Source organism: Loxodonta africana, chromosome 7 (genome assembly GCF_030014295.1).
Source record: "Loxodonta africana isolate mLoxAfr1 chromosome 7, mLoxAfr1.hap2, whole genome shotgun sequence".
NCBI classification, from domain to species: Eukaryota; Metazoa; Chordata; class Mammalia; order Proboscidea; family Elephantidae; genus Loxodonta; species Loxodonta africana.
In genome coordinates this window covers 29,941,190-30,013,278 of record NC_087348.1, presented here as the reverse complement: position 1 = coordinate 30,013,278, position 72,089 = coordinate 29,941,190, and the positions used below count along the sequence as shown (strand labels likewise).

At 36.0% G+C, this 72,089-nt stretch overlaps 3 protein-coding genes and 3 pseudogenes across 3 annotated transcripts; all 6 read right to left on the bottom strand.

Moving 5' to 3' along the window:
- Nucleotides 1-21, bottom strand: part of LOC100668225 (olfactory receptor 5T9-like) — a 1,603-nt pseudogene extending 1,582 nt beyond the window's left edge.
- A 16,546-nt stretch (nucleotides 22-16,567) lies between these two features.
- On the bottom strand, nucleotides 16,568-18,582 carry LOC100676402 (olfactory receptor 8J2-like). The gene has a single exon (XM_064289121.1). The coding sequence runs from the start codon at nucleotides 18,082-18,084 to the stop codon at nucleotides 17,137-17,139; it is 948 nt and encodes a 315-aa protein (XP_064145191.1). The 5' UTR covers nucleotides 18,085-18,582; the 3' UTR covers nucleotides 16,568-17,136.
- Nucleotides 18,583-26,209: 7,627 nt separating this feature from the next.
- On the bottom strand, nucleotides 26,210-33,938 carry LOC100669068 (olfactory receptor 5T17-like). Its single transcript, XM_010602199.3, has 2 exons — nucleotides 33,821-33,938; nucleotides 26,210-27,018 (listed from the first exon to the last, which is right to left on the bottom strand). Exons 1-2 carry the CDS (start codon nucleotides 33,936-33,938, stop codon nucleotides 26,210-26,212), a joined length of 927 nt encoding a protein of 308 aa, XP_010600501.2.
- Nucleotides 33,939-51,167: 17,229 nt separating this feature from the next.
- Nucleotides 51,168-52,124, bottom strand: LOC100656747 (olfactory receptor 5T9-like). Its single transcript, XM_003422691.3, has one exon. The coding sequence runs from the start codon at nucleotides 52,107-52,109 to the stop codon at nucleotides 51,168-51,170; it is 942 nt and encodes a 313-aa protein (XP_003422739.2). The 5' UTR covers nucleotides 52,110-52,124.
- Nucleotides 52,125-61,927: 9,803 nt separating this feature from the next.
- Nucleotides 61,928-62,875, bottom strand: LOC100657026 (olfactory receptor 8J2-like; annotated as a pseudogene).
- A 6,983-nt stretch (nucleotides 62,876-69,858) lies between these two features.
- LOC100667648 (olfactory receptor 8J2-like) lies at nucleotides 69,859-71,451 on the bottom strand (annotated as a pseudogene).
- Between the last annotated feature and the right edge of the window lie 638 nt (nucleotides 71,452-72,089).

Here is a 72,089-nt window from a genome sequence, read left to right as displayed (position 1 = left end):
TGAGATAGTGTGTCAATAGACAGAGCATTAGAGTAGAACCTTTTATCTCTTTCAGTAATTGTGTAAAAGTATTTGGTACAATCTTCTCACCTGTAAAATGAAGATATTAATGTTATCTCCCAAGACGGGGATAAACATTGAAAGAGAAAAATAACTTAATGAAATTTAATCTTTAAGATAAAATATAAAATGTTTTGAATCGAGTTGGTACTATAGAGTAGCACTAACTGGTATTGAAATATTTAATGAGCTACTCTCTGAATATTCTCCAGTTCTATTAGTTGTTCTTGGGTTGTGCAGAACAGACTTTGTCAAGATGCTTTTTAGGGAAAGATTCCCTATAACCGAATTAAAAAAGTGTATGACAGTTTATGTTTCATTCAAACATCTTCCTTAATTTCAATATATTGTGTTGCCTTTTTTTGGCTACATATTTGACTATTTATATTTTAGACAATCTATATATTTTTCTTCTACTTCCTCAAGTATTTCTGGTGAAAATGTAAGAAATTACTGGAAAATTAAAAAAAAAAAGAGAAAAGAAATCATGACATTCATGGTTTCAAAGTATTTTCCTATGAGGGAATTTCTTTGAAGCTTTTATAATTGTTTATGTGATGATTGTGGACTCAATGAAATAACAGCTAAGCCAGCTAAGTAACTATTATGTAGGTATTAAAGTAGTTCATAAAAAATATTTTCAAAGATCATTCATGTAGATATAAGACAGTATTTAAGATTAAAAAGAAAAGTGATGAATTGTGGAAAGAATAAATTAACTAGTTTCTGAAAGGTCCCAAGGCTAAACAAATAAGAAGCCAAGGAGTTACCTGGTAGGAGGACATATATTATAAAGCTATTTTATTGCAATTTTTATTTTTACATATTCTCTCCACACTTCATCTTACGTTACTGTATTTACTGATCAGGAATTTTGACTCAGTCTCCTGGGTACATAATCTGCTACAAATAATAATAATCTGTAAAGTGTTTAAATTAATAATCTAAATCAAGCTCCAGTTTTAGCACATTGATAATGATCTCTAAGTAAAAGATAGAACCATTTAGATTAGAGTGATTAAAGGAGAAAAAATACCAGTATCTACAGTATTATTGGAAAAATAATGTCAGAATTTTCTTGAAAAAGTGTCAGTATTTAGAGATACTTCATTAAGAATTTTATAAAGAATAAAGTCAGGGGAAAAAATACTGAAATAATCTGACAGAGAAGATAATATATTTTAGATTGAATTATCTTTACTGAAAATAAAAATTTAAGGCAAAAAACGAACTAGAAGTCTTAAGCCATTTATTTTAAATATCTTAATATTTTTGAATGACTATAGCACCAAAAATGTTTATAAATACATCATTTTATTAAAAAACTGTTTCACTGACCTAGAAATTCCTAAAAAGATTTCTTTGAGAAATGTCATTGCCCACATAGAAAAGGATATTGAGACAAAAATATGTAAATAAGATAAAAATAGTCAATAAAAATCAAATACGAACACTGATGAATGATGAATGAAATCAATCCATTATATTTTTTAAAATGTTGTTAGGAGTCTAAGGAAAAAGGTGATTTCTAATACAACCCTTGACATCACTTCAACACTGTGCCTGAATTCACAATGGTACAAGGTGAATAACATAGGATTTAGAATCTGAAAATACACGCTCATCACTCAGTTCTCTGATTAGAAGCTGTGTGTGATGTTAGATTTTCTCTCTAAAGCTTACTCCTCTTTAAATTTGTGAAAAAGTTTAATGACCAAGCTTGAATGACAAAATTTTTATATGTGTACACAAACACACACACACACAAACACATGAAGAACAATTTCCTTTAAATATTTCAATTTTTGGTTATAAATGAAACATAAATATAATTGAAATTTTGTCTTCAGTTGTATTTATTTTAAAAATTAAATTTGGGTCACAAAATTCACATTTTAATAAAAACATTGACAAGTGTATGTACCTAGGGATTTAAGTACATGTAATATCAATTTTTGTTTTGTTTTTTAATATCAATATGCACTCAAATATTATTTTGTCAGGATCAAACCAAATGAATCATATTATGATTGAAAAGAGCTCTAAAGGGAGATTTAGTCATGTTCTTCTGCCTTTTCATATCAAAAAAGGTACAATTTTTATTAGCAAAGTTTCAGAAATATGAAATAAGCTTATTCTTTTTTTTTTTTTTAGAGAGTAGGAATTTTGTGAATTGTGTGGTCCACTGGTAAGAATAAAATTGACACAGATTACAACAACTAGATTCGTCACATAACAGTGGGGCAGTTCTACTCCGTCCTATAGGGTCGCTATGAGTCGGAATCGACTTGAGGCCACTGGGTTTCTGGGTTATAATGAAAAAGGTAAGAAAAAAGAAGAAATATTAAGCGCTTGAGTTAAACTTCTCTAGAAACTAGCTTTTCTGCTATATGTCAAAAGAAAAATTACACTGAGTATGACTAAGTCTATGTTAGTACATTTCAAAAGGAGTTAAAGTGGTAAAGAAAAAGTGATTATGATTTTTGAAGAGTTAAATAGGCTCGATTTTAAGAAATGAATGTAAAGTCACTTCCATAAATATCATTTTAAGAGAAAGAAGATAATTCTACATATCTTAGGGCCAACATTGAAGCACTTATAATGCAAAGGAGAGAAATCATAACAGCTATATTTGTTGGCACTTGATGTGAGAATGGAATTTTCTGCATATTACTTTATAATGTGTTTACAGCAATCCTCACAACTAATAAGTCCCAGAACCAAGATTCAATCCCAGCTCTCCCTGATCCCAAAGCGTATGTGCTTTCCAACTTTCGAGACTGCCTCTTGGAACTCTGGTGGGGAAGTGCTTAAAGATCTTAACCGAAAGGACAGCAATTTAAATCTACCAGCTGCTCTTTAGAAATCCTATGGGGCAATTCCACTCTGTCCTACAGGGTCGCTATGAGTCTGAATCTACTCAACGGCAATGGATTTGGTTTTGGTTTTATACTGCCTCCTATTACACTGTGTCTTAATTCTGCAACAGCCCCTTCCCCCATGATAAATAAAACCAAACACCATTCTTGCAGTGTTTGGGTATCTTTTAGGTCATCAATACCAGAGAAATGTTATGAAGGAAGTAATAATCGGAAGTGACTTCTAGATTTAAGAGCTAGCAAAATAAAGTCAATTATTTATTTCCCCCTCACTATTTATATCCAAATATAAGCCTGCAGACAGTCAAAAAATTCAAATATTCCTGCTTTCTATTGACATATTAAATTTGGACTTTTCTTCTCATTGTTCTTATTTGAACTGGGCTATTTTCTTCCAACAGGAAAATTAAAGCATACATTCAATTGGGAGTCTCTTATTTACCTCTATAAGCTTATAGTTCATATTTTCTCTGTTTTTTTCTAGGAAGTATGGATTTTAAATTATTGGGTAGAAATTTGAATAAATCAGATTTTGACAGATACATAGTAATCACCAATGCAATAGGGAAGAAATAAAGTTTTAAAAACTGGGGACTTCACACCATATTCTACCTTGATATTCTATCTCCTAAATATTCTGCAAATGATCTGATATTTCCTCTTACCTGTAGAATAGCAAATGCAGGTTTAGCTACACCAGGAAAATGCTTTATTTATGTTTTTTATATCCACTTGCTTGGCTGTTAATGAAGCCCATAGGAGGTGCTTAGAGGGGAATATTCCCCAATTGTCTTCTGGTTCAAAATAGCAACATAATGATTTCCTCAATGATAATGAAGTAAATTGTACTTGAATAACATACCAAATCTTGACATTTGTTGACTGAATACAGTTCTTGGAGTCTGATTTAAAATGACCCCTTAGGGAAAAAATATGCTTTAACTTGAGATAATAAATTGTAAGATAGCACTTAGCTTCTCTGAGACCCAGTGTCCTCATACTGGCAATATAACCCATTTTATATTGCAAAAAAGAACACGTATGGTAAAATACAGGAAGAGGAAGTGTGATATATCAATTCCAGAATATAGCACAAGGGTTAATAGGTATCCATATTCATGATATTTCTATGTTGCTAAAATTAAAATGTGTTTGAAGTAAATAAGGGATATGTTTTGAGTTTATTAAAAGTCATATATCATTCTAGTGATAAGAAACACAAAAATATTCTAGCTATATAGAGAAAAGGACAAAATATAATGTTGAATAATCATGAGAGAGGATCAAACAATGGGAAAAATAATTACAATAGAAAATACCACAGCAAGAAAGAACTGATTGTAGCCGTATTGTTTATTCTGTGACCAAGAAGTAATATTTTAAACATCTCAGTCTTAGCATCAAAATATCTTACTTAGCTAATTCATAAGGGTTTAATTTGCATACAAACTCTCATGAGCCCAGGTCTTAAATCAATAATATCTACGATTGGGTAAACATTAATAACCACTACTATTCAGTAAAAAATTCTATTAAATCTTTGAAATATATCTGTATTAGAAAGCGTGCTATTTTCATTCATTAAGAATTTGACCATTATTGCTCAAACTGCTTTTATGATTAGAATAACTTTTTAAGAAATTGTTAATACAGTTGTTTTGCTACCTAGGAATATGCAATTGTGTGAGATGAGGCTCCTCAAGCCTATCTAGACGTTAAGGGACAAGAACGTCTCTATCATGATAGATAGAAATTACAAGACCCTCCAATTCCTTGATTTTGCTTTTGAATGAAAATAATGCTGAATCGTGTTTACTGCTTTCTCCCTCTTTTTAAGTTATTGATGCAGTAGAAAAGTCCTTAAAACTGGAGAGAATTGGGATACATGTATAATAATGACATACATGATCATAGTCTTTCAGAACCAAATGAATATCTCAGAGAATCTTTAGTGAACATAACAGGGACTTTCAATCAGATGGGTTGTATAATGATAATTATGATTCTTCTGAGTCAGGAAAAGTTTATTGACTTTCCTTATTCTCAGGCTTTTGGAGAAATTCAATGTGTTCTCCACCCAAGATTTACTCATTCGCCATGCTGTCTGACCAGGATAGCCCTGCCTTGGTAGAGCTGGGTGAGAGACTTCTAGCCTCTCCTGCAGTGCAAACTGTGGGCTCCTGTGGCAGCTGTTTGAAGCCTTTCCCAGCGTTCACACCTTTGCCCAGATGGTGACTTGCTGCATGACTGCCATGTATCTCCTATCCTGCCTGAATGCATCCATGCTTTTGCTATGGCTGCTCAGGCACAAGATGCCGTGGCACCACGTCAGCACACAGAGAAGAATTACCTGGATGTTTGGAGGCCTTAATGCCCAATGGGGTGAACTTTGAGCAAAGAAGACTGGAGATTAGAGAGATATTATTTTTCATATCTTACTTCATTTAAAATGCTTGCTTGACAGATATGCCTAGATGGTGAAATGACTTGATTCACAATTTCTCAATAGAAGTGTAACAAATGATATGTGAGTGTATCTTTATCTAGGTACACACTTTCTGCAATCTTTGAGTCGAATACATTTTTGTTCATCCTTAATTCAAAGAGGTCTCTGTGGATAGTTTGTATAGAACAAATTTCATGGCTAAATCATGTAAACTAGGTATAAATTGTGTGCATTTTAATAAGACTATGGTACTGTTGTCTAATAAATGAGACAGGTACAAGGTTTTACGTTGTCTAATTTGGCAGTGGGTGGGTAATTCACAAAATATTCCAATGTGATGTGGGAGAAAATTTCATGAACACTCAAAGATTTCAAAACCCTAATTCCCAGAAACTGGGAATATATTATGTATATGGCAAAAGGGACTTTTCTGATATGCTGTGTTCAAGGCTCATCCAGGTAGTCCAATGTAATCAGAAGAGCTCTCAGAAGGCTAAAAGGCATGAAGGAGAATTCAAGAAGGAGATGGAATCAGAGGTGAAAGTGATACAGTAGATGACTGTAGGAGACTGCTAGCCAGGGAATATTTGTAGCCTCTAGAGGCTGAAAATGGCAAGAAACATTCTCCTCTAGGGTATCCAGAAGGAATACAATTAGCTGACGTTTTGCTTTTAGTGAAATGAGACTCATTTTGGACTTCTGATTGCCACAACTGTGAGATAATACATTTGCATTGTTTCCGTCATTAAATGTGTGATAATTTGTTACAACAATAGGAAGTGAACATAAGAGACAACATAATTATTTATAGAAAATACACATGTGTAAACCAAATTAAAAGGTTGAAAACACTACAGTTCTCATTTTGACCTTAATTAATTTAACAAAGTAGTTAGCATTGAACAAAACCGTATAGCATATAGCAATGTATTGCATTGGAAGGAGTCCCTGGGTGGTGCAAATGGTTGAACACTTGTCTGCTATCTGAAAGGCTGGTGATTAGAATGTACCCAGAGGTGCCTTAGAAGAAAGACTTAGTGACCTACTTCTTAGAGGTCATGGAAAATCCATTGAGGAAGTTCTACTTTGACACATCTGGGATCACGATGAGTCGAAATTCACTTGATGACAACTTGTTTGTTTGTTTATTTATTTATTTAGTTACCCATTCATTTATTTTTATTTGCATTCGAAATGTCGTAATGTCAGTTTACTCTTTTGCTCCAACTTTATTATTCTAGCCAGACCCAAAGAGAATAGTTTTCTACTGGGAAACAAAACTCTTTAATTGCAAGCTGGTAGAGTCAAACATACCCATAATAATATAAAACAAACACATCAGCAAGTAACATAAAAAACTTAAAGACTATTGGGATCAAATATAGCTGATTTTGTCTCTCGAGACCAGAAATATCCATCACAAATTTTTATTTGTGTCTATTTGTTACTGAACTCGGAAAGGTGGGTCTTTGCCTGGTGTACTCAGACTTGCCAAAGATCTGGACACTGGTCTTTGAGAAAGAGAAAGTAACTTTATTGTAATGCACAGAGCAAGGAACTGGGGGAAGTGCCTTAGAACTGACTCCCTGAGCTATGGGGAAGCAGGGCTTATATGTGATTTGGGCAGCAAGATGGCAGCCAAGCAGGCATAATGGGGACGGAGAATTCTATAAGATGACCAGGAAATAGGAGATGACGTGGTTCTTGTCAGACCTCTGGCCTTGGAATAAGGTCTGGGGGATCATTTTCCTTCTGATTCATTCCACCTGTTGCTGTGTTCATTCTCTGTTGAGGTCAATTAATGGTCACATCTGGCCTTTCTGCACATGTGGGGTGGGCCAAATCTGGCTTGGCCTGGTTTAAGGACTAAGAGAAATTTACCGGCATTCTTAGGCTCAGGTTTCTCCTTAAGCTGTTCTGCTTATTCATGACCAAAATTGGGAACTGATTCACGTATTTGAGTCGCACAGTTCCTGGTTTTGAATTATGTCTGACCTTCCTGAAAATGTCATATTAATTTATTTCCAGACACTGCCTGTACCTCACATGCCATACCCACTTGGCCTCACTCCATCACATCTTAGTAGGATTGTACATATATAGGTATAACACCAATGAGTGTTATATTTTTTTTGTGTGTGTGATGGGTTTCTGAGAATTGTTATCTTTTAAGACATGACATTTTTCGTCTAATAGTATTTTCATCCACAAACACACTAAATAAAATGTGCTAAGAAGTTTTGTTTAATGTTATGTTTTATTACAAAGATAATAAACTCTACACAACTGTTTTCAGTATGAGAATATCCTCTGGAGAACTTTTAGTTTTATGTCATGATTAGCTCAACATGAATTTTTGCTTTGTGTACATGTGTTGAGAGAGAGGAAGAAAAAGGTAGAATGGCTATATGCTTATTTCAGTCCGCTGTGGCACTTGTCCTCTTTCAAAGCACTCTAGGCTTGGTGTTTATTCCCCCGCATGTTTAGTTTTCTGGATTATAAATTTGTTTTAAGTGCAAGACAACACTGGGTTAAAAAAAAGAAAAGCAATAGATGGAGAAAATGGTGCAAAAGGTTATGAATGGAGAATATGGTATAAAAAAACAAGAAAAAATAAAATTATAATAAAAATGTCTAGTCATTGGATAACAGGTGGGTGTACCAAGGAGAGTGATCTGACTTTCTATCATCTTACAAGCAATGCTTCTCATATATCTCCACCACCCATTATCAGGCTTTCTCTTCCCTGTTTAGAGACTATGATGTTGTTGTTAGTTGATGTCAAGTCTATTCTAACTCTTGACAACCTCATGTGTACAGAGTAGAACTGTTCTATATGGTTTTAATGGCTGTAATCTTAAAGGAAAAACACCAGCAGGCCTTTTCTTCATTGGTACCATGGGGGGGCGGGGCGGTGCTCAATGCACCAAACTGTAGATTAGCACAAGCTATTTGCACCACCTAATACCTTATTTAGAGTGTAAGAAACAAATATTTTAATAACTTGTATTCTATTTATAATACACATTTATTTACTTTCAAATTGTTTTTTGTTAAAAATGTAAATTTGTTTTCATTGTATAATTGAAGCATTTTTCTATATAGGAATAGTATTTTGTATTGGGATAAAATGTATCAATATTTTATCCACTAAAATAATAGTTTTTTTTTTTTAACCATTTAATACCCTTCATTTAACAGCAGGTTTTTCAGGAGCAAATTAAGACTCTTAAAAGAAGAGAGTTGTAGTTATATATTTACATTAGTTTGAGCAATTGGCATGGGTTATTCAGGAAGGTCTTCAGACCATCCTTCACGTCTTTGTTCCTTAAGCTGTAAACGAAAGGGTTTCAGTATTTAATCAGTAGGATGTAAAAGACTGAGACCATTTTATCAGAATCTAATGAGTGGTTGGTCCTGGGTTGCAAATACATGAAAAGGAGGTTCCATAGAACACAGTGACTGTCATGTGAGAAGCACAGGTTGAAAAAACTTATTGTCTCTGCTTTGAGGACTGTATCCTCAAAATGGCAAGGATAATGTTAAAGTAGGATATTAGAACAATGATCATGGAGAAAAACAAACTGATCCCTGAAAATGTAAATGCTACTATTTCTGGAATGTAAGTATCAGGACAGGACAAGGCTAACAAAGTGACATTCTCATAGTAAAAATGGTTGATTATATTGGAAGAACAGTATGATACAGAAAACACACAGGAACAGTCAGTGCTGTGGTCAGACTGTAAAGGTATATGAGAGATACTAACAGAAGGCAGATTTGCCAAGATACTACCACCATATAGAGAAGGAGATTGCAAATGGCCACAAAAGAGTCATGGGTCATTAGGGCCAGCGTACAAATCTTGGCCACTATGAAAACTGAAAATCCACCAAGTTGAGCTGCACAAAAATAGTAACAGAAAGTTTTCTTCTTAAACAAGAAGCTGACCAGCATTTTAGGGGGAAAAGCCCACTGCCGTCGAAATGACAGTAGAATTGCCAAGATTGATGATAGGCAAGTGTCGGAGGAAAAAGCCCATGGGGGTTTGAAATAGGGAGTTGACACTGGTAAGGGCGATGATACACAGATTCCCAGCCTCAGTCAGCCCAAAGATCACCAGGAAGACATAGAAAAGGGGAGCTGAAGCTCAGGACAGCCTGAGGTTCCCATAAGAATGAACTCAGTCATGAAGTAGAGAAAATACACTTTCTGTAGTGTTCAAAAAAAAAAAGAGAGAATATATTTTCCAGTTTAGCTGTGTAAGCTGTGATTAAAATCTTTAGTCTTTAAAAACGTCCATTATTTGCTCTGGAATCTGTCTCACGGTTGTTCCAATGTAGAAAAACAAATTCCATTGTAGAAAAACAAGGCAATCAAGATTTTTGTTGTTGATTAAACCATGTTTCTCTCCGAGGTGACAAAAACAATGAGCGATACCATCAGCACCCGAGATAACTGAGCAAAACCCGGACCCATCCAGTGACCGAAACCAGGATGGCGTAAAGAGGCCTGCAAGACGTCAACAATAAGTCACTTCATCATTACTTCCCCCTCGAAGAAGAGTCAACATTCCTGGGAATTTCTAAACCCTGACCCTCTCCCTATAAAACCCTTTTGTAGCCCTCTTGCGGCAGGCAGAATCTGGGGAAAACTTTGCCCCCTCTGTCTCTTGAACAGTGTTCAATAAAGCCCTCTTGCTGCTTACTTCCTCCTGTCTCACTATTGCTTTGTGGCAGGCGGCTCGAATCCGCAATTTGCAGTTACGGTCACCCACGTGAGATTTCCTGGAGCCGTTAATTGTGTTGCTTTCGTCTTTAAATGGGAAAAACAGAAAGGGATTAATAGATGTTAAAATAAATTTTGTACTTTGAAGGTTATTCCTTGTCAAATATTTATTTAAAATCATTTTACTTTTGTTCACAAACACCTAGGATTTCCAGAACTTAATTGTTTTTCTCCCTGCTTTTTCACGAATTTCAGAAATACAAACTGAACAGAGAACAACCAAAGACTTAGGTCGGTTCTTTGGATTGTTTGCCTAAGCTATTTATTTATCCACTATTAAACACAGTTTAAGTATTAGATTTTACATATATAGTCATTTTCAAAAGTTACCATTGTGCTATCAATTAATATCTTATTCACTGCTTTAGATTGTGAATAAGAATCAAGTTTATGATTTTTTCTATACCATATCATCGTATCTCCCTGGCTTTTGTCCACAAGGGAGAAATTAGGGCACATGATTACTCCCATTCTTTGTACATGTAATTGCTAATAACACAAGTGTAAGAATGTGGCTAATGTAGGGTATAATTAACTAGAATTTCAGAAATGCTCAAGAAATTCTTCCACATTGACATTTGCACAGAGATAATATGGAATTCTCAATTTATCATTAATCTCTTTGTAGAAGATGAGGTTTATTGTCTTTGCATTTTGTGCTTCAAATGCTACATGGCAGTGTCACAACCATTTACAGCTGATATTTTTAGCAGTAACTCTACCTGGATTAACACTATCTGGTAAATATTTGCTTCCCTAAAAATATCAAATTCATCATATATAAAAAGCAGTATGCTAAATCTTCTCCATTCTCTTAGATAACCCACTCTGATCATTGATTTTATTTTTTTCACATCTTCTTTAAGAATGCTCAATCTCACTTATCAGTAGTTATTAAGACTGTTATTAATTTATTAAGACACTTAAGTCATTACACTGCTGTCACTGCCACTTAGCAATCAGTGGGAAAGGCTTGTAGTCACTTGGAAAAGAAGACAGAGAAGGAATCATTTCGGTTCTGAGTTTGATTTGAATTGATAGAGCTTTCAAGATACTTAGTCCTCACATCTAGACCTAGTAACAGGGAAAACATTCAGTTTAACCTACCTGTGCACAGAGATCTGCTGAGATCCACTCCTAAGTTTACTCCGTGAAGCATGCTGGAGAGTTTTACAAAGACCTGAGGTTCCTGAAGACCCTAACACTAACGTATGATTATTTCTAGGCCCCAGTCCCTGAACATGAGGACTAGACTTCCCAGATAAAGGTCTGATTCCCCAGGGAAAGAAAGACAAATTGAATGCTCCTTAAGCCAAGTTCCACACAAAATTCTACCCTAATGGGCAATTTTAATGTGAATATCGGGATAGAACTGAACACAAAACCTCCCTTCCAGTGTCAAGCTCTGGTGTAGTCACTGTGAAAACCAGATGATAGACACCAAATGCAAAATGGGAAGTTTGTATAGAGGCTAAATATCAGTTTTTATTAAAATCGTTGAAGTATAAATCATATCTGATATCATTTCCAGTTTTTACATTCAATTAATTTGAGTAAAAAATGCATTTTTTTCACATCAGACTGAAATTGTCTTTCAAAGAATGAATAAATATTGCAATGAAAGGTCATCACCAATTCTTTCTTACTTTCTCGGGGGCATTTCTAGCCTATAGTGTTCATAAGAGGTAGGGATATGTCTGATTATTTTACTTTTTTATTACCAGCTTCTAAAATAATACCCAGGATACAGTAGATGTTCAGAAGATATTTTTTATCCAACTCACTGACCGATGGAATGAATGAATGAAATATCCATCCTAAAATGTCAAATTAAACATCAGGATTTTTTTTTTCCTGATGCTGTAATCAATCTTTAATATTATTTTAACTTTGACAAAGAAACCGTGACAAGTCGTATCTCATTCTCTAAGACATTCATTACTGTAGTGCAGGATACAATTCTTCCTTCTTCATTTTGGTATTCCTAATATCTACAACCAGTTTCCATCCAGCCAATTTTGACTTATGTTGGCCCTACACGTGACAGATTTGGTCTGTGTTCTATATGGTTTTCAAAAGCTACAGAGTTTCAGTAGATTTTTCAAGGTGCTTCTCATTGGATTCAAACCACCAGCTTTTATCCTTATCCACCCAGAGTCTCCTTATTCAGAGGTAACCCTTATGCACAACTTTTATTGATATTCTTGTTGACATTAGTTAATATGTATTTATGTACCCATCAAAACATAATTTTGAAGATATCTTTAATTACTTTACATAATACTGAGCGTCTTATTCTGCAATTTTTTTTCATTCAGCTATATGCTTGTGGATTTATCCGCATTGATTTATTTAGCTATATCTTGTCCACTGATCTTGCTGCACATATAAAATTCATTAGAAGAAGAAAACAGGTTCTGCTCAAACAACTCCTGATTTATTTCTTAAGATTTATTAAAACTTTACTACCCAATTTTTATGTTTTATATTATACCACACTAAATGTTTTACTATTTTTTTTCATTTCCAAGTATATATTTATAAGAGAGAACAAAAATGTACAATATTCTGAGAAAAGATCATACACCTCTATGTCTTTGTGTGTATATATGTCCATCAGAACCATTATATGTGTGTACATATCTCTATATATACATATATATGCATAAACACACATGTATGTATCTCAGCATGAACACAGAAAGAAGCAAATTCATGGCATAGTTTTTCTGCACATATTTTAAAATAGCATACATTGAGAGTTGACTCATCTTTATTTCAAATGTTCAAGAAGAATAGAAAGACACTAATAAACTAAAACAAAAATTTCATGTTTGTCATATCTTCTTCATATTGAGACATACATCTGGACTCTGGATTCTTTTTTAATTTTTATTGTTAAAAATATGCTTCATTGTATGTTTCACTTAACACATTTTTTATTGTTTCTGTTACATCTTTGTTCCTCAAACTGCAGGTAATGGCATTCAGCATGGTTGTCACAACAGTGCCAAATACTGACACTATCATGGCATGACCAAAGTGTAGCTGGAACTTGGTCTCACATACATGAAGAGGATTGTTCATGGTAAACTGACACTCCATTTAGGTGAGAGTCACAAATGGAAAACACTTTTCTCCTCCCATTGGCTGAAGGAATTTTCAGAATGGCCAACAAAATGAAACCATAGGATATCAGGACAATCAGGGTGGTGAATATCTCTAGAGAACCCACAAAGTAGAAGAGTAGAAGGTGGTTGATGTGAGTGTCAGAACACAACATAGCAAAGCATAGAGGGATATTACCCAAGGTATGTCTAGTTTCATTGATTGCACAGGAGGGGTTATAAGTTCCTACTGTGCATAAAGTAGCAGAGCAAAATACCACCAACACAGAAAGCAATGAAGAGTGGAAAATAGAGCCTGAGAGACATCTTAATTGATAATATAATTGGCACTACAGTTGAAGTTGAAATAGATGTGTTTTACATATAATATAAAAATCGTTATCTGTTTGATGAAGAACTTAATATCAAAACAAAATATTTAAACTTTAAAGAGTGTAGGTATCAATATCTTATTCTCAGGGTCTTGGAGGGATTCATTATATGCTCCACCCAAGATTTATACACTCGCCATGCTGTCTGACCAGGCAGGCCTACCTTATGAAACTGATTGAGAGTCTAGCCTCTCCTGCAGTACAGACTGTGGGCTCCTTTGGCAGTTGTTTGAAGCCTTTCCTAACTTTCACACCTTTGCCCAGATAGTGACTTGCTTCATGACTGCCATGTATCCCATGTCTCACCTGATCCTCTCCATGGTTTTACTATGCCTGCTCAGGCACAAGATCCCATGAAACTGCCTTGGCACCCAGATAGGTGAATCCTGGAAGTTTGGAGGTATTAATGCCCCACGGGGTGAACTTTGACCATAGAAGACTGGAGTTGAGAGATAAATTGTTTTTCATATCTTACTTCGTTAAAAAAGTGTACTTGACCAATATGCTTGGTTGGTTAACTGACTTGATGCAGAATTTCTCAATAGACGTGTAACAAATGATATGTGAGTGTGTGTTTATCTGGGTACACACTTTCTGCAATCTTTGAGCCAAATTTTTTGTTGTTATTGTTCATTCTTAATTCAAGGAGATCTTTGTGTATAGTGTGTATAGAACAAATTTTGTAGCTAAATAATGTAAAACAGGTATATATTGTGTACATTTTAGTGGTATTATTTTACTGAGCTCTAGTAAATGAGATAGGTGCAAGATTTTACATTGTCTAATTTCACAAAACATTTCAATGTGATGTAGAAGACAGTTTGATGAACCCTCAAAGATACCCAAATCCTAATTCCCAGAAACTGTGAATATATTACTTACTTGACAAAAGGGACTTTGCTGATATAATGTGTTCAAGGATTGTCCAGGTGGGCCCAATCTAATCTCAAGAGTTCTTAGAAGACCAAAGTTATGCAGGAGAATCCAAGAAGGAGGTGGAAGCAGAAGTGAGAGGGATAGGATTGATACACGGAAGAGGCCACTATCCAAGTAATATTTGTAGCCTCTAGAAGGTGAAAAAGGCAGGAAACATTCTCCTCTAGGGCATCCTGAAGGAATACAATTAGCTAACACCTTGATTTTAGTGCAATTAGACTCATTATGGACTTCTTACTGTCAAAACTGAGATAATACATTTGTGTTGCTTTTAGACAATAAATTTGTTATAGCAAGCAATAGGAAAGCAATATAAAAAATAGCATAATTATTTTTAGGAAATACATATATGTGAACCAAATTAAAACGTAGAAAAACACTAAACTCGTTTTGACCTTTATTCATTTAAAAAAAATGTTTACCAATCAACCAAACTGTATATGTATTCCGGTGTATTGCATTGGATAGAGGCCCTGGATTTTGTATATTGTTAAGTACTTGACTGCTAACTGAAAGTTCTGTGGTTTGAATCTACCCAGAAGTGCCTTAGAGGAAAGACTTGAGGATCTACTTCTGAAAGGTCATCGAAAACCTTCTGGGAAAGTTCTACTCTGACACACATGGGGTTGTGATGTGTAGGAATCACTCTAAGACAACTGTTTATTTATTTATTCATTCATTTATTACAAATAGCATTGGAAATGTTGCAAAGTGAGTTTAGCCTTTCGCCTCAGTTCTCTACATCTAGCCATACCCAAAGAAAATAGCTTTCTAATGGGAAACATACTTCTGTAATTGTAAGGTGCTGAAGCCAAACACACCCTGAATAAAGTAAAAACAAAAACACATTAACGATTAACATGAAAAGGATAAAAACTGACAGGATTAAATTATACCTGATTTTGTCTTTTGAGATTAGAAATGTCCATCACGTATTTTATCTTCCCTACCTTTAGCTATTCTGTTTATTTATGACCAAAGTTAACAATTGACTCATTCATGTGAGTCTCAGAGTTCTTGGTTGTGGCTTATATCTGACCTTCCTGCAAATGTCATATATTCATTTTATTTCTAGACACTGTCCTTACAGCACCTGCCACACCACTCTCATTCATGCCATTGCATGGTAGTAGCACTATACATACACAGCAATAACTCACATGACTATTAATGGTTTTCTGTTTCTTTTTTGCAGCAAGTATGGTTTTTTATCTTGAGGAATGTTACACTTAATACGAGATGATGTTTTTGGTCTAATAACACCTTCTCTCCACTAAATAGAAATATGAAAAGAAGTGATGTTTAATGTTGATAGTTTCATATTAAAGATAATAAACTCTACACAATGGATTTCAGTATGAGAATATCATGTGGAAAATATTTAATTATCTATCATAATTAGCTCAACATAATTTTTTTGCTTTGTACACATGTCTACGAGAGAGTGGGAAAAACGTAGAATGCTTTTACGTTTATTTCAATCTGTTATGGCACATGGCATATTTCAAAGCACTCTTGAGCTTAGTTTTTATGTTCCCCTACATGTTTACTTTCATGTGTTATAAATTTAAGTGTAAGACAACAATGGGTTCACAAAACATGTGATAGATGGAGAAAATAGTGCAAAAGGTTATTAGTGGAAAATATGGTATAAAAAAAAAAAACAGAAAATGTAAAATCTTTTGTCCTTGGGCAACAGGTGAGTGTATCAAGGAGGATGATCTGACTTTCTATCATCTTTCAAGCAATGACTCTCATATAGCTCCACCACCCATTATCAGGCCTTCTCTGCCTCATTTAGGGACTATGTTGTTGTTGTTAGTTGCCAGCAAGTCAATTTCAATTCAGGACCAACCCATGTGTTACAGAGTAGAAATTTTTCCAGTGTTTTCTTGGCTGTAATCTTAAAGAAAGAGAATCACAAGGACTTTCTTTCCTGGCACTGCTGAGTGAGTCTGATTCTCCAATCTTTGGGCTAGCAAGAACAATTTGCACCACCTAGATACCTTTTGTTTGTAGTTGTTTCTTCTTATTTGCAAACAAATATGGCACCTAGGTTGAAGACCCTCAAGGAGATGGATTGACACAGTGGCTGCAACAATGGGCTCAAACATAACAATGATCAGGAGGATGGCTCAGGACCAGGCAGTGTTTCCTTCTGTTGTACATAATGTCCCTATGAGTAGAAATGGACTTGATGACACCTAACAACAACAACAGACACCATATGTAGAGGGTATAAAACACAAACCTTTTAACAAGTTGCAATTTATTTATATGATGTATTTGTTTATTTTCAAATTGTTGTTTATAACATATGTAAGTTCATTTTCATTGTATAATTGGAAACTTTATCCCTCTAGGAAGATTGGTATTTTGAATTGGGAAAAAATGCCTTAGTATTTTTCACATGGAAATGAATAGATTTTTTTTTTTTTTTTTAACCATTTAAAATGTCTCTTCACTTAACAGCAGCTTTGTCAGGAGCAAATTAAGACTTTTAGAAGACGACAGTTGTAGGTATTTATTTACACTAGTTTGAGAGATTTGCATGGGTTATTAAGGAATCCCTTCAGTGCATCCTTCACTTCCTTGTTCCTTAGGCTGTAAATGAGGGGATTCAACATTGGTATCACTAGGGTGTAAAAGACTGAGGCCATTTTATCAGTATCTAATGAGTGGTTGGTTGTTGGTTGCATATACATGAAAAGGAGGGTCCCATAGAACACAGTGACGGCCATCAAGTGAGAAGCACAGGTGGAAAAAGCTTTCTGTCTGCCTTCTGAGGACTGTATCCTCAAAACGGTGAGGAAAATGTTGAAATAGGATATTAGAACAATGATCAAGGAGAAAAACAGGTCGATACCTGATAACATGAACACTGTTGTATCTGGAATGTAAGTATCAGAACAGGACAATGCTAGCAAAGGGACGTTATCACAATAAAAATGGTTGATTACATTGGAAGAACAGTATGACACAGAGAACACACAGGAAGAGGCAGTCAGTGCTGTGCTCAGGCTGTAGAGGTATGTGAGGGATACTAGAAGAAGGCAGATCTGCCGAGATACCACCACCATGTAGAGCAGGGGGTTGCAAATGGCCACATAGCGGTCATAGGCCATTGCCGCCAGTATGAAAATTTCAGCCACCACGAAAACTAAGAATCCACCTAGTTGAGCTGCACAACAGTAGTATGAGATGGTTTTCTTCTTAGCCAAGAAGTTGAGCAACATTTTAGGGGCAATGGTGGTAGAATTGCCAAGATTAGTGATAGCCAAGTGTCGAAGGAAAAAGTACATGGGGGTTTGAAGTCTGGAGTCAACACTGGTAAGGGTGATGGTGCCCAAGTTCCCTACCACAGTCAGCCCATAGATCACCAGGAAGACAAAGAAAAGGGGGACCTGGAGCTCAGGAAGGTCTGCGATTCCGTTGAGAATGAACTCAGTCACCCTTGTGAGATTCCCTGGAGCCATTTATTGTGTTGTTTTGTCTTTAAACAGGCAAGTTGGAAAGAGATTAATAAAAGGTAAAATTAATTTTACCATTAAAGGATAATTCCTTGTTACAGTTTCATTTAAAACCTGTTTATTTTCTTTCACACTTAGGAGTTTCAGATCTTAATTGTTTCTCTCCCACATTTTCAGAAATTTCCAAAATATAACATCATCAGAAAACAGCTGAGGTTGGTTCTTAAAATTGTTTCTGTAAACAATTTATGTATTCACTGTTGGATGTAATTTAAATATTGAATGATACATATATATTGTACATAAAATGAAACAAACAATAAAATCCAGCCAGTTGCCATCTAGTTGATTCCGACTCATAGGATCCTATAGGATAGAGCAGAACTGACCCATAAGGTTTCCAAGGAGTGCCGGGTGAATTTGAACTGCCAAACTTTTGGTTAGCAGCCATAGCTCTTAAACACTAAACCACCAGGGTTTTCTATATTGTACATTAAAAAAAAGAATCGAATTATATGTATATATATATACACACACATGTATGTTGTTCAGAGGGTTGCTATGATTCCAAACCAAATCAATGGCCCCTAACAACAGAATATAATTATATATATACATATATATGTGTCATTATATATATATATATATATATATATATATATATATATGCATGAATATTTTTCCAGTGATGTTGGATGAGATGTATATATTTTCTTTAGGATGGTTTTTCAAGTGATAAAAAAGAACTGTCTTTACAGAGTTGAAGTTGGTGAGCCAGAGTGACTTCCAGCTATCTTTCTGCTTAACTGCCACAGGCTTCCTCTCCAGCTCTCCCAGCTTCATCTCCTTGGGTGTTTTATGTATTTCAGTATCTCGTGGGAAACCCATCCAGAGCTGTAGCATTTTCCTTAACGATTTTGAGCACATCACTCTGCTTCCACTACGCACAGATAGACCTGCATCTCAATGCTCTTCCTTCTTTAGTTGCCAGAAGACTGAATCCCACTTTCTTAACCACATTTTCTTTCTTCTGCCCAAAACACCAAAACTCTCACTGGAATTGTTTTCTGGATTACTCTCTATTTTTACTTTGTATCAGACTTCGCTTCCTTTTCCAGTTTATCCTCCTTTTCCTTAAACTGTTTGAAACCTGTTTAGTCATTGTTGTTAGTTAAGTTTTATTACTTACAGATTTCATTTGTTAAAGTTCAGTCACGTTAGTTTACTTCTATAGAGAAATGGGTGGGATAGAATGCTAACTTTTATTTAGTGTTCATTATGTCCTTCTCGTTGCTGTTGGTAGTTGCCGTCTAGCAGATTCCGACTCATGGTGACCCCACGTGTGCAAAGCAGAACTATTTCATGGGGATATCAAGACTGTGACCTTTCTGAAGCCAGTCGCCAAGCCTGTCTCCCTTGGGTGGGTTTGAACCACCAACATTTCTCCTAGTATTCAAGTGCTTAACCTTTTGTGCCACCCGGGGACTCTCATTATGTGTCTAGAACTAAGCTAAATGTTTTGAAATAATTATGTCTCATTCTGTATTGGACCTTTAGGAGATGCATGTAAATATTTCCATGTCTGATGAGACAACTGAGGCTCCATGAAGTTAAGTTACTTACAGTCTACATAGATATTGACTGGATAAAGGTGTTACTGCAACTTTGCAATTTAGAGCCACCTGCCCCAAACACCCAATTCTAGAGACAAGGGTGAGGTGGGTAGTAAGAGCTTTATGAGCTATACTGGTATATAGACACAGAGGGGAATGATCTCCTCCAAAATCCTCTGTCTCCTGGAACTGTTGTCCAGCTGGAGTTTTATAGGGAAAGGAAGACATGGATTTTAGGAGCTTGTGGAATGTGCATTCTCTTTCTTCTATTTGGTTTTTCCCTGGTCTTATATCACACAGATTGATCTTCTCCTGCCATTATCCCAACAGCTCAGGGGGTGGCTGATGCCATCCTTCCTCTTTTTTGACAGGCTTAGATCAATATCACTTGTTTTCCACAGTCTTAGAGGAAACATCGGTTAACCCTTAACCATTTGGGGAGCTAACATCAGGATCTTACTTGGAGGCAGTGATGGGCTAGAGGAATTTAACAAGCTTAGATCAATATCACGTGTTTTCCACAGTCCTAGAGGAAACATTGGTTAACACTTAACCATTTGGGAAGTTAATACCAGGATCTTACATGAAGGCAGTGATGGGCTAGGGGAGGGAAAGAAGAGAAAGAAGAAAGAAGAAGGAAAAAAAATTGACTCAGGTACTGTTCAATATAAGTGCTCGACTGATAACTGAAAGCTTGAGTTCCAATATATGGTTGAGCAGCCTGTTTCAAAGGTATGGGCTGAACATTGGGTTAATTTATTTATTTATTTTTAATTTGGTTTGTTTGTTTTGCTCTTGCCCTTGTTGATATTGCTGTTTTATTCCACCAAACACTAGGTCTTTGCTTTTGCTCAAATATTTATATTTTGTGTAGTGCAAATTAACCGGTATAATGTACATATATAGGTTAGTAAGCACAAATCTTGGCACTTAATGATTTCAAAATAGATGTTCCTTGTAGTTATTATTATTAGTAGTAGCTTATTTTGAATGACATTAATATTTTTTTCCTCTTTTTTTTTTAATTTTAACATCAGTATCATATTGTACTTGGGCGGAGAGTCTTATAGTCGAAAAAGAAATAGCAATTAAATTATAATTTTGTAGATGCAAAATGGGCGGTTCTGATGGCACAGTGGTTAAGTGCTCCACTGCTAACTGAAAAGTTGGCAGTTCAAAGCCACTAGCTGCTCCATGGGAGATAGATGTGGCAGTCTCCTTCCCTACAGATTACAACCTTAGGAACCCTACGAGGTAGTTCTACTGTGTCCTTTAGGGTTGCCAGCAATCAGGATCGGCTCAACTGCAATGGGTTTGGTTTTTTGGTTTTGGTGTATGTAACACTCTGGGCCACCTGATATTCAGCTGTATCTTTCACAAAACAAAACAGGCTCCTCCACAAACATGACTCTCTCATTCTTTTTTTTTCCATTTAAAGGTACAACAAATATGTATCTGATAAGCTGATCCGATTGTTTTGCACCAACTATCCCATATCTCTTGTCTCCTACTATGAAACAAAAAAGAATGCTAACTTTTATAACAGGGTAAATTTACCACGTAAAAACTTATAGCAACACCCACTTTGATCAACATATTTCCTGTCAGATTGCTGTACATAATGCTACTCAGTGCATCGTTCACTACAAAATACAACAGATTTTACAAACATATTGTTCATTCAACAAGAGCAAGAATGTCAACAAGAACATCAATTACTTATTGTCTAATGTGTTTTAGTGCAATTAGCTTTGAGGAGGGAGAGTGTATGTATTTAATATCCTTATTATTAATTCCCTCCTCTACTAAATACAACTGATGGAAAAGTCAGAGTTCTTTGTTCAATGAGTACATGTCAGAAAAATGACGTTTCTGTAAAACTCCCCCCAATTTTCTCCTCCTTGTTTTTTCTACCCCTGCACCTTGTCTGATTGAACACTCACCCCTGAAAAGAGTTTAGTTTTTTTACCAATAATTTTGATTCTAAATCATTTTGTGAATACATAAATTTTATAGATCTACTCACATAATAATACACCAGTATATAAACTTTTGAAAAATATATACCTAATATTATTTTAATGTCCCATTTCATTTTCCAAAGTGTCATACTTTGGATAAGAAATGGCTTAAGGAAAAGATTAGGCCAAAGGACTAATGGGCCTACAACTAGCATAGCCCCCACCAGACTGAGTCTGGCACAACTAGCTGTTGCTCAGCTACCACCACCAGCTGCTCTGACAGGAATCACAACAGAGGGTCTCAGACAGAGTGAGAGAAAATGGAGAACAAAATTCAAACTCACAAAAAAAAAAAAAAAAAACTTACCGATAGAGACTAGAGAAACCCCAGGAGTATGGCCTCCGTACATAGTTTTAACTCAGTGCTGAAGTCACTTCTGAGGTTCACCCCTTCAGTTAAAATTTAGACAGGCCCATAAAACAAAATGAGACAAAATGGACACACCAGCCCAAGGGCAAGGACAAAAAGGCATGAGGGGATAGGAAAGTTGGTAATGGGGACCAAAGGTGGAGAAAGGGAGAGTGATGACCTGTTGTGGATTTGGCAACCAATGTCACAAAACAATATGTGTAATAATTGTTCAATGAGAAACAATTTGCCCTGCTAACTTGAGTCTAAACACAATATTAAAAAGAAAGAAATGATACTGCTAGCTAATTATTAAAGAGTTTTTGAGTTGATTTCAAGAGTATATTTCCATTTAACTTATTTGGAGGTGGAAACCCTGGTGGTGTGGTTAAGAGCTAGTGCTGCTAACCAAAAGGTCAGCAGTTTAAATCCACCAGGCACTTCTTGGAAACCATATGCGGCAGATCTACTCTGTCCTATCGGTTCGCTATGAGTCAGAATTGACTCGATGGCGACCTGTATTTGGAGGTATCTTGCACTAAGTACAAAAATTACTTCCAAATATGAGCTCTCAGTGGCCACCAGGACATAGAGACTAACTGTTGGCATCAAAGACTCTTTTCCTCCTAAGGTTTATCACCCTGGACAATGCAAAAATCAGGAAAGGGGACAAAATTTCAATTTTATTGACTTTAAATAATTTTGTAGCTCTTTCTCAGAAATGTAGACTCTTATGCTTCAGGACCACTTAAGAAGTTTCCTATCGAGTATAGAGCAAAAATTAAACCAAAACCATTTTCGTTGAATCAATTTTGACACACAGCGACCTTATAGGACAGGGTAGAACTGTCCCACAGGGTTTCCAAGGGTGTAATCTTTATGGAAGGAGACTGCCAGACCTTTCTCCTGCAGAGTGGTTGGTGGGTTCAAACTGCTGACTTTTCTGTTAGCAGTCAAGCCTTTAACGACTGTGTCACTTACCTGGTATACAGAGCCTTCTAAAACATCCATCAAATTCTGCCAGTTCTAGAGAAGAAAGCACTTCTCTTCATACTAAGGCAACATATGCTCCCTGCAAATGAGGATTCATTATTCTATATTTTTCTGGAGCTTGGATCCCCAAACTTAAAATATTTAGATAATACCTTTAAATTTTTTGCCATATTTTTATACGTATAGTAATATCATTTATTTTTTTCTTAAATTTCTTTAATTTGAACTGCTTTTATACAAAAAACATGTTTTAATAGGCAGTATTTCATTACTATTTATATAAAATTCCTACTTACTACTGTGTAAGATGTATAGACGCATGTAGGCTTAAACATTTATATATATACACACATATATGCGTGTGTGCATATACATATACACGTATATATATAAAAAATATAGATACATATTATATATATTTAATTTCAAGAAGTTATTGCTGTGTTAACAAATATCATATTCACATCTTTAGATTGTGAATAAGGAACAATCTATGCTTTTTCTCTCCAATATCATTGTGTCTCCATGGCTTTCAAACACAATGGACGACATTAGGGGACATAATTACTTACACTCTTTGTACACCAAACTGGTAAAGGATGTGACAAAGGTAGGGTATAATTAGACCAAAATTTCAAAATGCTTAAGAAATGTTTCAGCATTGACTTCTGCATGGAGACAATGTGAAATTCTCAAGTTATCATTACTCGCATTGGTAGATGACATTTAGTGTCTTGTTTTTTTGTTCCAGATGCTACGGGACACTATCACAAATCATTACAGCTGATATTTTTTAGCAGCAACTCTGCCTGGATTAAGACTATCTGGTAAATACTTGCTTCCACAAAAGCATCAAATTCATCATATGTAAAAAGCAATTTGCTAACCCTTCTCCATTCTTCTAGTTGCTCAAACTTGATCACTGATTTTTACATCTTTATTTTGAACTTCTTTAACGATGCTCAGGCTCACTTATCAGTCGGAGTGTTAGTTATTGAAAGCATTATATGGCTGTCACTGCCACTTAGTGGTCAGTGGGCAAGGATTGTAGTTACTTGGAAAAAAGGACAGAGAAAGAATCATTTTAGGTCTGAGTTTGATTTGAATTGATAGAGCTTTCAAGATACTTAGTCCTCCCATCTAGACCTAGTAACAGGGAAAACATTTGGTTTAACTTACCTGTGCAGAGAGATCTGCTGAGATCCACTCCTAAGTTTACTCCATAAAGCATGCTAAAGAGTTTTACAAAGGTCTAAAGTCCCTGCAGACCTTCTCACTAAAATATGTTTGTTTCTAGGTCCTGGTCCCTGAACATGAGGACTAAGACTCCCAGATAAAGGTGTGATTCCTCAGGGAAAGAAAGACAAATTGAATGTTCCTTAAGCAAAGCTCCACTCAAAATTTCACCCAAAGAGTGAAAATGTGGAGCTAACCTAGGGACTTGCTTAAATGATTATATCGAATAACAAACACATGCAATGATTCCATCATATTTTTTCTTTTAATGTACCTTTACATGATCTGGGTAGTGCCCTGGCCCTCAGATTGAGAAAATTGTACAGCTGGAAAGCACAGGATTCTTGCCCAATGGAAATTTTTAGTGTGAATATTGGGGATAGAACTTAACAAAAAGCCTACCTTGTAGAAGCAAGAATAAGCCCAGGTGCATTTACTGTTTTTTTTTTTAAAAAAACAAAAAGATGATGCACACAAAATTGACAATCTGAAGTTCATGAAGAGACTGGAAATCAACTCTTTTTTATAATTACCAAATTACAAGTCACACCGGGTATCATTTCTACCTTTTTTATTCAACGGATTTGAGTGGAAAATACATTTTTTGCATCAACCTGCAATACTTTTTCAAATAATGCATAAATCTTGCAACTGAATAACAATTTTTTCTTATTGTCTCTGTGACTTTTCCTAGTTTTTTTTTTTATAACCTTTACAAGAGGAAGGGGTATGTCTGAATATTTTACACGTTTATTACAAACTTCTAAAATAATACATAGGCTAGAGTACGTGTCCAAAAGATATTTGGTAACTAACTCATTGGCTGATGGGATGAATGAACGAATGCAATATCCATCCTAAAATCTGAAATCAAACATTAATTGTGTTTCCAGTGGTGCAATCAATCTTTAATGTTATTTTAACTTTGACAAAGAAATGGTGACAACTTTCATCTCATTCTCTAAAATATTCACTCATTTAGTGCAGGACACAACTATTCTTTCTTAATTTTGGCTAACACAAGTCTCCACCCAGCTAGTTCTGACTCATGGTGGCCATATGTGTGTGTGAGTAGAAATGCCCTCCATGTGGTTTTCAATGGCTGTGATCTTCCAGAAGACCTTCCTAGGTACATCTAGGTGGATTCAATCCATCAATCATTTCCATGGTGCACCCAGTGTTCCCTTAATCAGAGGTAACTCTAATCCACAATTTTTCCTTGTTATGCTTTGTGTAATTAGTTAACTATATATTTTTGTACTCATTACCTGAATATATCATAATTTTGAAAATATTTTTAGTTACTTTATTTAATACTGAATGTCCTATTCTGCATTTTTTTTTTTCAGCTCAGATGTATGTTTGCGGACTTTTTCATGTTGATTCGTTTAGCTATATGTTGTTCACTGATTTTGCTGGCTGTATAAATCCATTAGAAAATGGAAAAAGATTGGTTCAAACTACTCTGGATTCATATTTTAAAAATAATTAAAACTTTTTTCTCAGATTTTCTAATGTTTTAAATTACACTGTACTAAACAATTATTTTATTATTTCCCAAAATATGAGGCAAATAATATAAAATATTCTAAGAACAGATTGTATCCATGTACATGTGTGTGTCTATATTATATACATCAGAATCATTGTATGTGTATGTGTGTATATATATATGTATGTATACCCACACACATCTACACATACATACATTCACCAGCATTAACATACTAAGAAACAGCTTGATGGCACAGTTTTTCTGTACGTGTTAAAGAAGCATAGGATAAGGGTTGACTATGATCTTTATTTCAAAATACTCCAAAAATAAGTTAAAACTAACATTTCATTTTTCTTATCTTCTTCATATTGAGACACAGGCCATGACTCCTGATTTTATTTTTTTAATTTTTAATGCTAAAAATTTACTTTATTCTCCCAAACACTTTTTTTATTGCTGTTTTTACATCTTTGTTCCTCAAACTGTAGATGATGGGATTCAGCATGGGAATCACAATGGTATAAAATATAGACTCTATCATGTCATGATCCAAGGCATAGCTGGAACTTGGTCTCATATACATGAAAAGGATTGTTCCATGGTAAATTGACACTTCAGTTAGTTGAGAGCCACAAGTGGAAAAGACTTTTTGCCTCCATTCAGCAGAAGGCACCTTCAGAATCGCCAACAAAATTAAACCGTAGGAGATCAGGACAATCAGGATGGTGAGTATCTCAATACAACCCACGACATAGAAGAGTAGAAGCTGGTTTATGTGAGTGTCAGAACAGGAGATAGCAAGGAGTGGAGGGATATTGCAAAAGACATGTCTAATTTCATTGGATGCACAGAAGGAGAGGCTAAAAGTTGCTACTGTGTGTAAAGTAGCATGTGAAATACCACCAACATATGAAGCAGTGATGAGTGACACATAGACTCTGGGTGACATGTTAACTGAATAGAGAAGTGGGTTGTAGATGGCTACACAGCGATCATATGCCATTGCTGCCAAGAGAAAGCATTCTGTGGTCCCAAAGGTGACAAAGAGCAGCATCTGTGTTGCACCTCCAAGGAATGAAATTGCTTTATTCTTTGACATAAAACCCACTAACATATTTAGAGTAATTGAAGATGAAAAGCAAGCATCCAAGAATGATAACACACCCAGAAAATAGTACATGGGGTTGTGGAGCCGGGAATCCTCAATGACCAATACAACCAGTCCTAAAATTCCTATTAAAGAGGTAGATTGCTAGAAATAGAAAAAATAAGATGACCTGCAGCTCAGGATTGTCTGTGAAGCCCTTCAGTATAAATGTGGTGACTTCTGTGTCATTTTTCATGTTGACACTTCAGGGAAAAAATCTTGAAAATATACATGAAATCACAGTTTTCATTTTAATGGCAGTATGCATAATATTGTGACTAAAAGGAACGTTAACCACGTCCTCATATTGACTTTTCTGAAACGCATGATTTCCCAGCAGCAACTCATAAGACAATGACTGGATAGTGAATCCTAAGTACCACTCTCAGCAGAATTAAATAGAAAACAATGACATTTACTTATTGGTTGACATCAGTCATTACCAAAATAATTGAGTTAACTGGTTTATTTATTAAAACCAGTCATATTCAAATAAATTTCTTTCTCACATTCAAACTCTTGAGATAATATATCAAGGGATAAAACATTAGAATCTATCACCAGAGTTCTAGCATTTTCAGGAATTGTGTAGAACTACTTGCTATAATCTTCTCACCTGCAGAATGAGGACATTAATTTTACCTTACAAGATCAGGTTGAACATTAAAAGAAAAAAATAAATTAATAAAAATATTTTAAAATATAGAATGTGCTGAGTGGTGTTATAAAGTAGCCCCCTCCCCGGTATGATAACATCTGATAAGGTCCTGTCTGAATATTCTCCAGTTCCATTACAAATTTTTGGATTTTGCAGAATGGAATTTATCAAGTTGTTTTTTGGGGAAAGATTCACCATAACTAAATTCTAAAATTACATGACAGCTTATGTTTTGTTCAAACATCTTTCTTAAATTCATGGTCTGTATTGGCCTTTTTTGGCTATATATTTGGCCATTGGTGTTTTTGACAATCCATGTTTTTCTACTCCAAGAAATATTTCTGGTGAAAAAGTAAGAAACTTCTGAAGATGTTGGGAAAAAAAAAAAAAGTCATGACTTTCATAATTACAAAATATTTCCTTCTAAGGTATTTTTTGTTCAAGATTTTATACTTGTTTGTGTGTTGTTGATTGTGGACTCAGTGAAATAACAGTTAAGTAACTTTTATCTTAGCTAAAGTAGTACATAAAAAATATTTTTAAATGGCACCTTTGAATGTGCATATAAGATTTAAGATTAAAAACAAAGAAAGAGACCGAGTATAAATGGAATAGATTATTTTCTGGATGGTCCCATGGCTAAACAAATCAGAAATTAAAGAGTCACCTACTCTGGAATTCAAAATTTAAATTATTATCTAATAATATAGCACTTTTTGGAGTATATATAATACTACTTTTAAAAAAAAACATTTATTTTTTACATATTTTCCCCACACTACATCTTAAATTACTCTAATTTACTGTTTAGGAAATTTGAGTCAGTCTTAAGGGTACATGAAAAAAAAAAAAAAAAGAGCTGCTACAAATTGTAATCAGTAAACTACTTAAATTAATGACCCAAGTCAAGCTCCAGTTTTAACATATTGATACGGATCTCTCAGTAAGAGAATCATTTAGATTAGAGTGATTTAACAGAGAATAAACCCAAATGCCTGTAATATCTTGGGAAAGACAAGATCGGAATTACCTAGAAGAACTGTAAATATTTAGGAAAATATTTCCATAGGAATTTTGAAAAGAATAACATTAGAGGAAAAATAACTTGAATGATTTGTTAGAGAAGACAATATATTTTAGATTGAATTCTCTTTTTCAGACATACTAATTTAAGACAAAACAGATTACATGTCCTAAACCATCTACTTTAATTAACCTTATATTTTTGAGTGAGTAGAGCACTCTAAAATGATTTTAAATATATAATTTAATCAAAAAAAACTGCTTTATTGACTTAACTAGGGAATTCCTAAATATATTTCTTATTTTGAAAAAAATGTCATTGGCGGGGAAGAGGTGAACATGGATATTAACTGAAAGGATATTGAGAAAAAAGTAATTATGTTGATAAGATAAATATGAGTCAATGGAAATAAAATAGAAACTTTGGTGAATGATGAATGAAATCAATTCATTATATTTTTAAAAATATTACTAGAAGTCTAAAGAAAAAGATGATTTTTTTAATTCAGCCTTTGCATCAGCTCAGTGTTGTGCCTAAACTCACAATGGTACAAGACATGTAACATAGGATTTGGAATCTGAAAATCTATGCTCATCATTCACTTCTGTGATTAGAAAGTGTATGTGATGTTAGATTTTCCTTGTAAAGTTTACTCCTCATTACTTTGGCAAAAAAGTGTAATAAACAAGCTATTCAGGCACAGTAAGGACGTGTGTACACACGAACAGACACATACATGCAGACATAGAACCAGGCACAGTAATTAAACATGCAGAGAAATTTCTTTTAAATTTTCCATTTTGGGGTATCCACGAAACAAATAAATATAATTGAATTTTTTTCATCAGATGTATTTCTTCTTGAAAATCAATTTTGGGTAACAATATTTTAGTCAAAACATTGAAAAAATGTCTGTACCCAGAGACTTAATCAAATTTATCTGTTATGTGATTATCAATATGCACTCAAGCATTATTTTGTTAGTTTCAAACCAAATGAATTGCATTATGATTAAAAAAAGGGGGCTGTAAAAGTGGATTTAGTCATTTTCTTCTGCCTTTTCATATCACAGAAATAATATAATTCTTATTAGTAAAGTTTCATCAATATGAAATAAGTTTATTCTTTAGAGTATAAAGGAATTTCGTGAGTTGTGTGAATGATAACAATAAAGTCACACAGATTAAAAAATTACCATTTGTTCAATTACAGCGTGGTTAATTTGGCTTTCTATAAAGAAAATGCTAAAAAGAATATTAAGAACTTGAGTTAAACTTCTCTCAAAACCAGCTTTTCCGCTATGAGCCAAAAGAAAAGTTATACTGAGTATGACTAAGTCATTATTAGCACATCTGGATAGGCATCAAAGTCATAAAGGGAAAGCGTTTATGATTATTAAAGAATTTGGTAGGATCAATCTTAAAAAATTACTGTAAAGTCATTTCTATAAATACAATTTTACAAGAAGAGGATAACTCTAGATATCTTAGGCCCAACACTGGAACACTAACAATACAAAGGAGAGAAATAATTATAGCTATCATTTGTTGAGCTCTTGCTGTAAGAATGGAATTTTCTGCACATTATAATATCTTTATAGCAATCCTCAAAACAATAAGTATCAGACCAAGATTCAGTCCCAGCTCTCCCTGATCCCAAAGTTTATGTTCTTTCCATCCTTCTATACTGCCTCCTGTTACACTGTGGTTTAGTTCTGCAACTGTCCCTTCCCCCATGATAAATAAAACAAAACACCATTCATGCAGTGTTGGGTATCTTCCCAGTCATCAACACCAGAGAAATATTATGAAGTGATAATCTGAAGTGACTTCCATATTTAACAGCTAACAACATAAACCTGAATTATTTATCTTCCCCTCATTATTTTATCCAAATATAAGCCTCCAAGGAGTTTAATAGTTGAAATATTCTTGCTTTCTTTGCTGTATTTACCTTAGACCTTTCTTACCATTGTTCTTACTTTGAGCAGGACTATCTTCTTCCATCAGGAAAATAAAAGCATACATCTACTTTGGAGGCTCTTGCTTGTGCCTACAAGCGTGTATTTAATATTTCTATTCTTTTCTAAGAAGTATGGGTTTTAAAAAAGTGGGTAGAAATCTGCATGTGTCAGATTTTGCTGGTTATATAAAAATACCAAAGCAATAGAGAAGAACCAAAGGTTTTCTTTTCTTTTTTTTTTTTAATACGGGAGCTATCACAGCATATTCTACCTTGATATTTTAGACACTTTCTCCTAAATATTCTGCAAATGATCTGATATTTTCTCTTACCTGCAGAATAGCAAATACAGGTTAGGAATACTATGAATAGCTTTTATTTAGGTCTTTTATATCCACTTACCCTGCTGTTAAAGAAACCCATAGGAGATGCCCAAAGGGGAATACTCTCCAATTTACTTCTGGTTCAAAATAGCAACATAATGACTTACTCAGTCATAAAGAAGTAAATAGCTTTTCAATAACATACCAAATCTTGACATTTGTTCAGTGAATAAAGTTCTTTGAATTCTGATTTAAAATGATGCCTTAGGGAAAAATACACTTTAACATTGTAAAATAGATTGGAAAATACTAGACAAAATCTTATATCATAGCTCTGACACTGGGTTAGCACTTAGCTTCTCTGAGACCCAGTGTCCTCATATCAGCAATGTTACCCAGTTTACATTGCAACAAATCAGTAAATATAGTAAAATGTAATAAAACCAAAAAACCCACCTCTGTCGAGTCAATTCTGACTCATAGAGACCCTCTAGGACAGAGTACTACAGCCCTCATAGAGTTTCCAAGGAGTGTCTGGGGAATTTGAACTGCCGACCTCTTGGTTAGCATCTGTAGCATTTAACCACTATGCCACCAGGGTTTCCAAATGTTATAAGGTAAAATATTAATAAATCAATTGTTGAATCTAGCACAAGTGTGTATAGTCATCCATGTTCATTATAATTCTAAACTATTCAAATTATAAAGTGTTTGAAGTAATTAAGGCACAGACTTTGAATTTATTGTAAGGAATACAATTCAAGCGGTAAAAAGTACAAAAATTTAATAGTTACATAGACGAGACATCAAATATTTAATGATCTGGAATACTTCATAACTCATATATTTTGTGATCCCTGAATGCCAAATACTAATCTATAGTTTATTCAGATGAAATAACAATAGCACAGTCAATAGAGATTATGACATTTGAGTAAACACTCTGTTATGAAAGAGCAAACAAAAATAAACAAATACTTAAAAAGAATTAGGTGACTCTGAGACAAAGCAAGCAGAAGAAAATTAAGGAAATAGCTCATTAAAAATTTTCCATTACTGTCACAGACACACATTCATACACACACTCTAAACACTAATACACAACACTAAGTGCATAGGAACACACACACTCACACGCACCCCCGTGTCGACACAAAGAGAAGTTTAACCCTGGTAGACAAGCAGGACCAACAGAATCCTTAATTTTCTACAATTCTCCAGATGCTTCGGATGGACAACCAAGTTCGAAGCAGCAAATCTAGTGAAAACTGAAGTCTGGAGCAGAGAAATAACTTGCATAACCATCCATGTGTTTATCGAAAAGTTTTTTCGATAGATTACTGTGTGGCAGAGAAAAACAACCAATAAACAAGGACAGACTATAAGCACTGTGAAGGGAAGCGAAGCCAAGACAAGTGATAAGGAAGGTGTCGTGGGGATCAGGTGTATTTTTAAGAGGCTGTAGTGTGAGCTTCTATGATGAGGTGACACAGCAACCAAAAGCTGAATAAAACGATGCAACCTGATGTTGAGAATTCCTTTCACTGTTCACTTTTAGAATGCATAGACAACAGAGGTTATGACATCTGAGGAGAACTTTTGCTGTAAAATGAGTCAGCAACAACAACAACAAAAATACTAAAAGGAAATTTTTAGTAAGCAGAAGGTAAATAAAGAAATTTCTCACTAATAAACTCAGAATCTCCCCTAGAACACTTCCTTAAAAATCGCTTAGAAACAACAAGCACAAGCAAAGAGGAAAGTGAAAAGAAAAAAAAAAAGTAACTTTGATAAAACTAAACCACCGAAGACCTCCATTAATGCCAGCTTAAGAATTTTAAGGTATTAAAGTTTTTTTTTAAGTGCCCACAGCAGCAGTCACAGGGTAAACAAAGAGGGAATTATTAATAGGACCAGTTGGAACTGATTTCACAGCAAATGGTTTGGCTTGGTTTTTAGTTAGTATTAACCCTGGAAACTTCATAACCGGACTCTGAAAGTAGAGGGCAATTTACTGAGTGGGGATCTCAGCAATATCAACCAGGGAAAATGGGCAAAGCTTTCAGGCTCCCAACTGCAGGTGGGTGACTACTCTTCCATCCTCACCCGAACCCACAAGAAAGAATCACAAAAGGATTGCGGGAGACTCAGATGGTGCTCTGGGTCACTGAGGATCTCAGAAGTAAGCACTACACAATTCCTTCAAAAAAGACAAAGCTTTACCAAGAGGGGGGAAAAAAATACTAAAAGGAGAATTTAAATCAAACAGGATGGAAAGGAACTTTTCAAAAAAGAGAAGGTGTGCTCTCGAAGATGTAGGTCTCAAAAAAGACAGCTACACCAAAATATACTTTCCAAGTGCAAAATATCACTTTGGCAGCCAAGACCTGTAGATCTATTGTTGTTGTTGTTAGGTGGTATTGAGTTGGCTCCGACTCATAGATGCCCTATGCAGAACAGAAGGAAACACTGCCCAGTCCCACGCCATCCTCACAAATGTTACTATGCTAGTGCTCAATATTGCAGTCACTGTGTCAATCCATCTTGTTGTAGATCAATGGAATTCAGTAACTCAGAAGCCTCTCTCGTGCTTTCTTCTTGTCACTATTTACTCCGTGAAAGTAACACCTGCCCTGAAGATAAGATTAACTTATTTAACAGCTAGTTTTTAAAGTCAAGGCTATAGATTTTTAATATAAAGGCGGAAAATCCACCAGACATGGACCAGGTTGTTTACTTTGCTTATAAAGAAAATGGACAAAGTTGTGACTGTGGTCAATAGTTTTGTCGAATGGTCAGGGACTTGGACGGAATGTAATAGGAAAATTGGTGAAAGGGATGTCTGGGGAAGAGGTATATGAATAGACCTTTCTGAATGGGCCAAAAATATGAGGATACTTGTGTTCCATGTGAATACTCACCAATAATAGTCAAGTTAATAGGATGATCTGCTCTATGTATACCAGTTAGCTTCTTTGCCCGGCAGATCCTGTCATTGTCCAATGGGTTCATGGACAGAGTGGTCATATTTGAAGTCATGGACGTTATGTTTGAGCTCAGAAACATGAATTTCCACTCTCCAAAGACAACCTGACTATGGCTACTGCTGAGTGCACAATCTGCAAGCAGCAGAGATCGACACTGAATACCCAGTATGATGCCATCCCCCTGAGTGATCAACCAGGTAGCTACCTGATGGCAGATTGATTACATTGGACAGCTTCCATCATGGAAAAGACAATGTTGTTGTTATTGGGCTAGACGTTTCCTTTGGATATTATGGATTTGCTTTTCCTATACACGGTGCCTCTGAATGCCACGGAACTACAGAATGCCTAAATCTACTATGATAAGACTCCGCACAGCATTGCTTCTAATCTATAGATTAGAATATAAGGTTAGAAAGACCCTCTAGGACTGAAAAACTTTGATCTTGTACTCTGCCAGATCTCTGATATTCTAATGTTCTATCACATAGAATATTAATAGTTATCTCTGTGAAACGTTGTCTCTACTCTTATAGCTTCTTATCCACCTGTTTGTAGTACAATTATGTGTATTAATATCTTATCTCTTATATTAAACTTTCAGGGACCTAACATCTAAAACTCGTAGAACTTAGAAATCTAGCACCTTATAATTAAGATGAGAAATAGTTTTTTTTCAACAATTACAAATTCTGACAGATGTTTTGCTTTCACGTTATTTAATAACATACATGTTCACAGGATTTGGAGAGAATTAAACAGATTATATTTCCAGAAGGAGGAAACTCTTAGGGAATTTATTTTATTAACCAATGACACATGGCTAATTAGCATCAGAGCTAGGAATATGTTCTCTATTATTAGATTTATTTTCCAATTCTCAGCCATAATCTTTTCCACTGAGGGATCAGTTTTCCAGAGGCAAAAGTAATTCATTTAATAATTTTTACCAAGTAGTTCATTATTCCAGAACCATTCTCTTGTTATTGTGGGAAGTATCTATCTATCTATCATCCATCTATCTATCTATCTATCTATCTATCTATCTATCTATCTATCTATCTATCTATCTATCTATCTATCTATCTATCTATCTATCTATCTATCTATCTATCTTCTTCTGTCTATCATCTATCTGGAAACCCTGGTGGCATAGTGGTTAAGAGCTATGGCTACTAACCAAAGGGTCAGCAGTTCGAATCCGCCAGGCACTCCTTGAAAGCTCTATGGGGCAGTTCTACTCTGTCCTATGGGGTCAGTAAAAAAAAAAAAAAGGTCAGTATGAGTCGGAAATTACTTCACGGCACTGGGTTTGTTTTTTTTGGTTGGATCATCTATCTGCCTGCCTGCCTGCCTGCCATCATCTATCTATCTATCTATCTATCTATCTATCTATCTATCTATCTATCTATCTATCTGTCTGTCTGTCTGTCTGTCTGTCTATCCATCTATCTATCTATCTGTCTATCATCTATTTATCTATCTATCTGTCTGTGTCTATCTATCTATTATCTATCTATCTATCTATCTACCATCTGTCTATCATCTATCTTACCTACCTATCATCTGTCTATCATCTATCTAATCTATCATCTATCTATCATCTGTCTATCTATCTCTCTATCTGCCTATCATCTATCTATCTATCTATCATCTATCTATCGTCTATCTATCTATCATCTATCTATCATCTGTCTGTCTATCATCTATCTATCTATCATCTATCTCTCTATCTATCTATCTATCTATCTATCATCTGTCTGTCTGTCTATCATCTATCTATCCATCTATATCATCTATCTATCATCTATCTATCTATCTGTCTATCTATCTATCTATCTATCATCTATCTATCTATCATCTATCTATATCATCTCTCTATCATCGATCCATCAATCTATCTATCATCTATTTTTTGTTTTTGTTGTTACTTTTCTGTCCCAAAAGAGGATTAGCAATTTTTCTCCTTGGTGCATCCCCTGTGGGCTACAAGACGAGCTCAAGAGAAATGTTTAAGGATCCAAACACAATCATAGCATACTTTGAGTGAGCAGTTCAGTTCTAAAGATAGGAGGAAAAAAAGTCATCACATACAAAATATTTTAGAAGTTTGAAATTTTAATCTCCAGCTAGAGTATATGTCTTGGTATTTAAATCTGAATTAGGTGATTCTAGATAATTCAGACTTGTATTAAAACCTGAATGTTTCCTGAGAACATAGAAAACAGAAAGGACCCCCTACATAAGTAAGTCAATAACAGTGGAAATCAGAAATTTGCTTTGATTTTCCTTATGGGTGGTAATCAGAATAGGAGTAGTAGAATTAAGTAGCTATATTCAAAAATTAAAACATGATTGTGATGATGGCCCAGGACTGGACAGTGTTTTCTTCTATTGTACTTAGGGTCACTATGAGTCGAAATTGACCCTATAGCACCTAAAAACAGAAACAAATTAAAAAGTCTGGGAAATTATTAAATAGAAAGAAAATGAAATTTCAGCCAACATTCTGTTATATGCTTAATTTGTAATTATAATGTTTTTGTCTCATGAAGGGTACAAATTCTTTTAAAACATATTTTTCTCTAGAAGCCATTTTCGATATATACACATTTTCCAATTTCATGCCTATTTAAGGTGGATGACTTTAACAACTAATTCAAAAATGTGAGAATGTTATTTTTGTATTACTTTAGGGGCTGATTATTCCAGAATAATGACATAGCACCATGGGATTGCATATGGTCAAGTGGGATTAGAGAAATATGGAGTGAATCCTTGCTTGAATAGTAACTATCCTGGTGACCTTGGTCAAGTTTTATGTCTAGCTAGGCTTCATTTCTTTCTCTCATCTATAAAACAGCACTAAATTATTTAGTGTTCAGGGTGCTATGTAGATTATATACATGTCATGGATTGAGTTGTGTTCCCCCAAAATATGTGTCAACTTGGTTTGGCCATGATTCCCAGCATTGTGTGGTTGTTCACCATTTAGTGATTGCAATTTTTTGTTAAAGGAGGTTAGGTTAGGATTGTAATACCCTTACTAAGATCACATCCCTGACTCAATGTAAAGGGAGTTTCCCTGGAGTATAGCCTGTACCACCTTTTATCTTATAAGAGATAAAAGAAAAGGGAAACAAGCAGAGAGGTAGGAACTTACACCACCAAGAAAGAAGCACCATGAGCAGAGGGCGTCCTTTGGATGGGGATTTCTGTGCCAAGAAATTCCTAGCCTAGGTGAAGATTGACAAGAAAGACCTTCCTTCAGAGCCAACAGAAAGAGAAACCCTCCCCTGGAGCTCATGTCCTGAATTTGAACTTCTAGCCTACCATACTGTGAGAAAATAAATTTCTCTATGTTAAAGCCATTCCCTTGTTGTATTTCTGTAACATCAGCCCTACATAACTAAGACAGAATTTGAGACCCAGAAAGTGGTGTGCTGCTCTAACAGATAGCTACAGTGTGGAAAACGCTTTGAAGCTGTGAATGAATAGAAGACTAAGAAGGAAGTGAGGAGAACTGTTAACACCAGAGAAGGCTCAGGTGATGATAAACAGCAGCAGAGGATTGCCAGCAACAGTGAACTAGCAGCAAGAGAACCAGGAGACCATTGCCAGGCAGTGTTGGAGCTGACCCACAGATCAAGAGAGCTGAGTGCCTGTGCACAGGAGGCTTCCTGGTGGAGTGGGTTGCCTCCAAGTATTTATTGGTGAGGTTCTGAACTTTGGAACACTTGCCCCAGCAGGTAAGATGTGGGTGTGAGGCTCAAGAGCTGAGAGGTCAAGTAACACATCAAGCTGAGCTGGTCATACCACCAAGAAAGAAGCACCAGAAGCAGAGCACATTCTTTGGACTGGGGGTTCCTGTGCAGAGAAGCTTCTAGTCCAGGGGAAGACTGACAAGAAGGACTTTCCTACAGAGCCAACAGAGAGAGGGTTTCTCCAAGAGCTAATGCCCTAAATTTGGACTTCTAGCCTACTAGACTGTGAGAAAATAAATTTCTTTATTATAGTCATCCACTTGTAGTATTTCTGTTGCAGCAGCACTAGATAACTAAGACAATACAGTAATGCCTATAAAATTCCTAGACCCTGGAATCCACTTAACAATACCTGGCAGCTGCTATCATGGCTTTCTTTCTTCTGAAGCCCAGTCTTTGTAGTACTGTTCTGATGGACACCTGGTACTTTAAGTTTTCTGACTTTGTAACTGTATAAGAGTTGAGGAACTGATATATTTTTATTCTTACTGATGGAACATGCTTTATTAAAGAAAAAGAAAAAAATTATATTCTATGTTTTCAGGTTCCTAGACTCTATAGGGAGACCTGGTCGTGCAGCGGTTAAGAGCTCAGCTGTTAACCAAAAGGTTGGCATGTCAAATCCACCGTCCTTTCTTAGAAACCCTGTGGGAAAGTTCCACTCTGTCATGTAGAGTCTCTGTGAGTCAGAATTGACTCAATGGCAATGAGTTTGATATTTTGGTTTTAGCCTGTATAGGGAACCCTGATGGTACAGTGGTTAAGAACTTGGCTGCCAAAAGTCATCAGTTCAAACCCACCAACAGCTCCTTGGAAAACCCTAGAACAGTTCTACTCTCTCTTGTAGGGTTGCTATGAGTCGGAATTGATACAAGGCAATATTTATTATTGGTTTGTTTTTTGGGTTAATGTCTATAGCCTCTTAACTTGAAATCAACAAGTCATGAACACAACCAACAATTTGTCATCTAGTTGACTCTGACTCATGGCAATGCCATGCCTGTCAGAGCAGCACTGTGTTCCATAAGGCTTCACTGGCTGATTTTTCAGAAGTAGATCACCAGGCCTTTCTTCTGAGGCACCTATGAGTGAATTTTATCTGCTAAACTTTTGATTAGTAGCCATTGTTTTAACCATTTGTGTTGCTCGTGGACTGTGTCATAAACACTAACAGTTATGATTTTCCTAAAGACTAGCCAACAGAAATGCCTCTTTGAAGAAGCTTTACTCTTCTATCAATTCTCCCTTTCCCTATAATAAAGTAGATCATTGCTTTAACAGGACCAGATTTGGTATAAAATATACTTTCATTCATTAAATCACATTCTTGCTCTACAGACAAGAGCAGGTCATCAAGGGTTACCTAAAAATGACACCACCAAGAATATCCAGAGAATAACCAAGAGACACTATTATTTTACTGACAAACCCAAAGGCAGAATGCAGTAACAAAGATGGAAACCCTATGGAGCAGTTTTACTATGTCTTAGAGGGTCACTAGGGGTTAGAAGCAACAGAGAGCAATGGATTTGGTTTTTGGGTTTTAGCCCCATCATTGCCTAGGATATTATTATGCCCCTCTCAGGAACAAACAAGAAGATGTAGTCGGGTGCACTTTGTTTCACAGAGTATTGCAATTACCAGTTGCCATCTAATTGCATAGTGGATTCCAACTCGAGGTGATCCCAAGTGTGTCAGAGTAGAACTGTGCTCCACAAGATTTTCAAAGGCTGGTTTTTAATAGTAGATTGTCAGTTCTTTCTTCTGAGTTGCCTCTGGGTAGAGCTGAACCACTGGAATTTCAGTTAGCAGCAAATATGTTAATTCTTTTTTTTTAATTAATTTTTATTAAGCTTCAAGTGAACATTTACCATTCCAATCAGTCTGTCACATGTAGGTTTAAATACATCTTACTCCCTTCTCCCACTTGCTCTCCCCCTATTGAGTCAGCCCTTTCAGTCTCTCGTTTTGTGCCAATTTTGCCATCTTCCCTCTCTCTCTATCTTCCCATCCCCCCTCCAGTCAAGAGTTGCCAACACACTCTCCAGTGTACACCTAATTTAGTTGGCTCACTCTTCATCAGCATCTCTCTCCCCGCCGCTGACCAGTCCTTTTCATGCCTGATGAGTTCTCTTCGGGGATGGTTCCTGTCCTCTGCCATCAAAAGTTCTGGGGAGCATTGTCTCTGGGATTCCTCTAGTTGCATTCATATCATTAAGTATGGTCTTTTTATGAGAATTTGGGGTATGTATCCCATTGGCCTCCTGCTCCCTCAGGAGTTGTCTGTTGTGCTCCCTAGCAGGGCAGACATCGATTGTGGCTGGGCACCAACTAGTTCTTCTGGTCTCAGGATAATGTAGGTCTCTGGTTCATGTGGCCCTTTCTATCTCTTGTGTTCTTAGTTGTCGTGTGGCCTTGGTGTTCTTCCTTTGCCTTTGCTCCAGGTGGGTTGAGACCAACTGATGTATCTTAGGTGGCCGCTTGTTGGCATTTAGGACCCCAGGCGCCACAATTCAAAGTGGGATGCAGAATGTTTTCACAATAGAATTATTTTGCCCGTTGACTTAGAAGTCTCCTCAAACCATGTTCCCCAGACCCCAGCCCCTGCTCCACTGACCTTTGAAGCTTTCATTTTATCCCGGAAACCTCTTTGCTTTTAGTCCAGTCCAATTAGGGTGACCTTCTTTGTATTGAGTGTTGTCTTTCCCTTCACCCAAAGCAGTTCTTATCTACTGATTGATCAATAAAAAACCCTCTCTCTCCCTCCCTCCCTCCCCCCTTTGTAACCACAAAAGTATGTGTTCTTCTCCGTTTTTTCTATTTCTCAAGATCTTATAATAGTGGTCTTATATAATATTTGTCTTTTTGCCTCTGACTCATTTCGCTCAGCATAATGTCTTCCAGATTCCTCCATGTTATGAAATGTTTCAGAGATTCGTCACTGTTCTTTATCGATGCGTAGTATTCCATTGTGTGAATATACCACAATTTATTTACCCATTCATCCGTTGATGGACATCTTGGTTGCTTCCAGCTTTTTGCTATTGTAAACAGAGCTGCAATAAACATGGGTGTGCATATGTCTGTTTGTGTGAAGGCTCTTGTATCTCTAGGGTATATTCTGAGGAGTGGGATTTCTGGGTTGTATGGTAGTTCTATTTCTAACTGTTTAAGATAACGCCAGATGGATTTCTAAAGTGGTTGTACCATTTTACATTCCCACCAGCAGTGTATGAGAGTTCCAATCTCTCCGCAGCCTCTCCAACATTTATTATTTTGTGTTTTTTGGATTAATGCCACTCTAGCTGGTGTGAGATGGAATCTCATTGTAGTTTTAATTTGCATTTCTCTAATGGCTAATGATCGAGAGCATTTTCTCATGTATCTGTTGGCTGCCTGAATATCTTCTTTAGTGAAATGTGTGTTCATATCCTTTGCCCACTTCTTGATTGGGTTGCTTGTCTTTTTGTGGTTGAGTTTTGACAGAATCATGTAGATTTTAGAGATCAGGCGCTGGTCTGAGATGTCATAGCTGAATATTCTCTCCCAGTCTGTAGGTGGTCTTTTTACTCTTTTGGTGAAGTCTTTAGATGAGCATAGGTGTTTGATTTTTAGGAGCTCCCAGTTATCGGGTTTCTCTTCATCATTTTTGGTAATGTTTTGTATTCTGTTTATGCCGTGTATTACGGCTCCTAGGGTTGTCCCTATTTTTTCTTCCATGATCTTTATCGTTTTAGTCTTTATATTTAGGTTTTTGATCCACTTGGAGTTAGTTTTTGTGCATGGTGTGAGGTATGGGTCCTGTTTCATTCTTTTGCATATGGATATCCAGTTATGCCAGCACCATTTGTTAAAAAGACTGTCATTTCCCCAATTGACTGACACTGGACCTTTGTCAAATATGAGCTGCTCATACATGGATGGATTTATATCTGGGTTCTCAATTCTGTTCCATTGGTCTATGTGCCTGTTGTTGTACCAGTACCAGGCTGTTTTGACTACTGTAGCTGTATAATAGGTTCTGAAATCAGGTAGAGTGAGGCCTCCCACTTTCTTCTTCGTTTTCAGTAATGCTTTGCTTGTCCGGGGGTTCTTTCCCTTCCATATGAAATTAGTGATTTGTTTCTCTATCCCCTTAAAATATGACATTGGTATTTGGATTGGAAGTGCGTTATATGTATAGATGGCTTTTGGTAGAATAGACATTTTTACTATGTTAAGTCTTCCTATCCATGAGCAGGGTATGTTCTTCCACTTAAGTATGTCCTTTTGAATTTCTTGTAGAAGATTTTTATAGTTTTCTTTGTATAGGTCTTTTACATCCTTGGTAAGATTTATTCCTAAGTATTTTATCTTCTTGGGGGCTACTGTGAATGGTATTTATTTGGTTATTTCCTCTTCGGTGTTCTTTTTGTTGATGTAGAGGAATCCAAGTGATTTTTGTATGTTTATTTTATAACCAGAGACTCTTCCAAACTCTTCTATTAGTTTCAGTAGTTTTCTGGAGGATTCCTTAGGGTTTTCCATGTATACGATCATGTCATCTGCAAATAGTGATAGTTTTACTTCCTCCTTGCCAATCTGGATACCCTTTATTTCTTTGTCTAGCCTAATTGCCCTGGCTAGGACTTCAAGTACGATGTTGAATAAGAGCGGTGATAAAGGGCATCCTTGTCTGGTTCCCGTTCTCAGGGGAAATGCTTTCAGGTTCTCTCCATTTAGAGTGATATTGGCTGTTGGCTTTGCATAGATGCCCTTTATTATGTTGAGGAATTTTCCTTCAATTCCTATTTTGGTAAGAGTTTTTATCATAAATCGGTGTTGAACTTTGTCAAATGCCTTTTCTGCATCTACTGATAAGATCATGTGGTTTTTATCTTTTGTTTTATTTATGTGATGGATTACATTAATGGTTTTTCTGATATTAAACCAGCCTTGCATACCTGGTATAAATCCCACTTGATCAGGGTGAATTATTTTTTTGATGTGTTGTTGGATTCTATTGGCTAAAATTTTGTTGAGGATTTTTGCATCTATGTTCATGAGGGATATAGGTCTAAAATTTTCTTTTATTGTAATGTCTTTACCTGGTTTTCGTATCAGGGAGATGGTAGCTTCATAGAATGAGTTGGGTAGTATTCCGTCTTTTTCTACGCTTTGAAATACCTTCAGTAGTAGCGGTGTTAAGTCTTCTCTGAAGGTTTGGTAGAACTCTGCAGTGAAGCCGTCTGGGCCAGGACTTTCTTCTGTTGGAAGTTTTTTGATTAGCGTTTCAATCTCTTTTTTTGTTATGGGTCTATTTAGTTGTTCTACTTCTGAATGTGTTAGTTTAGGTAGGTAGTATTTTTCCAAGAATTTATCCATTTCTTCTAGGTTTTCAAATTTGTTAGAGTACAATTTTTCATAGTAATCTGAGATGATTCTTTTAATTTCATTTGGTTCTGTTGTGATGTGGTCTTTCTCGTTTCTTATTCGGGTTATTTGTTTGCTTTCCTGTTTTTCTTTAGTCAGTCTAGCCAATGGTTTATCAATTTTGTTAATTTTTTCAAAGAACCAGCTTTTGGCTTTGTTAATTCTTTCAATTGTTTTTCTGTTCTCTAATTCATTTAGTTCAGCTCTAATTTTTATTATTTGTTTTCTTCTGGTGCCTGATGGGTTCTTTTGTTGCTCACTTTCTATTTGTTCAAGTTGTCGGGACAGTTCTCTGATTTTGTCTCTTTCTTCTTTTTGTATACGTACATTTATCGATATAAATTGGCCTCTGAGCACTGCTTTTGCTGTGTCCCAGAGGTTTTGATAGGAAGTATTTTCATTCTCGTTGCTTTCTAAGAATTTCCTTATTCCCTCCTTGATGTCTTCTATAACCCAGTCTTTTTTCAGGAGGGTATTGTTCAGTTTCCAAGTATTTGATTTCTTTTCCCTAGTTTTTCTGTTATTGATTTCTAGCTTCATTGCCTTGTGGTCTGAGAAGATGCTTTGTAATATTTCGATGTTTTGGATTCTGCCAAGATTTGTTTTGTGACCTAATATGTGGTCTATTCTAGAGAATGTTCCATGTGCACTAGAAAAAAAAGTATATTTTGTAGCAGTTGGGTGGAGAGTTCTGTATAAGTCTATGAGGTCAAGTTGGTTGATTGTTGTAAGTAGGTCTTCCGTGTCTCTATTGAGCTTCTTACTGGATGTCCTGTCCTTCTCCGAAAGTGGTGTGTTGAAGTCTCCTACTGTAAATGTGGAGGTGTCTATCTCGCTTTTCAATTCTGTTAAAATTTGATTTATGTATCTTGCAGCCCTGTCATTGGGTGTGTAAATATTTAATATGGTTATGTCTTCCTGATCAATTGTCCCTTTTATCATTATATAGTGTCCTTCTTTATCCTTTGTGGCGGATTTAAGTCTAAAGTCTATTTTGTCAGAAATTAATATTGCTACCCCTCTTCTTTTTTGCTTATGGTTTGCTTGATATATTTTTTTCCATACTTTGAGTTTTAGTTTGTTTGTGTCTCTAAGTCTAAGGTGTGTCTCTTGTAGGCAGGATATAGACGGATCATGTTTCTTTATCCAGTCCGTGACTCTCTGTCTCTTTATGGGTGCATTTAGTCCATTTACATTCAGCGTAATTATTGATAAATAAGTTTTTAGTGCTGTCATTTTGATGCCTTTTCATGTGTGTTGTTGGCCATTTTATTTTTCCACATACTTTTTTGTCCTGAGACGTTTTTCTTAGTAGATTGTGAGATCCTCATTTTCATAATGTTTAACTTTATGTTTGTTGAGTCGTTACGTTTTTCTTGAGTTATGGAATTGATATTCCTTTTTGTGGTTACCTTATTATTTACCCCTATTTTTCTAAGTAAAAACCTAACTTGTATCCTTCTATATCGCCTTGTATCACTCTCCATCTGGCAGTTCAATGCCTCCTCTATTTAGTCCCTCTTTTTGATTATTGTGATCGTTTATCTATTGATTTCCATGATTTCCTGTTATGTGTTTTATTTTGTTTATTTATTTTTTAGGATCAATCTTACTTTGTTTGTTTTTGTGCTTTCCCTATTTGAGTTGCGTTGATATCAGGACAATCTGTTTTGTGACCTTGTATTGTGCTGGTACCTGATATTATTGGTCATCAGGTCAAACAATCTCCTTAAGCATTTCTTGCAGTCTTGGTTTAGTTTTTGCCAATTCTCTAAACTTATGTTTATCTGTAAATATCTTAATTTCTCGTTCATATTTCAGAGAGAGTTTTGCTGGATATAGGATCCTTGGCTGGCAGTTTTTCTCGTTCAGTGCTCTGTATATGTCGTCCCATTCCCTTCTTGCCTGCATGGTTTCTGCTGAGTAGTCTGAACTTATTCTTATTGATTCTCCCTTGAAGGAAACCTTTCTTTCCTCCCTGGCTGCTTTTAAAATTTTCTGTTTTTCTTTGGTTTTGGCAAGTTTGATGATGATATGTCTTGGTGTTTTTCTTTTTGTATCAATCTTAAATGGGGTTCGATGAGCATCTTGGATAGATATCCTTTTGTCTTTCATGATGTCAGGGAAGTTTTGTGTCAGGAGTTCTTCAACTATTTTCTCTGTGTTTTCTGTCCCCCCTCCCTGTTCTGGGACTCCAATCAATCCCAAGTTATCCTTCTTGATAGAGTCCCACATGATTCTTAGGGTTTCTTCATTTTTTTTAATTCTTTTATCTGATTTTTTTTCAGCTATGTTGGAGTTGATTCCCTGGTCCTCCAGAATTCCCAGTCTACATTCTAATTGCTCGAGTCTGCTCCTTTGACTTTCTATTGCGTTGTCTAATTCTGTAATTTTATTGTTAATCTTTTGGATTTCTACATGCTGTCTCTCTATGGATTCTTGCAACTTATTAATTTTTCCACTATGTTCTTGAATAACCTTTTTGAGTTCTTCAACATTTTTATCCGTGTGTTCCTTGGCTTTTTCTGCAGTTATCCTAATTTCATTTGTGATATCTTTAAGCACTCTGTAAATTAGTTTTTTATATTCTGTATCTGATAATTCCAGGACTGTATCTTCATTTGGGAAAGATTTTGATTCTTTTGTTTGGGGGGTTGGAGAAGCTGTCATGGTCTGTTTCTATGGACTGCTGTCTCTGAGCCATCACTGGGAAACTAGATTTTCCAGGTAATCAGCTAAAAAAAAATGCAGTCAGATCCCTATCTGAATTATTCTTCTGGCTCAGGGTATTCGGATGTTAATGGAGCCGCCTGGGGAGGGTGGGGGAGGGATCAGAGAGCTAGGCGTGTAGCTCCACAGAATATAGAGCTGATCCCCGTGTTCACACTCCGCCCCCGTCTGCCAGAATCCCGGCAGGACGGCTCCCCGACTGGGACGCTGCTCTCCCCGCTCCAAGACCAGTCACTTACTCCCGGGGATTTCTCCCTCCGGTGCGCCGCAGGGCTAGCGAGAACTGGGTGGGCGTGGCCCTCACGAAAGTCTGGGTGCCCCCCCCCGGGGTCGCTTTAGGGAAATATAGCTGATCCCCACGCTCACGCCTCGCCCGCTTCCCGCCAACCTCCCGGCGGGACGGCTCCCCGGCTGGGACGCTGCTCTCCCGGCTCCAAGATATGTCACTGCCTCCTAGGTGTTTCTCCCGCTGGCTGCGCCGCTACGCCGCCCGGGCCAACCAGCTAGACTCCCTCCTGGGATGGGTTCAGGGGGTAGGGCTGGGCCCCTTGTCTGTGCCATCTGCCCCCCTGGGCTCTGCCCCAGCCCGGGCTCCAAAGGTCACCTGCCTGGTACGGTGGTTCTTAGTTCTGAAAACGATCGCTGTCTGCCCGTATTTGTTTGTTCTCCGTCTCTATGTCTGTGTTTGTTGTTCAGAGTTCGTAGATTGTTATGTATGTGATCGATTCACTTGTTTTTCCGAGTCTTTGTTGCAAGAGGGATCTGCGGTAGCATCCACCTAGTCCACCATCTTGGCCCTGCCTCCCCCAAATATGTTAATTCTTTACCAACAAGAGAATCCAATTGTATTAAAACCTATAAATAACATCTAAAATGTCAGTACTGTCATCATGACAGGATCCATACAAGATTCACTTAAAGAACATCACTGAAGACATTGTATTTACATTGCTGGTCTTCAGAGATGATTTTGAGCTACAACTGTATCTCTTTTTACTATTTGTTGCAATCTGCATTTTTATTCAGATGGCAAACATGGGACTGGTTTTATTAGTCATGATGGGTTCCTGACTCCAGAACCCCATGTACTAATTCTGAGTGTGGTATCATTCTTAGAAGCCTGCTATTTTTCTTTTTTTTGCCACAAAAATGTTGGTTAATTTTCTGTCAGAGGATAAAGCCATTTCATTCATTGGATGTGCAACAAAGGTGCTGCTCTTTGTCACTTTTGGAACGCAGAATGGTTTTCTTGGTGACCAAGGCATATCACCAATATGCAGCAATCTACAACATACTTCTGTATTCAGTTAATATGTCACCCACAGTCTATGTGTCACTCATGACTGCTTCATGTGTTGGTGTCCTTTTGCATTCTACTTTACACATAGTAAAGACTTCTAGCCTGTTGTTCTGTGCATCCAGTGAAATCAGACATGTCTTTTGTGATATCCCTCCACTCCTTGCTCTCTCCTGTTCTGACACTCACATCAACCAGCTTCTACTCTTCTGCACTGTGGGTTCTATTGAGATATTCCTCCACATGTATGTCACTTTGTCCAACTGTGGGGGCTTGTGTGTTGCTGTGATGCTGAAAGCTGTGCCACCGGTATTCAAGTACCAACAGGGTCACTCATGGTGGATGGGTTTCAGCTGAGCTTCTAGGTTAAGACAGACTAGGGAGAAGGATTCAGCTAGCATACTTCTGAAAAGAATGCCAGTGAAAACCTTCTGAATAACTCCGGAACACTGTCTGATATAGTGCTGGAAGATGAGCCCTCAGATTGGAAGGCACTCAAAATATGACCGGGGAAGAGCTGCCTCCTCAAAGTAGAGTGACCTTACTGATATGGACAGACTCAAGCTTTTGGGACCTTCATCTGGTGATGCAGTAAGACCCAAAAGGAGAAGAAACAACTGCAAACATCCATTAATAGTCAGAGCCTAGAATGTAAGAAGTAGGAATCTAGGAAAATTGGAAATAATCAGAAATGAAATGGAACACATAAAGATTGATATCCTAGGCATTAGTGAGATGTAAGAGACTGGTATTGGTCATTTTGAACCAGATAATCATTTTGTCTACCATGCCCGGAATGACAACTTGAAGAGGAATGGTGTTGCATTCATCTTCAAAAAGAACATTCCAAGATCTAGCCTCAAATACAATGCTGTCAGTCATGGGATAATACCCATATGGCTACAAGGAAGACAAGCTAATATGACTATTACTCGAATTTGCACACCAACCACTAAGGCTAAAGATGAAGAAGGTCAAGATTTTTACCAACTCTGTAGTCTGAATTTGATGGAACATACAATCAGGATGCAATGAAAATTACTGGTGATTGGAATTTGAAAGTTGGAAACAAAGAAGAAGGATTGGTAGCTGGCAAATATGACCTTAGGGATAGAAAAGATGCTAGAGATCACATAATAGAATTTTGCAAGACCAGTGACCTTTTTCATTGCAAATCCCTTCTTCCAACAGCAAAAAAATTGACAACACACATGGACCTCCCAAGATGAAATACACAGGAATTAAATCTACTACATCTGTGGAAAATGACAGCGGGAAAACTCGATATCATCAGTCAGAACAAGGCCAGGGACAGAATTCCGAACAGACCGTCAATTGTTCATATGCAAATTCAGGTTAAAGCTGAAGAAAATTACAACAAGTCCATGAGATCCGAAGTATGATGTTGAGTATATCCCACCTAAGTTTAGAGACTATCTCAAGAATATATTTGACACGTTGAGCACTAATGACCTAAGACCAGACAACCTATGGAATGACATCAGGGACATCATACATGAAGAAAGTAAGAGGTCATTTGAAAGACAGGAAAGAAAGGAAGAACCTAAATGGATGTCCAAAGAGACTCTGCAACTTGCTCTCGAACTTCTAGTAGCTAAAGCAAATGGTAGAAATGATGAAGTAAAAGAGCATAACAAGAGATTTCGAAAGGTGTCTCCAGAAGAGTAAAGTAGTATTATGACATGTGCAAAGACCTGGAGTTAAGAAACCAAAAAATGAAGAGTATGCTTGGCATTTGTCAAGTTGAAATAACTGAATAAAGAAAAATAAAATCTTTGAGTTGCAATCTTGAAGGATTCTACAGAGAAAATATTAAAAGACACAGTAAGTATCAAAAGAAGATGAAATAAGTATGTGGAGTCGCTATACCAAATACAGTTGGTCAGTGTTCAACCATTTCAGGAGGTAGTATATGATCAAGAATTGATGGTAGTGAAGGAAGAGGGCCAAGCTGCACTGAAGTCATTGGCAAAAAACAAGCCATCGGGAAATGATGGAATACAAATTGAGATGTTTCGACAAACAGAAGCATTGCTGGACGTGCTCGCTCTTTGACAAGAAATTTGGAAGTCAGCTACCTGGCCAACCAACTGGAAGAGATCCATTTTTAAGCCTATTCCAAAGAACGGTGATCCCAAGAAATGTGGAAATTATTGAACATTATCATTTTTTTTTTTTATTAAAACCTTGCTGAAGATCATTCAAAAGCAGCTGCAGTAGTACATCAACAGGGAACTGCCAAAAATTCAAGCCATATTCAGATGTGGACACGGAACCAGGGTTATCATTGCTGATGTCAAACTGACCCTTACCAAAGCAGAGAACACCAGAAAGATGTTTAGCTGTGTTTTATTGAGTATGCAAAGGCCTTCTACTGATTGGATCATAACGAATTATAGACCACTTTGCAAAGAATAGGAATTCCAGAAGCCTTAATTGTGCTCATGAGGAATCTGTGCATAAAACAAGAGGCAATCGTTTGGACAGAAGAAGAGGGATGGTTTAATGTCAGGAAAGATATGCTTCAGGGTTGTATCCTTTCTCCGTATTTAATCACCGTGTATGCTGAACAAATAATCTGAGAACCTGGATTATAAGAAAAAAATACAGCATCAGGATTAGAGGAAGATTCATTAACAACCTATGTTATGCAGATGACACAGCCTTACTTGCTGAAAATGAAGAGAACATTAAGCACTTACTGATGAAAATGAAAGACCACAGCCTTCACTATGGATTGCACTTCAACATAAAGAAAACAAAAGTCCTCACAACTGGACCGGTGAGCAACATCATGATAAACGGAGAAAAGATTGAAGTTGTCAAGGTTTTCATTTTACTTGGATTTACAATCAACAAATCAACACTCATGAAGAAATCAAAAGACCCATTGCATTGGGCAAATCTGCTGCCAAAGACCTCTTTAAAGTGTTAAAAAGCAAAGATGTCACCTCAAAGACTAAGGTGCACCTGATGCAAGGCATCGTATTTTCAATAGCCACATATGCATGCAAAAGTGGACGGTGAATTAGGAAGACAGAAAAATAAACATCTTTGAATTGTGTTGTTAGTAAAAATTATTGGTTATACCATGAAATGCCAAAAGAAAGAGGAAATCTGTCTTGGGGAAGTACAACCAGAATGCTCCTTAGAAGCAAGAATGGTGAGGCTAAGTCTCACAAATTTTGGACATACTATCAGGAGGGATCAGTCCCTGGAGAAAGACACCATGCCTGGTAAAGCAGAGGGTTAGCCTTTGTTGCACATAAGGTTGCTATAAGTCCTGATGATATCCAGCAAAAACAACATGCAGAAGGCAGTTCTGTGGCGATGCCACCAAGATGTAAAGCAGGGGATTGCAGATGTCCTCATAACCATCTTAGGCCATTATGACCAAGATGAATGGGCTTCGACTGACATACATAGAACATGTTATCAGGAGGGATCAATCCCTGGAGAAGGACATCATAGATAGTAGAGTGTCAGTGAAAAAGAGAAAGGCCCTCAATGAGATGGATTGACACATAGGAGGCAACAATGGCTTCAAGCATAACATCCATTGTGGGAATGGTGCACAATCAGGTAGTGTTTCATTCTGTTGGACATAGGTTGCTGTGAGTGGGATCTGACTCTATGGCACCGAATGACAGTGACAATATACTAAATAAGTATGTTGTAGTTTTTCCATATCCTAATAGATATTTATAAGCAAGAGAACAAAATATGCAATTTAAAAAATGATTAAATACATATATGTGTGTATATACTTATATCAGAATTATTATGGGTATGTGTGTATATATATATGTATTTATAAACATGTGCACCTGCACATATACACATGTTTCATTGCGAACATGTCAGAAGCAAACTGATGGCATAGTTTTTCTGTATGTGTTATAATAGTTATAAAAGATGAGGGTTGACTATGATTTTTATTTCAAAAATTTCAAGAAAAATAGAAAGACACTAATAAACTGAGACAAAAAATTTCAACTTTGACATATCTTCACATGGAGGCATAGTCCATGATACTTGAGTTTTTTCATTTTTAGTGCTAAAAATATACTTTATTGATAAACTGAATTCTCCCAAACACTTTTTTCATTGCTTCTTTCACGTCTTTGTTTCTCAAACTGTAGATAATGGGATTCAGCATGGGTATCACAACAGTGTAAAATATTGACATTATCATGTCATGATCCAAAGCATAGCTAGAACTTGGTCTGACGTAAGTGCAGAGGATTGTTCCATGGTAAATTGACACTCCAGTTAGGTGAGAGCCACAAGTAGAAAATACTTTTCGTCTCCCTTCAGCAGAACACATTCTCAGAATGGCCAACAAAATGAAACCATAGGAGATCAGAACAATCACGATAGTGAATATCTCAATAGAACCTACAACGTAGATGAGTAGAAGCTGGTTGATGTGAGTGTCAGAACAGGAGATAACAAGGAGTGGAGGGATATCGCAGAAGACATGTCTGATTTCTTTGGATGCACAGAAGGAGAGGCTAAAAGTTGCTACTGTGTGTAAAGTAGCATGTGAAATACCACCGACATATGAAGCAGTGATGAGTGGCACATAGACTCTGGGTGACATGTTAACTGCATAGAGGAGTGGGTTGTAGATTGCTACATAGCGATCATAAGCCATTGCAGCCAAAAGAAAGCATTCTGTGGTCCCAAAAGTAACACCAAGAAATATTTGTGTTGCACATCCAAGGAATGAAATGTCTTTGTTCTCTGACATAAAATCTACTAACATATTTGGGGTAATCACTGAGGAATAGCAAGCATCCAAGAAAGATAACACACCCAGAAAGTAGTACATGGGGTTGTGGAGCCGGGAATCCCCAATGACCAATACAACCAGTCCTAAATTTCCTATCAGAGTAAAGAGGTAGATTGCTAGAAATAGAAAAAATAAGATGACCTGCAGTTCACGATTCTCTGTGAAGCCCTTCAATACAAATGTGACTTCTGTGTCATTTTCCATGTTGACACTTCATGGAACAAACTTGAAAATATTCATGCAATCACAATTTGTATTTCTAAGAAAGGCATGCACAATATTGTGACTCAAAGGAGTGTTAAGTCCATACTTATACTGATTTTTCCAAAATGCATGATTTCTCAGCAGGGACACCTAAGACGACAAGACAATGAATAAAGAGTCATTACTGTTCTCTGCAGAATCAAATGGAAGATAAAGACATTTAGTCATTGGTTAAAACCATGTCATTCCCAAATTAATTGAGCTAACTAGTTTTTTAAATTAAATTCTCTTATTTATTAAAAGACTTCTTTAAAATCATGTCAACTCCTAAATAAGTGGGTAAACTAGGTTATTTATTAAGACAGTTATTTCTTCAAAGAAATTTCCTTCTCGCATCAAATACTTGAGATAGGGTGTCAATGGACAGAAGATTAGAGTAGAACATTCTAGCTCTTTCAGCAATTGTGTAAAATTATTTGCTACAGTTTTCTCACCTGTAAAATGAGGATATTAATGTTTATCTCCCATGATTGGGATAAGCATTGAAAGAGAAAAATGATGAAATTTAATCTTTAAAATAACAGAAAATATGAAATGTTTGAATCGAGTTGGTACTGTAGAGTAGCACTAGATGGTATTGAAATATTTAATGAGCTACTCTCTGAACATTCTCCACTTTCATTAGTCATTCTTGGGTTTTGCAGAACAGACTTCGTCAAGGTGCTTTTTGCAGAAAAATTCACTATGACCGAATGAAAAAAAGTGTGTGACAGTTTATGTTTCATTCAAGTATCTTAAATTCAATATATTGTGTTTTCCTTTTTTGGCTACATATTTGACTATTTCTATTTTTGACAATCTATTTTTTTTGTATGTTTTTCTATTTCCTCAAGTGTTTCTGGTGAAAATGTAAGAAATTATTGGAAAGATTAAAAAATGAGAATAAAAAGAGAAAACCAATCACGACATTTATGATTTCAAAGTATTTCTTATGAAAGAATTTCTTTCAAGTTTTTATTATTGTTTATGTGTTGATTGTGGATTCAGTGAAATAACAGCTAAGTCAGCTACATAACTATTATCTAGGTATTAAAGTAGTTCATAAAAATATTTAAAAAAATCATTCATGTAGCTATAAGACAATATTTAAGATTAAAAAGAAAGAAAGTGGTGAATTGTAGAAAGGATAAATTAACTATTTCCTAAATGACCCCATGGCCAAACAAATAAGAAGTCAAAGAGTTACCTGGTTGGAGGACATATATTATAAAACTATTTTATTGCAATTTTTATTTTTACATATTCTCTCCATGCTTCATCTTAAATTACTGTATTTACTGATTAGGAATTTTGAATCAGTCTTGTGGGTACATGATCTGCTACAAATAATAATCTGTAAACTATTTATACTAATAATCTAAATCAAGCTCCAGTTTTAGCACTTTGATAAGGATCTCTCAATAAGAGATAGAACTATTTAGATTAGAGTGATTAAAGGAGAATAAATCCAACTATCTATAGTATCCTCAGAAAAATAGTGTCAGAATTATCTAGAAAAATTGTCAGTATTTACAGAAAATATTTCCTTAGGAAAAGAATACATTTTAGATTGAATTATCTTTACTAGAAATAAAAACAATGCAAATCAGACTAGAAGTCATAAGCCATTTAATTATCTTAATATTTTTGAAAGACTACAGCACCATAAAATGTTTATAAACATATCATTTTATTGAAAAGCTGTTTCACTGAACTAGAAATTCCTAAATAGATTCCTTAGTTTGAGAAATGTCATGGGAGGGGCAAGAGGTGAACATGGGTATTAAGAAAGGGATATTGAGACAACAGTATTTATGTAAATAAGATAAAAATATTCAATAGAAATCAAATACAAACATTGATGAATGATGAATGAAATGAGTTCATTACATTTTTAAAGATATTATTAGGAGTCTAAGGAAAAATGTGGTTTCTATACAACTCTTGACATCAGTTCAACACTGTACCTGAATTCACAATGGTACAAGGTAAACATTATAGGATTTAAAATCTGAAAATTCATGCTCATCGCTCAGTTCTGTGATTAGAAACTGTGTGTGACGTTAGATTTTCCCTCTAAAGTTTACTCCTCCTTAAATTGGCAAAAAAGTTTAATGACCAAGCTATTCAGACACAATTTGCATGTGTGTACACACACACACAAACACACACACCAAATTCCTTTAAATATTTCAATTTTGGGTTATAAATGAAACAGATAAATAAAATTGAAATTTTGTCATCAGATGTATTCATTTCAAAAATTAAATTTGGGTCAGAAGATTCCCATTTTAATAAAAACACTGAAAAATATACATACCCAGAAATTTAAGTACTTGTAATATCAATATGCACTCAAACATTATTTTGTCAGAATGAAACCAAATGAATCATATTATGATTAAAAAGTGCTCGAAAGGTAGATTTAGTCATGTTCTTCTGCCTTTTCATATCAGAAAAAAGGTACAATTTTTATTAGTAAAGTTTCATAAATATGAAATAAGCTTATTATTTAGAGGGTAGGAATTTTGTGACTTGTGTGATCCAGTGGTAAGAATAAAAGTCACCCAGATTACAACAACTAGATTTGTCACATTACAGTGGGCTTAATTTAGCTTTCTATAAAGAAAATGGTAAAAACAAAGAAAAGGTTAAGGTCTTGAGTTAAACTTCAAGAGACCAGCTTTTCTGCTGTATGTCAAAAGAAAAGTTAGGGTGAGCATGACTAAGTCTATGTTAGCACATTTGGAAAGGAGTTAAAGTCATAAGGAGAAAGTGATGATGATTATTGAAGAATTTAATAGGCTAGATTTTAAGAAATTAATGCAAAGTCACTTCCATAAATACCATTTTAAGAGAAAAAGATAACTCTAGATATCTTGGGCCCAAAATTGAAAAACTTATAATGCAAAGGAGAGAAATAATAACAGCTATCATTTCTTGAGCACTTTGTATGAGAATGGAATTTTCTGCACATTACTGTAGAGTGTGTTTATAGCAATCCTCACAACTAATCACTACCAGGACCAAGATTCAATCCCAGCTCTCCATGATCCCAAAGTGTATGTACTTTCCATTCTTCTATACTGCCTCTTGGAACCCTGTTGGAGAAGTGGTTAAAGACCTTGGCTGCTAACCCAAAGGTCAGCATTTCAAATCCACCAGTCACTCTTTGGAAACCCTGTTGGGCAATTCTGCTCTGTCCTATAGGGTAGCCATGAGTTTGAGTCTACTCATTGGCAATGGCTTTGGTTTGGTTTTATACTGCGTCCTATTACACTGTGTCTTAATTCTGCAATTGCCCCTTCCCCCCATGATAAATAAAACCAAATACCATTCTTGCAGTGTTTGGGCATCTTTCAAGTCATCAATACCAGAGAAATATTATGAATGAAGTAATTATCTGATCTGACTTCTGGATTTATTAGCTAGCAAAATAAACATCAATTATTTATTTTTCCCTCACTGTTTATATCGAAATACAAGCCTACAGGCTGTTGAATAGTTCAAATATTCTTGCTTTCAATTGACATATTAAATTTAGACCTTTCTTCCCATTGTTCTTTTTTGAAATGGACTCTTTTCTTCCATCAGGAAAACTAAAGCATGCATTCAATTTGGAGTCTCTTATTTATCTAAGTATCTAAGTATATATTTCATATATTCTCTGTTCTTTTCTAGGAAGTATGGGTTTTAAATTATTGAGTAGAAATCTGAATAAATCAGATTTTGATGGATATATAATAATCACCAATGCAATACAGAAGAAATAGAGTTTTCAATACTGGGGACTTCACAGCACATTCTACCTGAATATTCTAGGTTCTATCTCCTAGAAATTCTGCAAATGATCTGTTGTATTCTCTTACCTGTAAAATAGCATCTGCACATTTAGATACACCAGGAAAATATTTTATTTAGATCTTTTATATCCACTTGCTTGAGTGTTAATGAAACCCATAGGAGAAGAACAGAGGGGAATATTCCCCAATTATCTTCTGGTTCAAAATAGCAACATAATGATTTACTCAGTGATAAGAAAGTAAGTTGTTTTTGAATAGTATACCAAATCTTGACATTTGTTGACTGAATAAAGTTCTTTGGAGTCTGATTTAAAATCATACCTTAGGGAAAAATATGCTTTAATTTTAGAAAATAAATGTTAAGGTATTATAAAAAAAAAATACATAATCTTATATCATAGCTCTGACACTGGATTAGCGCTTAGCTTCTCTGAGACCCAGCGTCCTCATACTGGCAATATAGCCCATTTTATATTGTAAAAAAATAATATGTATAGTAAAATATAAGAAATGAAACTGTGATATATCAATTCCAGAATATAGCACAAGGGCTTATAGGTATCCATATTCATGATATGTCTACGTTACTGAAATTAAAATGTGTTTGAAGTAAATAAGGCATAGATTTTGAGTTTATTAAAAGTCAAATCATTCAAATAAGAAACACAGAAATATACAAGCTATGCAGAGAAAAGGACATAATATAATGTTGAATAATCATGAGAGGGGAACAAACAATGAGCAAAATGATTACAATAGAAAAGTCCACAGCAAGAAAGAACTGTTTGTAGCTGTATTGATTATTTAGTGACCAAGAAGTAATATTTTAAACATCTCAGTCATAGCATCAAACTACCTTGTTTATCTAATTCATAAGGGTTTTAATTTGCTTACATAATCACATGAGTCCAGGTCTTGAAATGATAACATCTATGAATGCGTAAACATTAATAACCATTATTATTCAGTACAAAATTCTATTAGATCTTTGAAAAATATATGTGTTAGAATGTGTGTTATTTTTAATCATTAAGAATTTGATTATTTTGCTCTAACTACTTTTATGATTAGAATAACTTGTTAAGAAATTGTTGTTAATTGTTGTGAGGCGGGGCCGCGATGACTACTACAAATGATGTGTCTTTCCACAATGTCTTTATTACTTATTCATATTATAGGCACACAGGTTCTTGGCTACCCTGGACACCAGAAACCTCAATTCACCAAGGGAAAGGAGAGGGAATCAAGCCAGCTTATGGCAAGTGAAGGCAGTGCTTGAGCATTGTTGTTTTCTGGTCCAGGCTAACTCTTGACCACGCTGTCATCGTGGCTTGGTCAGGATGGCTTGGTTGTCAAATTGGTCTCAATCCTCGAGAATCTCTCGTGGATCTCTATCGCGTCTCTTGATCGCAAGGGCTTATTATCCCTTAGCTCTCAATGTATGGCCAAAACACCGTGTATTGGGTCAGGAGTGAACTAAGAGTAAACCCTGGCCAGCTGCTGCAGCCCACTGCTTCCTAGTTCACTGAGTCTCAACACTTAATGTATGACCGAGATAGCAGAGCAGCAAGAAATGTGTTTTAGACTAGGAGGAAGGTCGAGAGTAAGCCCGGGCCACCTGCCTCAGCCCACTGTATCCTGACATCTTGGACCCTAGTCCTCAATATGTGACCGAGATAGGCAATGTCTCTAGGGCTTGGGAGTAAGCCCGGTGGAAGTGCTAGAGCGCACTGCTTCCCAGTCTGCAACGTATGACCAAGTTGGCTCTGGTTATGACTACTAGCAAAGTTGAGTCTTAGTGGCCCTTCTTTTTACACCTTGGAGCTCTTTGAGCCCATTTGGTTGGTATTGGTAAGTCCTTGTTTATGACTTAGTTGGTCTCAGTATCTTCTGTTGATGAGGTTGTTTTTCTTCTCTAGGTTGCATCATCTTCTTCATCTCCTTTCTTCACATGTTGTTTACTTCTACATTTGGTTTCATCCAGCCTGCTCTCCACACTAATGTAGTTTCTCTGTTGCCTGTGAATATGCAGATGTCTGAAATGAGGTTCCTCAAGCTTATCTAAACTTTAATGGACAAGAACACCTCTATTATGTGCTAGATAGAAATTATGAGGCCTTCCAATTCCTTGATTTTGTGTTTGAATTAAAAAAATGCTGAATCATGTTTACTGCTCTCTCCCTCTTTTTTAGTTATTGATGCAGAAGAAAAGTCCTAAACCAGAGAGAAAGGGGATGTATGGAAAATAACGAGATACATGATCATAGTCCTTCAAAACAAAATTAATTTCTCAAAGAATCATTAGTGAACATAACATAGGCTTTTAATGAGACAGATTTAGGGTGTAAGTTTCTGTAATGCCCTTTACTATTGTTCTGAATCTGGGAAAGTTTGTTGACTTTTCTTATTCTCAGGCTCTTGGAGGAATTCAGTGTGTGTTCCACCCAAGATTTATACACTGACCATGCTGTCTGACCAGGACAGCCCTGCCCTGTTAGAATTGAGTGGGAGCTCTAGCCTGTCCAACAGACTGTGGGCTGTTTTGGCAGCTATTTGAAGTTTTGTAGCCTTTCCTAACTTTCACACCTTTGCCCAGATGGTGGCTTGCTTCATGACTGCCATGTATCTCCTGCCTCCCCGATCCCCTCCACAGTGTTGCTATGGCTGCTCAGGTACAAGGCACCACCTTGGTACAGAGATAGGCATTACCTGTAAGTTTGGAGGTGTTATTGCCCAGTAGGGTGAACTGTGAGCACAGAATACCAGAGTTCAGAGACAAATTGTTTTTCGTATCTGTCTTCATTTAAAATGTGTGCTTGACAGAGATGCCTAGTTAGTTAATTGACTTGATTCAGAATTTCAAAATAGAATTTTAACAAATGATATGTGCGTGTATGTTAATCTGGGTACACACTTTCTGCAAACTTTGAGCCAAGTATATTTTCATTCACCCTTAATTCAAAGACGTCTCTGTGTACTGTGTGTTGAACAAATTTCGTAGCTAAATAATGTATAACAGGTATATATTGTGTACATTTTAATGGGACTATTGCATTGATCTCTAACAAATGAGAAAGGTGTAAGATTTCACATTGTCAAAGTTCACAAAATATTCCAAATGAGATGTGGAAGACCATATCATGAACACCCAAAGATGTCCAAATCCTAATTTCCAGAAACTGTGAATAGATTACATACATGGCAAAAGGCACTTTTCTGATATAATGTGTTCAAGGGTTGTTCAGGTGCCCCAATGTAATCACAAGAGTTATTAGAAGGCAAAAACGCATTCAGGAGAGTCCAAGAAGGAGATGGAATCAGAGGTGAGAGTGATACAATAGATGACTGTAAGGGGCTGGTAACCAAGGAATATTTGCAGAATCTAGAGGCTGACAATGGCAGGAAACATTCCCCTGTAGGGTACCCAGAAGGAATACATTTAGCTGACACCTTTTTTACTTTAAATACAGTGAGACTCATTTTGGACTTCAGATTGCCATAACTGTGAGATAACGCATTTGCTTTGTTTCTGGCCATTAAATGTGTGGTAATCTGTTACAGAACAGGAAACTAATATAAGAGACAACATAATTATTTTTAGAAAATGTGTATGTGTAAACCAAATTTAAAGGTAGAAAACACTACAGTTCTCATTTTGACCTTAATTAATTTAACAAAATATTTAGCGCTGAACAAAACTTCTTAGCATATTCCAGTGTATTACACTGGAAGGAGTCCCCGGGTGGTATAAATGGTTAATCACTTGACTGCTATCTGAAAGTTCAATGGTTAAAAGAAAGACTTAGGACTCTACTTCTGAGAGACCATTGAAAACCCTATGAAGAAAATCTACTTTGACACCTCTGGGATCACGTTGAGTCAGAATTCACTTGAGGACAACTGCTTTGATTGTTTATTTAGTTAGTTATTCATTCATTTATTTTTATTTGCATTGAAAATATTGTAATGTGAGTTTACCCCTTTGCTCCAATGGTATTATTCTAGCCAGACCCAAAGGAATAGTTTTCTACTGGGAAACAAAAGTCTCTAATTGCAACCTGGTGAGGCCAAACACACCCATAATACAATAAAAACATAAGCAAATAACATAAAAATCATAAAGACTGTTGGGATCAGATTATAGCTGATTTTGTCTCTTGAGGCCTGAAATACCTGTGAAATATATTGATTTTTGTCACTTTGTTGTGAACCCCGGAAGGTCAATCCTTGTCCAGTGCACTCAGATTTGCCAATAATCTGGACACTGGTCTTTGAGAAAGAGAAAATAACTTTATTATAATGCACAGATCAAGGAGCTGAGGGGAAACTTCAGATGTGACTCCCTAAGCTATGCGGAAGCAGAGCTTATATGTGATTTGGGCAGCAGAATGTCTGCCACACAGGTGTACTGGGGAGGGAAAATACTAGAAGGCAGTCAGGAAATAGAAGGTGATATGGCTCTTGTTAGACCTCTCACTTCGGAAAAATGACCATGTGATGATTTTCCTTCTCATTCATTCCAGTTGTTACCACATCCTCTGTTGAGTTCACTTAATGGTCACATCTGGCCTTTCTGGGCATGCAGGGGTGGGCCAAACCCGACTTCGGCTAGTTTAAGGACTGATGGAAACTTACGGGCATTCTTAGGGTCAGGTTACACATTCAGCTATTCTACTTGTTTATGTCCAACTTGGAAACTGATTCACTTACGTGAGTCTCACAGTTCCTCGTTTTAGATTATGTCTGACCTTCCTGAAAATTTCATAACTTTATTTCCTAACACTGTCTTTACCTCTCATATCTTACCCACTCTGCCTCACTCCTTCACATCCTAGTAGCACTGTACATATATAGATATAACTCCTATGAGTATTATTATTATTTTTTTGTTGTTAACTGTTTCTTGAGAATTGTTACCTTTTAAGAGATGACTTTTTTGGTCTGATAATATTTTTACCCAGAAACACACTAAATAAAATGAGTTATGTCTAATATTATGGTTTATTACAAAGATAATAAACTCTATACAATAGTATTTAGTATGAGAATATCCTATGGAAAACTTTTAATTTTATGTCATGATAAGCTGAACATAAATTTTTTTTTGTGTGTGTATGTGTGTTGAGAGAGGAGGAAAAATGTAGAATTCTTTTATGTTTATTTCAGTCTACTGTGGCACATGTCCTCTTTCAAAGCACTCTAGGCTTAGTGTTTATTTCCCCCTGTATGTTTACTTTTTGAGGTTATAAATTTATTTTAAGTGCAAGACAAACACTGATTAAAGAAAAAAGGTGATAGATGGAGAAAATGGTGCAAAGGGTTAAGAACGGAGAATATGGTACAAAAAAAAGAAAAAGTAAAATTGTAATAAAATGTCTAGTCCTTGGACAAAAAGTGGGTGTACCAAGAAGAATGATCTAACCTTCTATCATCTTAGAAGGAATGATTTTCATATATCTCCACCACCCACTTCAGACTTTCCCGTCCTAGTTTATAGGTTATGATGCTATTGTTATTTGAGTTCAAGTTTATTCTAACTCTGGAAAACCCCATGTGTACAGGCTGTCCATGGCTGAAATACTAAAGAAAAAACATCAACAGGCCATTTCTTCCTTGGTGCCATAGGGTGGGTTGGATATACCAAAGTTAGCGTAAACTGTTTGGATCACCTAGATACCTTATTTAGAGAGTATATAAAACAAACCGTTTAATAACTTGCATTCTATTTATAATGCATATTTACTTACTTTCAGAATGTTGTTTATTACAAATATAAGTTGGTTTTCATTTTATAATTGAAATATTTTTCTATCTAAGAATAGTGGGTGTTTTTAATTGGGATAAAAATTCATCAATAATTTTCCCATTGAAAGTAATAGCTTTTTTCTTCTTAGCTATTTAATGCCTCTTCACTTAACAGCAGATTTTTCAGGAGCAAAATGAGATTCTTAATAGAAGATAGTTATAGTTATATATTTACATTAGTTTGAGCGATTGGCATGGGTTATTCAGGAACGTCTTCAGTGCATCCTTCACATCTTTGTTCCTTAGACGGTTAATGAGGGGATTCACCATTGGTATCACTAGGGTGTAAAAGACTGAGTCTGTTTTATCAGTATCTGGACCTTGGTTGCAAATACATGAAAAGTAGAGTCCCACAGAATACAGTGACCACCATCATGTGAGAAGAACAGGTGGAAAAAGCTTTTTGTCTCCCCTTTGGGGACTGTATCCTCAAAATGGCAAGGATAATGTTAATGCAGGATATTAGAACAATGATCATGGAGAAAAACAAATTGATCCCTGAAAAGGTAAGCACTGCTATTTCTGGAATGTAAGTATCAGAACAGGACAAGGCTAAAAAAGGGACATTATCACAGTAAAAATTGTTGATTACATTGGAAGAACAGTATGATACAGAGAACACAGAGGCAGAGACAGTCAGTGCTGTGGTCAGGCTGTAGAGGTATACGAGAGATACTAGCAGGAGCCTGATTTGCCGAGATACCACCACCATGTAGAAATTATGTACAGAAGGGGCTTACAAATGGCCACATAGCGGTCATAGGCCATTGTGGCCAGTGTGAAAACCTCTGCCACAATAAAAACCAAAAATCCACCAAGTTGAGCTGCTCAACAGTAGTAAGAGATAGTTTTCTTCTTAAAGAAGAAGTTGACCGGCATTTTAAGGGCAATGACAGTAGAATTATCGAGACTCATAATAGCCAAGTGAAGGAGGAAAAAGTACATGGGGTTATGAAGTCGGGAGTCAACACTGGTGAGGGTGATGATGCACAGGTTCCCTGCCACGGTCAACCCATAGATCACTAGGAAGACAAAGAAAAGAGGGACCTGGAGCTCCAGACAGTCTGAGACTGTCATGAGAATGAACTCAGTAACCCATGTGAGATTTCCTGGAGCCATTTATTGTGTTGCTTTTGTCTGTAATTGTGAAGACTGGAAAGAGATTAATAGAAGGTAAAATAAATTTTGCTCTTAGAAGGTTATTCCTTGTCAAAGTTTTATTTAAAATCACTTTACTTTTGTTCATAAACACTTAGGAGTGTCAGATCTTAGTAGTTTTTCTCCCTGCTTTTTCACAAATTTCAGAAATACAAAGTCACCAGAGAACAACTGAGGACTGAGGTTGGTTCTTTGACTGTTTGCCTGAAGTATTTTTTCACTGTTAAACATAGTTTAAATATTGGACTTTGACGTATATATATGCATATACATGTATTTAATTTCAAAAATTATCACTGTGTTGTCAATTAGCATCATATTCACTGCTTTAGATTGTGAACAGAATCAAGTTTATTATTTTTTCCTTTACCATATCTTCGTATCTTCCTGGCTTTTATCCACAATGGAAGAAATTAGGGCACATAATTACTTTCATTCTTTATACACCTAACTGCTAATAATAGAAGTATAAAAATGTGGCTAACGTAGGGCATAAATAATTAGGATTTCAAAAATGCTCAAGAAATTCCTGAACATTAACATCTGCACAGAGAAAATGTGAAATTCTCAGTTTATCGTTAATCTTATTGGTAGAAGATAAAGTGTAAGTATCTTTCTATTTTTGTGCTCCAAATGCTACATGACATTGTCATAACTCATTACAGCTGATGTTTTTCTAGTAACTCTACCTGGATTAAGATTATCTGGTAAATATTTCCTTCCCTAAAAATATCAATTTCATCGTATGTAAAAAAGCAATATGCTAAATCTCCATTCTCTTAGATAATCAACACTGATCACAGATTTTTTATATATTTTTTCACATCTCCTTTAACAATGCTCAGTCTCATTTATCAGTAGCCATTAAGACAGTTATTAATTTATTAAGATGTTTACTTAAGTCATTACAGGGCTGTCACTTCCACTTAGCAATTACTGGGCAAGGATTATAGTCACTTGGAAAAGAGACAGAAGAAACCATTGCAGATCTGAGTTTGATTTGAATTGACAGAGCTTTCAATATACTTGGCCCTCACATCTAGAGATAAAAAAACCAAAATCAAACCTGTTGACATCAATTTTGACTCATATCTACCCTATAGGACAGAGTGGACCTGCCCATAGAGTTCCCAAGGTAGGCTTGGCCAATTCAAACTGCAGACCATTCGGTTAGCAGCTGTAGCACTTAACCTCTACACCATCAGGGTTTCCCATCTAGCTTTAGTAGTAGGTAAAACATAAAACATTTGGTTTAGCCTACCTGTGCATAAAGATCTGCTGAGATCCTCTCCCAAGTTTACCCCCTAAAGCATGCTAGAAAGTTTTACAAAGGTCTGAAGTTCCTGAAGACCTTCACAATAATATATGTTTGTTTCTAGGCCCCAGTCCCTGAACATGAGGACTAGAATTCCCAGATAAAGGTCTGATTCCCCAGGGAAAGAAAGACAAATTGAATGCTCATTAAGCAAAGCACCACTCAAGATTTCAGCCTGGGGAGATAGCCTAGGGACTTGTTTAAATTATTACATTGAAAAAGAAACACATGCAGTAATTCTGTCACACGCATGTGTGCACACACAGACACACACACACTCACACAGACACACAGACACACACATATATATATGTATATATATCCTTCGAGTCTCTGGCCAGTGCTCCTGGGTTATGGATAAACAAAATCCAAGAGTTGGCAAACACGAATTCAACCCAATGGACAATTTTAATGTGAGTATTGAGGGTAGAATGTAACACAAAACCTCTTTTCCGATGTCAAGCACTGGTGTATTCACTGTAAGAACCAGATGATATACACCAAATTCAAAACATGAAGTTTGTAAAAAGGCTGAATATCAACTTTTTATTCAAATCATTAAAGTGTAAATCATATCTGGTATCATTTCCAATTTTTATATCCAACTAATTTGAGTAAAAAATGTATTTTTTCACACTAACCTACAATCTTCTTTCAAATAATGAATAAATACTGCAATTGAATGCTATTACCAATTATTTCTTACTTTTCCTGGGGCATTTTCTAGACTATAACCTTTAGAACAGAGGAATATAAAAATTATTTTGTCTTTTTATTACCAGATTCTAGAATAATATGCAGGAAAAAGTATATGCCCAAAAGGTATTTGTTAACCAACTTACTGACTGATGGAATGAATGAATAAATGAAATGCACATCCTAAAATGTGAAATTAAACATCAGAATTTTGTTCCCATGCTGTAATCAATCTTTAATGTTATTTTAACTTTGACAAAGCAACCTTGATAAGTTGTATCTCATTCTCTAAGATAGTCACTACTTTAGTGTAGGGTACAACTCTTCCTTCTTAGTTTTGGCATTCCTAAAATCTAATACCAGTTTCCATCCAGCTAATTTTAGCTTATTTAGATGAAAATGTTGATGATTTTAGGGACAGTTTTACTAAACATTATCAAGAAAAGGCTGGTTTAAAACTAGGAGAGTCTGGATCCTGTTGTCTTAGACTGGGTTCTCTAGAGAGGCAAAACCAGTGATATGTATATACAAGGGTAAGTCAAAAAGTATTCCTACGAGGGTCCCAGTTGATGCATTCATGGGTTTATTCCAAACAAAATATGTTTCAACATGCCTGGTTAGCAGCCTGAACTCTTAACCATTTTACCACCAGGGCTCCCATATACATATATACATATGTATGTATATATATATATATAGTTTGATATGTATATATACATATCTATATAAAACCAACTCCCATTGCCAAGGTGTGGATTCTGATCAGAGCAACCCCACAGGACAGGGTAGAACCACCCTACAGGGATTCCAAGGAATAGTTGTCATATTTCAACTGCTGACCTTTTGATTAGCAGCCAAGTTCTTAACCACTGTGCCACCAGGGCTTCAGAGATTGTAATAACCTATGTAGTTTTAATATTTCAGTGTTTACAATAGTGATAATTTTTGGATAATGTTGATATAATAGTCATTGAAATCAGACAAAACTGAAACATACCCTATAAAAGAGACTGGCTGGGTGATTACCAAATCTGTTTTTCTTTTCTTCCTGGCCACTTGGCTAGACTATTTCTCAGCCTCCCTTGAAGTTAGTGTGGTGAAGTGAGAGAATTCTAGGCTAATTTGTGTGTGGGATCACAGCATCAGATTCACAGCATGCCGTCATTGTGTGTTTGTCTGAATGGCTTTCCACAGTACTTTTCAGATTTATTTCTACTCTAATTCTATATCCCATAACCATCAACAGACCTCATGCCCATTTCCATTTTAATCCCCTTCCCTACATAAGTAGCTTTTCTAAAAAGGTTAATAAATATGTCATTTAAAAGGCATGCACTCCTGGGGTCTTAAAAGCTTGAGAGTTGCCATCTAAGATACAACTATTGCTCTCTACTGTCTGGAGTGAAAGAGAATGATGGAAACCAAAGATTCAAATAATAAACTAGTCCACAGGACGAATAGCACAGAGGAAACATGGCCTCTTCTAGCCCGAGACCAGAAGAACTAAATGGTGCCCAACTAGCAACCAATTGTTCTGACGAAGGACACAGCAGAAGATTCCTTGTAGAATGGAAGAAAAATGTAGAACAATATTCATATTCCTTTAAAAAGTCCATCTTGCTGGACCAATAGAGAGTAGCCCCAGTGCCATTGAGTCGAGTAACTCTCAAAAGCGTCACTCTTAAGAAACCCTTTTAACTAGGAACAGAAGCCACTATAAGGAAAGGGAAGCAAGCAGAGTTGGGGACCTCATACCACCAAGAAAGAAGTACCAAGAGTAGTGCATGTCTTTTAGACCCTGGGTTCATATGAAGAAAAACTACTCAACCAGGGGAAGACTGAGGACAAGAATCTTCGTCCAGAGCCAACAGAGAGAGAAATCCTTCCTTCCTCTGGAGCCGATGCCCTGAATTTGGACTTGTAACCTACTAGACAGTGAGAGAATAAATTTTTCTTTGTTAGAGGTATCCACTTGTGGTATTTCTGTTATAGCAGTACTAGATAACCAAGACAGGTTTCTGTAGCAGCTGTTCAAAGCTTTTCCTAAGTTTCACACCTTTGCCCAGATGGTGACTTGCTTCTTGACTTCCATGTATCTCCTGTCTCACCTGACCCCTCCCTGCATTTGCTATGGCTGCTCAGGTACAAGATGCCATGGCAGTACCTCAGTGCACAGATAAGCATAACCTGGACGTTTGGAGGTGTTAATGCCCAATCGGGTGAACTTCTAGCATAGAAGACCGAAGTTGAGAGATAAACTGTTTTTCATATCTTACTTCATTTAAAATATGTGCTTGACAGATATGTCTAGCTGGTTAACTGACTTGATTCAGAATTTCTCAATAGAAGTGTAACAAATGATATGTGAGTGTGTGTTTATCTGGGTACACACTTTCTGCAATCTTTGAGCCAAATATTTTTCTGTTCATCATTAATTCAAAGAGGTTTCTGTGTATAGTTTGTATAGGACAAACCAAAGCTAAGTAACGTAAAACAGGTATATACTGTGTATATTTTGGTTGGAATATTTTATTGAGCTCAGGTAAATGAGACAGTTGTGAGATTTTACATTGTCTAATTTCACAAAATACTCCAATGTGATCTAGAAGACAGTTCATGAATGCTCAAAGATATCCAAATCCTATTTCTCAGAAACTGTGAATGTATTACTTACACGACAAAATGGACTTTACTAATATAACATGTTCAAGGATTGTTTAGGTGGGCCATAAGTAATCACAAGAGTTCTCAGAAGACAAAAGGAATGTAGAAAAACTCGAGAAGGTGATGGAAGCAGAAGTGAGAGTGATAGAATTGATAACTGGAAGGGGCCACTGTCCAAGGAATATTTGCAGCCTCTAAAAAAAAAAAAAAAAAATTAAAGGTGAAAAAGAAATCATTCTCCTCGAGGACACCCAGAAGGCATACAATTAGCTAACACCTTGCTTTTAGTGCAATTAGACTCAATATGGTATTCTTACTGTCAAAACTGAGATAATACATTCGTGTTATTTTTAGACATTAAATTTGAGGTAATTTGTTACAGCAATATGAAAGGAATATAAAAAACAGCATGATTCATTTTAGGAAATACATAGATGTGAACCAAATTAAAAGGTAAAAAACACTAAACTTCTCATTTTTGACCTTTATTCATTTAGCAATGAACCAAACTGTACATATATTCCAACGTATTGCATTGGATAGTGTTCCCGGGTGCTGTATATTGTTAAGTCCTTGACTGCTAACTGAAAGTTTGGTGGTTTGAATCCACCCAGAGGTGACTTAGAAAAAAAGGCTTGGTGATCTACTTATGAAAGATCACTGAAAACCTTCTGGGGAAGTTCTACCCTGAAGTACATAGGGGTGCAATGAATGGAAACCACTCTAAGACAACTGGTTTTTCATTTATTCATTCATTTAAATAGCATTGGAAATGTTGTAATGTGAGTTTAGTCTTTTGTTCCAATTCTCTACATCTAGCCATACCCAAAGAAAATAGTTTTCTAATGGGAAACATGCTTCTGTAATTGTAAGCTGCTGAAGCCAAATACACCCTGAATAAAGTAAAAACAAAGGAACACATTAGCCGTTAACATGAAGAGTTTAAAGACTAATGGGATTAAATTATAGATGATTTTTTCTTTTGAGATCAGAAATGCCCATCACATATTTTATCTTCCCTGCCTTCGGCTCTTGTGATCATTTATGACCAAAGTTAGAAATTGATTCATTTATGTCAGTCTCAGAGTTCCTGGTTGTGGCTCATGTCTGAACTTCCTAAAAATGTCGTGACTTTATTTCCAGACACTGTCCTTACATCACATGCCACACCCACTCTCCCTCACGCCATTGCATGTTAGTAGCATTGTACATACACAGCAATAACTCACATAACTATTTATATTCTTTTTTTCTTTTTAGTGGTATGTTTCTTGTGAATTACAACTTTTAAGAAATGACATTTTTGGTCTAATAACAATTTCACTACACTAAATAAAAATGTAAAACAAGTAATGTTTAACGTTGATGGTTTCACATTAAAGGTAATACACTCTACACAACAGATTTTAGTATGAGAATAACACGTGGAAGCATTTACTTATATATCATGATTACCAAACCCAGTGCCGTCAAGTCGATTCCGACTCATAGCAACCCTATAGGACAGAGTAGAACTGCCCCATAGAGTTTCCAAGGAGCGCCTCGCGGATTATAACTGTTGACCTTTGGTTAGCAGCCATAGCACTTAACCATTACACCACCAGGGTTTCCATATCATGATTAGCTCAACATAATTTTCATTCCTTTGTGCACATGTCTACAAGAGAGGAGGAAAAACATAAAATGCTTTTATGTTTATTTCAGTCTGCTATGTCACGTGTCCCATTTCAAAGTGCTCTTCGGCTTAGTTTTATTTTCCCCTACATGTACTTTCATGTGTTATGAATTTATCTTAAGCGTAAGACAACAATGAGTTCACAAAACATGTCATAGATGGAGAATATGGTGCAAAAGGTTATTAGTGGAGAATATGGTATAAAAAAGAAAAGAAAAAGTAAAATTGTAATAAAATGTTTAGTCCTTGGACAAAAGGTAAGTGTATCAAGGAGAATAATCCGACTTTCTATCACCTTTCAAGCAATGATTCTCATATGCCTCCACCACCGATTAGCAGGCTTTCTCTTCCTTGTTTAGAGACTATGTTGTTGTCAGTTGCCGGCAAGTCAATTTCGGTTCATCAGGATCCCAGGTGTTCCAGGGTAGAGATTCTCCACAGCGCTTTCTTGGCTCCAATTTTAAAGGAAGAAAAGTGCAAGGTCTTTTCTTTCCTGGTACCACTGGGTGGGTCTCATTCTCCAAATTGTAGGTTATTGAAAACAATTTGCGGTACTTAGACACCTTTTGTTTGTAGCTTTTTCTTCTCATTTGCAAACAAATACAGTGCCTATGTCAAAGACCCTCAAGGAGATGGATTGACACAGTGGCTGCAACAATGGGCTAAAGCAAAACAATGATCATGAGGATGGCTCAGGACCAGGCAGTGTTTCCTTCTGTTGTACATAATGTCACTATGAGTAGGAATGGACTTGATGGCATCTAACAACAGCAGATACCATATTTCCAGAGAATAAGACACAAACCTTTTAACAAGTTGTAATTTATTTATAATATGTATTTATTTATTTTCAATTTGTTGTTTATTACTTATGTAAGTTTGTTTTCATTGTATAATTGAAGCATTTTTCCAACTAGGAAGATTGGTACTTTGAATTGGAAAAAAAATGCATTAGTATTTTTCCCATCGTAATTAATAGTTTTTTTTATTGTTTGTTTTTTAACTACTTAAAATGCCTCTTCACTTAGCAGTTTTGTCAGGAGCAAATTAAGGTTCTTAAAAGAAGATAGTTGTAGTTATAATTTATATTAGTTTGAGTGATTGGCATGGGTTATTCAGGAATCTCTTCAGTGCATCCTTCACATCCTTGTTCCTTAGGCTGTATATGAGGGGATTCAGCATTGGTATCACGAGGGTGTAAAAGACTGAGGCCATTTTATCAGTATCTAGTGAGTGATTGGTCCTTGGTTGCAAATACATGAAAAGGAGGGTCCCATAGAACACAGTGACGGCCATCATGTGAGAAGCACAGGTGGAAAAAGCTTTTTGTCTCCCTTCTGAGGATTGTATCCTCAAAATGGTGAGGACAATGTAGAAGTAGGATATTAGAACAACGATCATGGAGAAAAACAGATTGGTACCCGAAAATGTAAACACAGCTGTTTCTGGAATGTAAGTATCAGAACAGGACAATGCTAGCAAAGGGACGTTATCACAGTAAAAATGGTTGATTACATTAGAAGAACAATATGATACAGAGAACACACAGGCAGAGACAGTCAGTGCTATGGTCAGACTGTAGAGGTATATGAGGGATATTAGCAGAAGGCAGACCTGCCAAGATACGACCACCATGTAGAGCAGGAGGTTGCAAATGGCCACATAGCGGTCATAGGCCATTGCCGCCAGTATGAAAACTTCAGCCACCATGAAAACTAAGAATCCTCCTAGTTGAGCTGCACAAAAGTAGTATGAAATGGTTTTCTCCTTAGCCAAGAAGTTGAGCAACATTTTAGGGGCAATGGTGGTAGAATTGCCAAGGTTAGTGATAGCCAAGTGTTGAAGGAAAAACTACATGGGGGTTTGAAGTCTTGAGTCCACACTGGTGAGGATGATGGTGCCCAGGTTCCCTACCACAGTCAGCCCATAGATCACCAGGAAGACAAAGAAAAGGGGGATCTGGAGCTCAGGAAGGCCTGTGATTCCCATGAGAATGAACTCATTCACCTTTGTGAGATTTCCTGGAGCCATTTATTGCACTGTTTGTTTCCTTAAATAGAGAAAATGAAAAGAGATTAATAAAATGTAAAATTAATTTTGCTTTTAGAGGATTATTCCTTGTTAAATTTTCATTTAAAATCTGTTTAGTTTTGTTCGCACTTACGAGTTTCAGATCTTAATTTTTTCTCTCCCACATTTTCAGAAATTTCAAAAAAAAAAAACTCATCAGAAAACAACTAAGGTTGGTTTTTAAAATTATTTTGTAAACTGTTTATTTACTGTTAGATATAGTTTAAATATTGAATTTTTTATATATATATATACAACGTACATAAAATGAAAAAAAAAAAAAAAACTCGTTGCCTTCATTTCGATTCCAACTCATAGGACCCCTATAGGGCAGAGTAGAACCGACTCATAGGGTTTCCAAGGAGCGCCAGGTGAATTCAAAGTGTCGACCTTTTGGTTAGCAGCGGTAGCTCTTAACCACTACACAACCAGGGTTTTCTATATTGTACATAGAAGTAAAATTTTTGAATTATATATATATATGCATATACATATATATGTTGTACGTAGGGTTTCTATGATTCTGAACCAAATCAATGACACTTAATAACAACAAAATATCATATATAAGTATATATATGATATATATATCATAATATACATGCATGAATATTTTTCCAGTGATATTGAGTGAGATGTATATATTTTCTTTCCCACTGTTTTCAAGTGAGAATAAGAGAACTGCCTTTACCGAGTTGGAGTTGATTAGCCAGAGTGGCCTCCAGCTATCCTTCTGCTTAACTGCCACAGGCCTC

Coding starts and splice junctions, on each gene's coding strand:
- LOC100676402 (XM_064289121.1), bottom strand. CDS start 18,084: ATGGCTCCAGGGAATCTCACAAGGGTGACTGAGTTCATTCTCAACGGA.
- LOC100669068 (XM_010602199.3), bottom strand. CDS start 33,938: ATGACTTCAAATATGACCACTCTGTCCATGAACCCATTGGACAATGAC. Junction 27,019..33,820: donor TATTAACTTGACTATTATTG/GTGAGTATTCAC, acceptor CCTCTTTAATAG/GAATTTTAGGACTGGTTGTA.
- LOC100656747 (XM_003422691.3), bottom strand. CDS start 52,109: ATGGAAAATGACACAGAAGTCACATTTGTATTGAAGGGCTTCACAGAG.